Genomic DNA, 72,089 nt, shown 5'->3' on the forward strand with positions numbered 1-72,089 from the left:
TATAATATTTATTTCTTTTATAAGACTAAAATAGAAATTTCCTTGGCTTTCATCTTTTCTTAATGTTTTAACAGCTTTATTCAGGGAGAATTTACAGCTCTATAATTCTTTCATTTTAAATGTACAGTTTGGTGAGTTTTACTATTTATGCTGATATGCAACCATCACTAAAATCCAGTTTTAGAACATTTCTATCCCCCCCCAAAAGTTTCTTCCTGCCATTTTCCAATCCTCACTCTCATCCTTTTGCCCTATTAACCACTCATTTGCTTTATGTCTCTATAGATTTTACCTTTTTTATAAGTTTTGAAAAAATGAAATTATATAATATATAGTCTTTTGTGTCTGACTTCTTTTATTTAGCTTTTGAGATTCACCCATACTGTTGCATAAGTCAGGAGTTCTCTCCGTTTTATTTCTGAGTATTATTTCAATGTATGGATGTGCTACCTACCATTTGTTTATCCACTGAGCAGTTTGAAGTACATTTTTGTTGCTTCTATTCTTTGGCTATTATGCATAAAGATGCTATAAATATTTCCATATAAGTCTTTGTGTAATTATTTATTTTCATACTTTGTAGCCCATATGGCAAGTGTATGTTGAACTTATTACAAGGCTGCTAACCTGTTTCCAAAATGGTTATACTATTTTATGTTCTCATCAGCAATACAAGAGGGTTACAATTTATCCTTATCTTTGCCAACACTGGGTGTTATCAGTCTCTCTGATTTTAGCTAAGATAGTGTGTGTGGTGGTATTTCATTGTAATTTTATTTTCAGTGTTTCTAATGATGATTGATGTACATCTTTTTGTGGGAATATATATCTTCTTTGGTGAAATGTCTATTTACCTTTAACCTTTTCTAAATAGGGTTATTTGTCTTCTTATTGAGCTACAAGTACTTCATATATTTTGCACATATTTTCTCCTTGTCTATGGCCTGTTCTTTTATTAATGGTAACGTTTGAAGAGGAAAAGTTATTAATTTTGATGAATCCAATTCACTATTTTTTATATTTTTGTTAATTTGGGATATCAGAATATTTGAAGTTCTTTAGCTATAGTCACCTACATTTATCTCTGTCAGTGGCTCTAGGACACTTCAAGCTCCTGCTCCCCTAGACAATGAGGACACAGGCACTAACAACATTCACCTTTGTGACTCCTTCTGCTTTCATAGATGACAAGCACTCCTTCTAACTGACACAATGCTTAGATAGTTAAATACGTAGAATTCCAGTCCTGAATTCTCATTCCAGCTTTCTTTCTCCATTCACTTCCAGAGAGCAAAATATCTCCATGATTTCTGTATTATTGGTGAAGCCACCTCAAAGCCCCTAATAAATAAAATAATTACCTTTATTATTATTATGGTCATATTATAGCTAGGTGAGGACTTATTTTCTTGATCTTAGCTACTCGTGTAACACAAGACCTGCTTAAAGGTAAAAATTTGTGAGATGTTATGATTGATTAAAATATTGTTAATTGGGCAAAGTGATATTATTCAGCCTCAAGGTATAGTAATACAATATTTCATGTTTAATACATTTAATAAAAATGGTATTTTGTCTGTAAGAATCACTAGACTTTCCATTTTTAAAAATTGCTTAAATCTCAACTCCCTGTTGACATTTTGCTTTTATTGCAGGAATAATGTTAATGAGAAAGACTAAATACATGTTAGCAAACTGATACACTTAAGCATGCTATGCCATTTGCTTTAGAGGATTTGTTATTCAAATTTTCCAGCTCTTTAAAGATTGACACATGTGTACATTGCAAAGAAAGGTAAATAGCCTCTGAGGCTCAAGGATATTTCTACAGAGTATTAAGTGCATCTAAAAGCAAGAAAGTTAATAACATTTATTTCCTAATGCCGAAATGTGAATAAAATGTTTAATGCTCAACCGACCTACCAAGGACCTTTCTATTCTTGTCAAGATTTCTTCCTCTGTGAATATCAACTAGAAAAGTCTTGTAATTCTACATTATTTTCTTTAATTACTTAGTTTTAAAAATGTGGTTAAAGCACTTCAATGAACTTTCAACCTCATATACATACTTTCATCGTTTCACATATACATAATACAAAAATATATATGGCAGAGAGTATAAAATATCCAAAGGAAATATGTGCCAATCTTAGATTGAATAATATTTAATAAACAGAACAAAACAGAGAAAAATGTTATTTAAAATGCCATTATTTTTCCTCGAATCTACGGTAATAGAAATGAGAATACATGGCTGAAGCTAAAGAATATTTTCATTTATATCCATAGAATAAAAATATTTGCAATCTGTTTTCCAGGTTGTTGCCTATATGTCTAAAATGGTAACATTTATCATGTCATTTCCTCGCTTTAGATATGTTAATGGTTACCTATCAATTGCTAGATAAAATAGAAATTTGTCTTCCAAATGTAGTCTTTACTTCTCCTTTTGTTACACATCTTTTCTTATTGCTATGTAACATCTTCTGAGCAATTACTTATAGTTGATTCTTTTTTTTTAGTTCAACGAAGATTTGTTGATAATCTGTAATATAGTAGATTTTCACCCCTGGAGATACCAACATGATTAAGGTTTATTTTAAGCCTTCAATGTTTCATAGAGCTCATAGTCTAGTAATGGAACATTACTATGCTCTTCTTCATCCTCCTCCTCCTTACAGTTACTGTAATTCCTTGCTTCCATTGGAGCGATGCTGTGCAATGTTTTATATGTATGAACTCACAGAGCCTTTATCGTAACCTGTAAGGTAGGCGTATTTGTCTCTACTTTAAAGATGTAGAAATTAAGGCTCAAAGATGTTAAACAATTTGATTCAAGCTATACAGCTAATATTTTCATAAGTCATATATCTGGATTTTTCACCTTTTAACCCTTTCTGCAATTATTCTACAAAGACTCTCCTGTAACAAATTTCAGTACTCTATGGGAAACACCACAGCAGTAGAGAAGACTCTGGGAATGGGGTTGAGAGTGGCCACCATCCTACACATCATGATAAAGGGCTTATGTTGTGCTTCACAGAGGATAAATCACTTCAGTTGAATCTTAAAGAAAGATTGTGACTCTACTAAGTGGACAAAGAGTGGGGAGGAGAATATTTCAGTTATATGCTCTGTTACAAACAGAAGAGCACAGCATTGGAGGAGCAGGAAGGAGCATTCAAAATAGCATGGGATAGTCTCAGATTTCTGTGATGTGTGTGTGTGTGTGTGTGTGTGTGTGTGTGTGTTAGAATATCTTAACATAGAACATAGTGTGTGATTTACAAATACGACATTTTTCTGAGATTTTAGTCATCAGTTTGCTAGAAAGATACTCAATTGGACGATCTTTCATTTTCCAATAAGATAATATTGTTGACAATATAACCAGTTGTCATACTAATACTGAATTATTTTACCAAATATGATGATATAACACAAAAATCATTTAAGTTTTTAATTACAAAAGTTATTAAAATTGATATCCTGAACCCAAAGTTTAACAATGATCATGGGACTTTCTGGGGTTCTTCTGCTGATTCTTGTGTTTTAGTCTTTTTAACCCTAGGGAATGCTGCTGCATAACTACCAAGAATTACAGTTTTCAAACCAGTATCTATGCTTCTATTCTCTGTGCTGCCTATTGCTATAGGCTTGTTTCTTAAGGATTTCATTTTTTTCTCTTTTATTTGTATGCACGTTTCAAGCCTCTTCTGAATAATGGCTAATAATGGCTGGATATAAATTCTCCAGACACATAAATCTTATTACCTAAGCACTTTTGTACTGTTGTGCTAGATGCTTCTTATATGTGCTTTTTCTTTATACCTGAAGTGGAAGCCACTGCTTGCGTTGTACAGTCAGTGTTAATGAGAAAAAGCCCAATTCCTTTCACAATCTATATAGGAATGTCAAGAAGGAAATTAGAGACATTGTCTAGGTGTTGGATTTCATCAATCTGTGAAGAAAAACCTATTATTCTGAAAATTTATTATCTATCATACAAAAGATCATCAAGAATACCATTTACTGATGATCTGATCTACTTCTCACAGGACCACGGGCTGAAACTCTGTGATGTTTAACAAAGAGAAACTGACTGGATCATTTTAGTGTCCCTCTGCATAGGGCTCGCTCTGTAGTCATGCGTCACCATTCTGTGAGTGTAGTAGCTGGTTGCACCTCCCAGCTGAAACCTGCCTACTGCTGAGTGCCAGCAACTACCATAGGGAAAAGCCAAGTGGGCCACATCTCCTAAAAGGTGCCTTTTTCAAAGTGGGTGCTGTGTTTCCATGGACTGCTTAAGGACAACTTACAGATCAGAGTATCCAAATGGCTAAAAAACATGATACAAAAATGTAAAACTTCACTATTAAAAATTCCAGTTATCCCTGGCACATTGGCTCACACCTCTAATCCTAGCACCTTGGGATGGGATTCTGAGGCAAGAGGATTGCTGGAGGCTAGAAGTTGGAGACTATCCTGGGCAACACAGTGAGACTCTCATCTGAAAAAAACAAAAAATTCAAATTAAAAGGAAAAAAAGAGTATCCTTTAATGTAGAGATCAATGCGGAATAAAAGAAAAACTAAAATATTTTATTATCATTTCATAAGCATTTAATATCTGTTTTCTTCTTCCCCAGTATAGTAGGAGGTGGTTATTTTCTAATGTAATAATTGTAGAATTGAGTTGTAGACCAGACACAATCACATCTAGTAAAATCACTTAACACCCTTAGAGATTTCAGAAAAAAAGACCTATTTTTTGAAATCATATTTGAGTATATAAACAAATATATTAGTTTGCTAGTGAGCATGAGAAAACGTGGCCTTTCCTGGACTTTTGAGAAGCCCAACAATGAGCTGTTGCAGCATGGTAGAAGACTCGAGAATTTGGAGTTTACTCAGGTTTACAGCAAAGTGGCCTAAACATTTCACTTTAATCATTCTTAAAGGCATCCTTAAAGTCTTTTTAATAAAAAAAAAAATGCCATAACTTGATTTTAGAAACTGTCCAAATATTTCACAAAGCCTAATTAGGCTTTTCTTTTTATACTGTAATCCAATGTCTCCTTTTATGAGCTGTAGTCCTTAGTTCAGATACTATGGTGTATATGACAGGAGTGTTGCTCTCTCTCCCAAAGCACCTTACATATTTATGTCTGTAATTTTAGCATTTCCACTTTCTGCCTTTTGTTTAAATTATTTCACCAGATCATGTTTCTTGATTTTTATTTTTCCTATTAAAAATTTTTTTTGAAAACAGATAAAATCTATTTTATTATTTAAAATTTTAATTACTTTTCTGATTGACAGTAGGAATGCCTATATAGGGTGTTTAACTATTCGTATATTGGACTTTAAACATTGAATAGCTTAATATTGGAGATCAGTATTATCTTCCAGAACTAAATCATTTTTATGGAAGGGATGAAGAGAGCTGTCACTCATAAATATTCTTTATATTCAGGACATTTTTCAGGTGGAGTTTTGCAAGTGGTTATTTAAGACTGAAAGTCAACTTGCAGCAACATATTTTCAACTTCGTCAGTTGTTATTTATTGAATGTCCACTGAGTCAGTGGCCTGTGATTAGTATATTTCATAGGCTGTCATGGGATGATTTGCCAGTAACTCTGGATCCCTTGATTTAGATGATTAAAACTTCCAGTGTGGATTTTCAATTTCTAACTTTATTTTTATATCTGGGAGTTATTTCATTTGAAATAATGTTGAAATAATACATGTTAGAAGGTAGATTTTTGTTGTTTTAGGGAATAATAATAGCAGATACTTTTCTATTTCTTTGTCTTTTTTTTTCAACTTTTATTTTAAGTTCGGGGTGCATGTGCAGGATGTGCAGGTTTGTTACATAGGTAAATGTGTACCATGGTGATTTGCTGCACAGATCATCCCATCACCTAGGTATTAAGCCCAGCATCCATTAGCTATTCTTCCTGGTACTCTCCCTTCTCCCACTCACCCCTTTGACAGGCCCGAGTGTGTGTTGTTACCTACTATGTGCCCATGTGTTCTCATAATTCAGCTTCCACTTCTAAGTGAGAACATGTTTGGTTTTCTGCTCCTGTTTTGGTTTGCTGAGGATAATGCCTTCAAACTCCATCCATGTCCCTGCAAATGGCATGATCTCATTCCTTTTTATGGCTGCATAGTATTCCGTGGTATATATGTACCACATTTTCTTTATCCAGTCTCTCACTGATGGGCATTTAGGTTGATTCCATGTCTTTGCTATTGTCAATAGTGCTGCAGTGAACATATGTACGCATGTATCTTTATAATAGAATGATTTATATTCCTTTGGGATATACCCAGTGTTGGGATTGCTGGGTCAAATTGTATTTCTGCCTCTAGGTCTCTGAGGAATCACCACGTGGTCTTCCATCATGGTTGAGCTAATTTATGCTCCCACCAACAGTGTAAAAGCATTCCTTTTTCTCTGCAACCACGCCAGCGTCTGTTGTTTCTGGACTTTTTAATAATCACCATTCTGAACGGTGTGAGATGGTTACTCATTGTGATTTTGATTTGCATTTCTCTAATGATCAGTGGTTTTCAGCTTTTTGTTTTCAAATATCTGTCGGCCATATGTATGACTTCCTTTGAGAAGTGTTGGTTCACGTCCTTTCCTCACTTTTTAATGGGTTGTTTGCTTTTTTCTTGTACATTTGTTTCAGTTTTTTGTAGACTCTAGATATTAGACCTTTGTCAGATAGCAAAAATTTTCTCCCATTCTTAAGTTGTCTGTTCACTCTGATAACAGTTTATTTTGTTGGGCAGAAGCTTTTCGGTTTAATTAGATCCCATTTGTCAATTTTTGCTTCTGTTGCAATTGTTTTTGGCATTTCATGAAATCTTTGCCTGTGCCTATGTCCTGAATGGTATTGCCTAGATTTTTCTTCTAGGGTTTTTATAGTTTTGGGTTTTGCATGTAAGTATTTAATCCATCTTGAGTTAATTTTTGTATATGGTGCAAGGAAGGGGTCCAGTTTCAATTTTCTGCATATGGCTAGCCAGTTCTCCCAGCACCATTTATTAAATAGGGAATCCTTTCCCCATTGCTTGTTTTTGTCAGGTTTGTTGAAGATCAGATGGTTGTAGGTGTGCAGTCTTATTTCTGAGTTCTCTATTCTGTTCCATTGGTCCATGTGTCTGTTCTTGTACCAGTACCATGCTTTTTTGGTTATTGTAGCCTTGTAGTATACATTTTGATGCCACGCAGCATTATGCCTCCACCTTTGTTCTTTTTGCTTTGGATTGTCTTGGCTATTCAGGCTCTTTTGGTTTCATGTGAACTTTAAAATTATTTTTTCTAATTCTGCGAAGAATTTCAACGGTAGCTTAAGGAAATAACATTGGATCTATACATTACTTTGGGCAGTATGACCATTTTCATGATATTGATTTTTCTATCCACAAGCATGGAATGTTTTTCCATTTGTTTGTGTCCTCTCTGAATTCTTTGAGCAGTGGTTTTTAGCTCTTCTTGAAGAGGTCTCCTAGGAGATGAAACAAAACCATCAATGGAGAAATCTGGTGTGGGTGTGCCAGGGAGGGGGCAGTTTAAGGAGAGGGAATACAATTTGAGTGGTTAACGAGGTCAAATTAACAACTTCTGATTTTTGTATTGTTAACATAGTAGAGGCAATTGTGTATTTGAAAAGAGAGAATTAGTATGCCATGCTGGAGATGATGGACGTAAGTGATCACTTTCTTAGTATATCTTAGTTACTTCTTTTCTTGGCATTCTCTCTCAATTTATTGTAACTTCCTGGAAGGCAGATGTGAATACTTTTTCAGGTTTGTGTTCTCAGGGTCTTTGACAGTACCTGGTATTTAGTGGGAATACTAAAAACATCTGCTGAAGTGAACTAAATTTAATTATGGGGGTTCATGCTCAGGAAGTTGGTTTAATGTTAAGAAATATCCAATAAAAATTAGAAAATGGAGTGGGAAGGTGTATTAGTAAATTTTCACACTGATATAAAAAACTGCCTGAGACTGGGTCATTTATAAAGAAAAGAAATTTAATTGACTCACAGTTCCACATAGCTGGGGAGGCCTCAGGAAACTGACAATCTTGACGAAAGGCAAAGGGGAAGGAAATACCTTCTTCAAAAGGTGGCTGGAGAAACAGAGCAAAGGGGGGAAGTGCCACTTTTAAATCTTAGATCTTGTGAGAACTCACTCATTATCACGAGAATACAATGGGGGAAACTGGCCCCATGATCCCACCAGTTCTTTCCCTTGACAAGTGGGAATTACAATTCGAGATGAGATTTGGGTGGGGAAACTGAGCAAAGCCATCTCATTCTGCCTCTGGCCCCTCCCAAATCTCATGTTCTTCTTACATTGCATAACACAATTATCCCTTCTCAACAGTCCCCCAAAGGCTTAGCTCATTCCAGCATTAACCAAAAGTTCAAATCCAAAGTCTTATCTAAGACAAGGGAAGTCCCTTCTGCCTATGAGCCTGTAAAATCAAAACTAAGTTAGTTACTTTCAAGATACAATGCAGGTACAGACATTGGGTAAATGTTCCTGTTCCAAGTGGGAGAAATTGGCTGCTTTGTGCAGCCTCTGGACTTAGTGCTCTGTGTCACAGCCACTCCAGCTCCAGCCGTGGCTAAAAGGAGCTAATATACAGCTCAGGGTATTGCTTTAGAGGGTACAAGACCCAAGCCTTATCAGCTTCCATGTGGTGTTGGGCCTGAGGGTATGCAGAAGACAAGAGCTGAGCTTTGGGAGCTTCCACCTAGATTTCAGAGGATGTATGAAAATGTTTGGAGGCCCAGGCAGAAGTCTGTAGGGGTGGAGCCCTCATGGAGAACCTCTACGAGGCCAATATAGAGAGGCAATGTGGGGTTGGAGCCCCTGCACAGAGTCACAACTGGGGCACTGCCTAGTGAACCTGTGAGAAGAGGGCCATTGTCCTCCAGTTTCCAAGACTGTAGATCCACCAACAGCTTGCACCACGCATCTGGAAAAGCCACAGGCACTCAATATTAGCCCATGAAAGCAGCTATGGGGGCTGTATCCTGCAGAGCTACAGGGGGCCTTGAGAGTCCACTCCTTGCATCAGCATGGCCTGGATGTAAGACATGGAATCAAAGGAGATTATGCAGGGGCTTTAAGATTTAACGAGTGCCCTGCCAGGTTTTGGACTTGCATTGGACCTGTGGCCCCTTTGTTTTGGCCAATTTCTGTCCTGATGATCTGTGTAATATTGTCGGTCGGGTATTAAAGCCTCCCACTATTAGTGTGTAGGAATCTAAGTCTCTTTGTAGGTCTCTAAGAACCTGCTTTATGAATCTGGGTCCTCCTGAATTGGGTGCACATATATTTAGAATAGTTATCTTTTCTTATTGAATTGAACCCTTTACCATTATGTAACACCCTTCTTTGTCTTTGTAATTTTTGTTGGTTTAAAGTCTGTTTTGTCAGAACCTAGGATTGCAACCCCTGATTTTTTCTGTTTTCCATTTGCTTGGTAAATTTTCCTCCATCCCTTTATTTTGAACCTATGTGTGTCTTTGCACATGAAATAGATCTCTTGAAGACAGCATACCAATAAGTCCTTGTTCTTTATCCAACTTGCTGTTCTGTGTCTTTTAGTTGGGGCATTTAGCCCATTTACATTTAAAGTTAGTATTGTTATGTATGAATTTGATCCTTTCATCAGGATGCTAGCTGGTTATGTTGCAGACTTGTTTATGTGGTTGCTTCATGGAATCACTGGTCTGTGTGCTTCAGTGTGTTTTTGTAGTGGCTGGTAACAGTTTTTCCTTTCCATATTTAGTGCTTCTTTCCAGAGCTCTTGCAAGACACTCCTGGTGCTGACTAATTCTTCCCTCAGCATTCGTTTGTCTGAAAAGGATCTTATTTCTCCTTCACTTATGAAACTCAGTTTCCCAGATATAAAATTCTGAGTTGGAATTTTTTTTTTCTTTAAAAGTGTTGCATATCTAATGCATGCAGAGCTTAATACCTAGATGATGGGTTGAAAAGTGCAGCAAATCACCATGGCATATGCTTACCTATGTAACAAATCTGCATGTCCTGCACATGTATCTCAGAACTTAAAATAAATAGGCTGGGCGCGGTGGCTCACATGTGTAATCCCAGCACTTTGGGAGGCCGAGGTGGGTGGATCATGAGGTCAGGAGATCAAGACCACGGTGAAACCCCGACTCTACTAAAAATCCAAAAAAAAATTAGCCATGCGTGGTGGCGGGCGCCTGTAGTCCCAGCTACTCAGAGAGGCTGAGGCAGGAGAATGGTGTGAACCCGGGAGGCGGGGCTTGCAGTGAGCCAAGATTGCGCCACTACACTCCAGCCTGGGTGACAGAGCGAGACTCCATCTCAAAAATAAAATAAAATAAATAAAATAAAATAAAAGTAAAAAAGAATGTTGAATATTGCCCCCACTCCCTGCCCCAGTTTCTTCTGGCTTGTAGGATTCCACACAGAGGTCCACTGTTAGTCTGATGGGCTTCCCTTTGTAGGTGACCTGGCCTTTCTCTCTGGATGCCATTAACATTTTTTCTTTGATTTTGACCTCAGAGAATCTGATAATTATGTGTCTTGAGGTTGACCTTTTCATGGAGTATCTTACTGGGGTTCTCTGCATTTCCTGAATTTGAATGTTGGCCTGTATTGCTAGGTTGGAGAACTTCTCCTAGATGATATCTTGAAATATGTTTTCCAACTTTGTTCTATTCTCCCTGTCTCTTTTAAGTATACCAATCAGTTGTAGGTTCAGTCTCTTTATATAATTTCATATTGTTTGGAGGTGTTGTTCATTCCTTTTCATCCTGTTTTCTCTATTCTTGTCTGCCTGTCTTATTTCAGAAAGATAGTCTTCAAGCTCTGAGATTCTTTACTCTGCTTGCTCTATTCTGCTATTAATACTTGTGACTGCATTGTGAACTTCTCATGTTGTGTTTTTCAGCTCCATTGGTTGCTTGTGTTTCTCTCTAAACTGGCTATTCTGGCTATCGGCTCCTGTATTTTTAAAATCATGATTCTTAGCTTCTTTGCATTGGGTTACAACATGCTCCTTTAGCTCAACAAAATTCATTATTAGCTACCTTCTGAAGCCTACTCTGTCAATTCAGCCATCTCAACCTCAGCCCAGTTATGTGCCCTTGCTGGAGATGTGTTGCTGTCATTTGGAGGAGAAGAGGCTCTCTGGCTTTTTGAGTTTTCAATGTTTTTCATCGATTCTTTTTCATCTTTGTTGGCTTATCTACCTTTGATCTTTGTGGTTGCTGACCTTGAATGGGGTTTTTGTGGGTTCTTTTTGTGTTGATCTTGTTGTTGTTGTTGTTGTTTTCTGTTTGTTTTTCCTTTAATAGTCAGGCCACTCTACTGTAGGGCTGCTGCGGTTTCCTGAGGGTCTGCTTCAGACTCCAGTTGCCTCAGTTTTCCTTGTACTTGGAGATTCACCAGTGAAGGCTTTGAAGAAGCAAAGATGGCAGCCTGCTCCTTCCTCTGGAATCTCCATCCCAGAGGGGTACTGACCTGTTACCAGCCCAAATGTGCCTGTGGGAGGTGGCTGGAGACCCTTGTTGGGAAGTCTCATCCACTCAGGAGGAATGGGATCAGGGACCTGCTTACCGAAGCAGTCTGGCTGCTTTCTGTTAGAGCAGGTGTGCTGTATTGGGAGGACATTTCCTCATCCAGACTGTTTGGATTCTCCAAAGCCAGCAGGCTGAAACAGCTGGATCAAAACCAATCCTCAGAGATGGCAGTTGCCCCTACCCCCAGGAGCTTTGTCCCAGGGAGAGATCAGAGCTCTGTCTGTGGAACCCTGGCTGAAGTGGCTGAAGCCCTCACAGGGGAGTTCCACCCAGTGAGGTGGAGTGGATTGGGGTTTTGCTTAAAGAAGTAGTCTGGCCACCATCTGGTAAGGCAGCTGTGTTGTGTTGTTGGAGGCCCTTCCTTGTCTGGACCATCTGTATTCTCCAAAGCTGGCAGGCTGGGACAGCTGAGTCTGCAGAACTGCAGAGATGCCAGCCACCCCTCCCCTGGGAACTTGGTCCTGACTCAGGCAGACTTCAGCCTGTTGCTGTTGGCATGCTGGAATTTCACACCAGTGGGTCTTAACTTGTGAGGTCCTGTAGAAGTGGGGTCTTCAGAACAATGCTGCTTGGCTCCCTGGATTTAGCCCTCTTTCTAGGGATATGTTTGGATGTATCTTCCACCTTGCCAAGGATCCTGGGGCCAGAGTATTTAAAACTCCTTGTTTTTTGTGTGTGTCTGAATGGCTGCTCTGTCCTAACTCCACACAGCTCTGTGTATCAGAGTCTGGTGGCGCAGACTCATGAGGGGATTTCCTGATCCATGGGTTGCAAAGATCTGTGGAAGAGGCTGGTTTATCAGGTGAAGTCACACAATCACTCACCACTTCCCTTGGCCGGGGTTGGGGGTTCCTTTGCCCCCATGCTGCTCCCAGGTGGGCAATCACCCACCCTGCTTTTCTTCATTCTCCATGGGTCAGATTGTTTGCCTAGTCAGTCCCAATGCAAGAATCTGGATATTTCAGTTGAAGGTGCTGAATTCACTTGTCACTTTCATTCCTCTGTGATTGCCGTGGACACAGTTGCTTCTATTTGGCCATTTTGGCCCCTCCCTCATGTAGTTTTTTTCCATAGCAGATACTTTCAAATGAAAAAGAAGAGTCTTGGTAATTGCAAAAGTTTTCCAATAAAAAGAGTGCAATTAAATGGCAGAAAGTGCAGAAATATTTTAATCTAGCTTTAAACTTTTGAACCTGCACACTCCAGAAATGTTTATATCAGTGATTTTTTAAATGGAGACAAATGATGATCAACATCCCCGGGGAAACTTTTAGAAACTAGGATGTCTTAATCCGTTTGTGCTGGTATGACAAAATACCCAAGACCAGGTAATTTATACAGAATATAAATTAATTTTCTCAGAGTTCTGGAGGCTGGGAAGTCCAAGATTAAGGTGTCAGCAGATTCAGTAGTAAGGTGAGGGCTGCGTCCTCTGGAGGGGAGAAACACTGTGTTCTCACATGGCAGAAGGCAGAAGGGCAAGAAAGCCCAACACTATGCAGCATCTTTTTAAGGGCCTGAATCCCATTCATGAGGGAAGAGCTCTTGTGGCCTCGTCACCTTTTAAAGGCCCTGCCTCTTACTGCCATCACACTGGAAATGCCTGAATTTAGGAAAGATATTCAAACCATAGCACAGGAGCTATCTCAGCTTCTTCTTGCTCGGGAAAGCACAGTGGTTGAAGTCTGCTATTTTGAATCACACAGTGGTTTTATGAGACAGTCACTTTCAGAAATAGGATATGTAAGCAAAATACATCATCTTTAATCAATGCAAAAATCTAGATGAATGTTAGTGACAGGTGGAAAAAGCATTTTTTCTCCAGAGAGATTAAAAATTGGAGGGTATTGTAGCTGTTTGCAAATAATAGGTTGAGTTTTGCCAAAAAAAGAAAAAAAAGAGAGAGAGTCTATCTCTGGTCCTTCAAAATCTAGACGGAATTAAGCAATTCATGAAGAATTTATAACTCCGTAGACATTTTCAATGTCCTTAATTCCAGAATTCCATTCATGAAGCTCTCCTTCCTGCATGCATAATTTTAAACAAAGATATCAAAATAACCTGTCTTTGAATTTCTGAAATTCTGTACCTATTCTTTATTCTTTCTTTTTCCTTACGGTTGAGCTAAGAATGAGTCACAGACTTTGAGATTACTTTTAAAATAGAAATGAAGATCAAGAAAGGCTACATTTGGCAGAAGTGCATGGAAGAAGGTAGAGAAATATGACACAGTATCTGAAGCCTGGCCGGCTTTGTAACTATCTCCTTCTTAGTGACATCTTGCGTTTCATCAGCCGTGAGTCTGAAGATCAGCCTCCATGGAAGAATTCCCAAGGCAAGAGTTTGCAGGGGGGTGTGGAGCTAGAGACAGTTGGCTTTATAGATTTGAATGGATATTGAGAGCAAAAAAAAAAAAAAAAAAACACCGGTGCAAAACCAAATGTAAAAGGAAGGAAGAAATTGCCTTTAAATAGTATGTGTTCATGACTTGCAGGTTTCGTAGAACAATGTTGTAGGTGTTCTGGAAAAAAAATGAAATCAAAATAATAGTTTCATGACTTGTGACAAGAACAAGAAGATTAAAGAGTAAGCTGGGAATGAGTAGGGTAAGGGGGAATGGGCCTATTTGGCCCATACCTTTCTTTAGTAAGGCTTAAGAGAGGACTGAGGCATTTATTTGTACAGATGGCAAATCGGAAATCAAACGAGCATGACACTTTGGAGTTAAGTTATCCCTGGCCTTACATCATGAAATGAGCTGTAGATCAAAACCAAAGCTCTGCCTAGGCTTCACATAAACTATTTGCTAGAAGCAAACATTCATGTGGCATTTCTGAATTTTGATTAAATTCATGTCAAGAGATTATGAGTATACTCTTGAATCTAAAGACCCTTTTGCAGTCGGCAAGATTTACTGCTTCTGAGGACAACATAACAGTAGACAAGTTAGCAGTGCTATTGATAGCAGTCGATGTGTGCTGGCAAAATAAACATCAATCTACTAAGTAGGATGACAGCATGAGGTACCAGAAGACTGTGACAATAGTCTTAACTGTAAGAAAATGCAATTTCCCCTGCTGTGTTTTATGCCTAGTTTTATATGACTACTACATTATACAAATTAATATTTAATGCAGTTCAACATCATGCTTGTCAAAGAGTAGCACAGGATATAAACTGCAAAATCACACATTTTTTTTTCTGTTTGACAGAGGATAATATCATACCTTTTCCTGTTTTTCACTGCAGCTGTTTCAAGCTCTGGGGTTGCCTCACCATCAGGGGATCCCCATTTACAACCAATATTATTGTGTTGATCATACTCACCCAGTGAAGGTGAAGGGAAAGCAGATTCTGTTTTCAAGGGAGAAAAAATACCATGAAATACCATGGATTACTTGAGTGTATTCTGTATGGGAATGGATTGAGACAACATTGGAATTAAAACATTGACTTTCATCATTTTCTCTTATTCAAAATTTATATTTGAAAATTATAATTTCAGAGGGAGGCACATGATAAAAACCCAGAAAGACTTTCCTGGGCTTGTTTGATTTTTTCTAATACGCTTGTGGCTTGGTCCTAGGGCAGGAGGATGAGCAGGTCAAGGAAAGTTTAGTAACCTCCTTTCACCTAAAGGGAAAAGAGACAGTGAGCTCATAGGCAACTGAGTCGTGATTTACAACAGATCTCCCACTATCCATAAGAGGTGGGTGGTAGCCCCATCTATTATGCTTCTTGGGAAAACTGAGACACTTTTTCCTATTTTCTTAATTTGAAGTCAACTTAGTTATTTTTCTTGCCCTGCAGATGGGTTGGTGTTTAATGAAACTTACCTGTCATTTGTCAGAATGGCCATGGGTACATAATTGATGATGACCTGTCGCAGGCAAAATAATGAAGCAGGCAAAGTTTATCATTACTCTTCATCTACTTCTCCTTTCTAAATTCCTTTTCACATTTTCAGGCTGATTTTCTATGCTCATTATCAGTCCTTTGCTCTAACCAGATCAGTTTTCATGTGGAAATACATATTCGGAAATTTTTCTTTCCTACTAAAATTCTCCCTCAATGTCCTTGCTTCAACTGAATATTAAAGGAATATTCTAGTGCAAAATTTTAATCTGGTTTACTCTATAGTCAAAAGCATTTGTCATAATTAGCCAGATTTCTACTATTTCCAGGCATTAGGGGTAGCTGGTGAGAAAGTACTATGGTCAGAAGGGGTTTTCCCAATAATCTCATAATTATCACACTTGGAGAGTGATATAACATAGTCATAAGCTTTTGTCTCTGTATAGCAACTCCTTCCTTCAAGTTTCTCAAACTGGAATACTTGGAATCATCCTTGATGCCATTCTTTCCTTCACATCCCACATCCAATCACTGGCAAATGCGGTAAATTCTGACTTCATATCCTGAATCTGCCACAGATCACCACCTTCAGTGTGATTCTCTTTTCACCTGGCCTTTGCTTTAGTCTCCTGACTCAGTCATTCTAAAATGGGTAACACCTTCTTCTGGAAGCCTTTCAAAACCTATGGGGCTGTATTCATTGATCAGAGGGGTTGAAGAAGATATTAATCCTTTACCGAGCAGGGTGGGGCTAGTGATGCACAGGAAAGTCCACCAGAATAAATAATTATCCTTCACTCTGCTTGACTTTTAAGTGCCTCACATTCTTGGTCATGTCTGAGCCCAGAATCTCATTCTATTTTACTTACAAACATAAAGTAGTTGGCCTCATGTTTTCCCCCCTAAAATACATAGGATTTTTCAGGAATATAACTGCTGTGTAAATTAAAAGTTTACTCTAAGTGTTGTTTGAAATTTTACTAAGATTATTTTCATCACTTCAGGCAATGACATTATTATTGGCCATGCAGTTTTTTTGTCCTTGAGTTGCCAATATAAGACATCTGGATTGGTCAGCCCTTTTAGCTTTCATATTTATGGTACACATACACATGGGTGTCAACATCTGATCACTCATTATTGTTTTTTAATGTATTTTTTGCAGAAAAAGACATGTTAAAATAAATGGTTTTTAAAATAAATTATTTTTCATTTATTGCTCATTTGTATTATAAATAGGAATTTCAATTTTTGATAATCTTTTTTTTTTTTTAATTTTTAGAGAGAGGCTCTCACTATGTTGGTGGGAGTGGTCTTGAATTTCTGGCCTGAAGTGATCCATCTTGGCCTCCCAAGGTGTTGGGATTATAGATGTAAGCCACCATGCCTAGGTTAAATTTTGATTTACTTTGGTAATCATTTGTATAGGTAGTTCAGATTTATTTAAAATGATAAAAAAAAAAAGGGCATTTATGTTTGTTAATTTTTAAAAAAGCACTGGATTTAATGGGGTTGAGAATCACCCTCCTAATTGGTCTCTTCTTTTTCCTCCCTACTAACAGCTCTCCCCATGGAAGCCAGAATTAGCCTATTAGCACTGTAGTAGACTCTACCATCTTCTTCACCGTAGTTCTCAAATGGCTCCCCATATCACTCAGACTAAAATCCCAAATGAAAATCTGGGTGGTCTTTCCCTAATATCTTTGCTGCTTCACCACCTCCTGCAACAACCGCAACTCATTCCTCTTAGCAAATGCTGATCTCCTTGCAACTGTTCTCACACATCCAGCACACACCCACCTGGGAATATTTGAACTTTTCCTTTTGCAAGAAATGTCCTTCATCCAGATAGCCTGATGACAGTGCTGGGCTCCATTCAGGTCTCTGCTCAAACATCTTCTTTCCTATATAAAACAGTGTTTAGACTCCCTGACTTGATCTTTTCCCTCATTTTGCTTTTACTTTTTTCACAGTGTCCGTTAGCTCCTAATATATTATGTACTTATATATTTTTTGTCTCTTCTCCTTAGTACAATATAAGAAGTAGGACAGCAGAAACTTGGTCTGTTTTATTTCCCACTTTATCAGTGATGCCTAGAATGGTGCTGCCACATAATGGTGACTGGATTATATTGCATGAATAAGTGAGAGTCTGTGCTTTCAAATTCATTTGAATCCTGAATGTGTCATTTATTGAGTGTGAGATCATCCACAATTCAGCTTCAGGTCTCAAATATTACATCTCATTTAAGATGCCCACTTCATAGGATTACTGTAATGGCTAAGAAGCATAATTTACATAAAGCCCTTATGACAGTGTGTGAAATATACAAATATCCAATTTCAAATTCCATATACTTATCCTATCTATCCATCTATCTATTATCTTTGCGTCTAATCTAATCATCTGACCATTTTTCTATCCAACTGTGTATTTGCTTATCCTCATATTCTCTCTCTCATAACTGTCCTGCTTCTTCTGACAATTCACAGATTTGTCAAATTTACCCCAGTGTGCCTTCAGTCATGCAATTATTAAGATTTGTGTACCTTGTGCATATGCACAGGGTCTGGAAATGATTCTCTCAAGAAGACAGAAACTTGTATTATCTGTTAGATGTAATAAGTCAGTGTGGCGATTCCTCAGGGATCTAGAACTAGAAATACCATTTGACCCAGCCATCCCATTACTGGGTATATACCCAAAGGACTATAAATCATGCTGCTATAAAGACACATGCACACGTATGTTTATTGCGGCACTATTCACAATAGCAAAGAGTTGGAACCAACCCAAATGTCCAACAACAATAGACTGGATTAAGGAAATGTGGCACACATACACCATGGAATACTATGCAGCCATAAAAAATGATGAGTTCGTGTCCTTTGTAGGGACATGGATGAAACTGGAAAACATCATTCTCAGTAAACTATCGCAAGGACAAAAAACCAAACACCGCATGTTCTCACTCATAGGTGGGAATTGAACAATGAGAACTCATGGACACAGGAAGGGGAACATCACACTCCGGGGACTGTTGTGGGGTGGGGGGAGGGGGGAGGGACAGCATTAGGAGATACACCTAATGCTAAATGACGAGTTAATGGGTGCAGGAAATCAACATGGCACATGGAGACATATGTAACAAACCTGCACATTGTGCACATGTACCCTAAAACCCTAAAGTATAATAAAAAAAAAAAAAAAATCAGCAAAAAAAAAAAAAAAAAAAAAAGAAAAATTCTCTGGGAGTAAATAATACATAGTATCATATTATCATTAGTCTATTCTGGAAAACGCTTTCACCTAATTGATCTATTTTACTGGATCTATGTTTTCTTCTGTATCTGCAATTATTATAGAAATTTAATTCATGAAAATGTGTTTGACTGTGTTGCCAGATAGGATAAATTGACCATGATAATGTTGCTACTTATGCATATAGGTACCTTTATACAGTTATTCAAGTAATTAGACAAGTTTATTTTCAGTAGGAGCAATAATTAAAATCATATTTCTAACAAATTGAATGAAAAGATTTGGTCGAGTAAAGACGTAGAAGTAGTCAGGCACACAGATGACTTCTTCAGTTCTCTCACTTTTAATCCTTTTCTTTTTCTGTAGTTCATCCTGGGATTTTTGCCTTATTTGAGTCATTAAGGTAAATAGCACTTTGTAGTTTATGTTCCCATTTAGAAAAAGACAATGCAGCTCACTGCCAGAGCTCATTTAATTTTACATAAACATGCTCTTTAATAGTCTATTTTGGAAAAAATGGATTCATCCAATAAATCTTCAACCAACAACTGTTCGAGAACAATGTTAACATCATGCGCAAGAATGCTACGTTTTCTAGGATTTGACATTTTCAGTGGTTGAGAATTACCATACTTTGTAACTGGAAACAGTACTACTAAAACCACAATGCTACCAATAGAATAATGTCTTTTGTTTTCAAATTCAATATACTAGGGAGATGGGAAAGCCATAATAAAAGCGAGATATTTTGTGGTAAAGTTATCTCGGGGTAAAAGCTGCAGCTGCAAGTGTTGCTGGCGAGTATTCTCGGGGCAAACAGGAAAAGAGTTAACTTAACTGGTTATATGCAGGCAAATGTCTGGTTACTAAATTACAAATATGTTGCTCCTGTTACTGAAGTTTGGGTAAAAAAGTATACCTATTTTTGCATGTATCATAATTAAATATTAAACATAAAATGCAATGACTATTTTATACATAAACTGATTTCTTAGAAAAAAATTCAAAATCAATTGCAACATTATTTGTGACAGTGAAAAAAAGGAACAATTCAGTTCAAAAGGAGATTGTTTTTCAAAAGGAGAAACGCAGCATAACCGTGTATATTCAGTATTCTGTTAATTAAAACATACATATTTATCTCTGTATTTCAAATTGTTGAGTGATTTTTACTTCGAGATTGGAGTTGTGAAATAATTTTATTTTCTACATATTTCAACTTGATAAAATTTGATCATCATATAATAATAAATCAATGCAGGTTATAATCCTTTGATATAGCTAGATAAACTTTGTAGAAAAATTATACTGGCATTAAGTATACTTTTCTATAATTTCTGAGTTGGAAGAGCTTATAAATTCAGTTCTATACTTCTAGGAAGAATGTAATTTGTAGCTCACATAAATAGAGTACTTGGACAAGCTACTTAACCTTTCTAAGCCTGTTTTCTCACTTGTAAAATGAAGATAATAAGAGTAACTACCTCAAAGATAGTAAAACTGAATAGGAGAATTACTACTCACACTAAATGCCATGTCAAAGAAAACTATTGGCCTGACTTTTAAATCAGAACAAGATAGCCCTTTCAGAAGAATAGGGGACAGAGAAGAAATACTGATTATTAGTGGTTGTAGCCTTTGCCTCCTCTCCAGAACTTCGTGTCGGTTTCTTCTTTCATATATTCAAATGGACATTATTATTCCACAGCAGCTTCTGCTGGGCCTTTTTCCTAAGCTCACTGGGAAATAATATTTTCTCTTCAGAAGCTAGAGGAATTTGGCCAGCTTTCCAGCAAGCATCTAAGAAAGGTTAAATACTGTTGCTCTAGACAAACTCATCCCATCAGGACTTAGTACCAAATGTGTAACAGAGAGGTATGTGTTCAACATTGAGTCACAGAAAAGAGGAATGGAGCTGAGTCTATTGTAACCCACTGTGTGTAATCAAAGTCTCTCCAGGTTTTGTGTTTATGTGACTAAAAAAGAATAGTCTCATTCAAACAAACATCTTTATAATATTGGCTCATTGCCTCCCACTTGAATAAAAGCAGAGCCTTAGCTCCTCCCCTAAATCTTACTAATTATTTATGAAAGTCTCTGGGTCTGTTATATATCTATGACTGGCACATCGTATTCTTCCACAGCAAAATAACATATTGACATTTATTGCCTAAGTAGTCACTGGCGCAAGCAACTTGCTTTGGCATCTATCGTCTGCAATAAAGAGAAACATTCTCTACAGTTCTAACCTTGGAACTGTATTTCCCAGACTCTGACTCCCTGACTGGCAGGTTTCAAGTTTGATTTAGATTTTGCACTGAGATGTACTTATGGAGGGTTTGTAAGGTGAAAGGATGCAAAGGTGTTTTTTTTTCTCCCTCAGTGGTGGCAGTTGGTAAGTAGACTTCTGCAGACACTGATTTTTGCGATTGTTCAGTCTTCTGCTGCCTGGTTTCAGGCTTTGGGGCTGTGGGCATTTGGGGAGTTGGCAGCTATGTCAGGAGGCTTTTTCACCTCTGGGTGGCAGCAGAAGTTTTCTGATCTCTCACAATGGCAGTAGTGTGGCTTGAAATCTAATAGAAGCCCCATGACTTCTGTTCACCCAATCCTTCTAACTAGTTTGTACGCATCACCTTCCTTGTAATAAATCTCTTTCCATACAGAAATATTAGATGAGTCTCTAGTTTTTGCCATGGATCCTAAAAAACATTGCTTTATTTTCATGCCCCCAGCCTGATGGTAATTCAATGTCTCTGCTACTTCATTTTCTGGTTCTGCGCTTCTCAGGAGCAACAGAAAGGAGAGTATAAACACACAGGAGATTTCTGTGGCCAGGCTGGGAGCAAGCATGCATCATTTCCACTCACACTCCATTAGAAGTCAGTCACATGCCCACATCTAATTTCAAGGGAGCTGGGGAAAGTTAATCTAGTTGTGGCCCAGGAAGAAGAGGGAATTAGTTTTATAATCAGCTAGCACCCTCCAACATATAGAGTTTTAATTATTGTGTTTTAGCCGAATTACTACAAATTGTATCTTTACAGGAAATTTGAATATGTTCAAAATATATTTCTTCAATATCCATTATGGATTTTCTGAAATGCAAAGGATATCTTCCCATTAGCTTTATCTTATAACATTGTCTGAAATATACTTCTATGGAAATATGTTCATGTTGGGACATGGTAGTCATATACATCTGTAAGTTCATTTGAAACATTACTGAACACTTTTCTATCCAATGTTTATATGAAACAATCACTATTGCAGACAAACTCTTTATGGTCATTAACTCAAGAAAAAAAGAATAACAAAGTTAATTCAGCCAAATTACTATCATAGTGCAATTTGCTTTGCATATTTCATACTTCAGTATATGAGGTCATGACTCACTTCTGTTTATATCAGACTAGAAGAACACCTTTCACTGACTTCCTTTTATGAATATGAAGAACATTAATGTGGCAAATAAGATGGACTCACAAGACAGAGCTTATTAACTTACTATGAGTCAAAAGAGCCTCTCATTTTAGAAGATGATGCTAGAGATAAAAGGATAAGAACAACAAGAAAATTCACATTGGAATCAATCTTTTAAAAAATGTAGTGACAACTCTGTACTTCAGCGACTTTGTTTCTGAGACAGAGTCAGGTGTTTCTTGGGTAATAGACACAGTAGATTGTTCCTGTATTACTCTCCTCTCATCTTCTAAAATTGGAGTGTTTTTATTTCTATTCAGAGAAATGAAGAACTAGCACTGCTTCTGAATCTTTCCACATTCAGGACCCTGAAGTAAGTCCAAGATGTGCAGGCAGGTGATTTTAGGTCAATGAAACTGTCATTTTCTCGCTAAAGAAAGGAAGAAACTATTTTCTTGTGCCATGGTTTTCCTTTCTTCTTAGTGGTTGGCTGAGCATTGTGAACATAACAGTTGGGGAAACTAGGAAGGGAGTGGTAATTGTTGTACATCATGCCCGCTTTGTGCTTCTTCTTTGTTCCTAGGCTGTGATCTCATGATTTGTTCCAGGGAACATTCACGCTCTCAAAGCTGAGGAAGAAAACTTATGGGCCAACAGGGGTTTTAGCTGATGTTTTGTACATGCAAAAATGGTGGCTGTTGGAAATAACCAAGATACATGGAGGCAATCACTGTGTAATATTCATGATTATGTAATAAAGTGATCATATTTCTAATCAGTTTAGGATGTGGGCTAAATGTCTAAGTATAAGGCATCAGGGAGATAAATGATAACAAACTTTTCTTCCTTTCGCTCCTTTTCACAACCCACAGAGTAGTTCCTTGCTTGCTGAGCTGTGGGGGTCACCTTTCCCTATGCCTTCAGGGGTCCCACCTTTATACACATTGTCACAGTGTGATTTGCTTTACCATGTGGTAACTCACATAGCAAGCCCACCTCATCTTTTCACATCAGGTGGATTGGGGAACCAGAAAACAACAGCACTACTATTTCATCTACATGTTCGTGAAGGGGCGCTGCCTCTTTGAGGCAAAGTCTAGAACAGAATTTTCCTATGATACCTGGTAGGTTGCACAGAACTATAGCAATCAGGTGTGAGACCAACAAAACATAATGTTCACTTCTTTCTTTTTTAAGAGACAGGGTCTCACTCTGTTGTCTAGGCTGGAGTGTAGCTGTGCAATCATGGCTCACTGCACCCTCAAACTCCTGGACTCAAGGGATCCTCCCATCTTAGCCTACTGAGTAGCTGGGACTATAGGCACACACCACTACACTGGATAATTTTTAATTGTTTTTTTGTAGAGACAGGGATTTTCTATGTTGCTTAGGCTGGCCTGGAACTCCTGGCCTCAAGCGATCCTCCTGCCTCAGCCTCCTAAAATGCTGGGATTACAGGCATGAACCACCATGCCTGGCCCACAAGGTTTATTTCTAAAAGGAGTCAGGGACATTCCAGTGTAAAACAACAATGAAGTTTGCTGCATTCATTGATTCTTCCTCTCATGAAGGATTCCTGTATAGCATACAATGCTGTTCGATAGCCTTTTACTCACAGCAGAACTTCTTTAAAGATTGGAGTCAATTCTCTCAAACCCTGCTGTTGTCTTATCAACTAGGTTTATGTAATATCCAAAATTCTTAGTTGTCGTTTTAACAATGCATATAGCATCTTCAGCAGGAGTAGATTCCATCTCAAGAAACACATTTCTTTGCTCATTTATCAGAAGAAACTTCTCATTCATTAAAGTTTTATCATGAAATTGCTGCAGTTTTGTCACAGCTTCAGGCTCCACTTATAATTCTATTTCTTTTGCTATCTCCACCACATCTGCAGTGACTCCCTCCACTGAGGTCTTGAACTCCTCAAAGTCACCTATGAGGGTTGGAATCAACTTTTTCCAAACTCCTGCTCATGTTGCTATTTTGACCTCCTTCCATGAATCATGACTGTTCTTCATCACATCTAGAATGGTGAATCTTTTCCAGAAAGAAAAAAGTATTTTTCCCAGATCCGTCACTATCTATGGCAGCTGTAACCTTATGAAATGTATTTTTCAAATAATAAGACTTGAAAGTCAAAATTACTCCTGGATCCATGGGCTGCAGAATGAATGTTGTGTTAGGAGGCTTGATAAACAGCATTGATCTCCTTGAGTGTTGCCGTCAGAGTTCCTGGTTTATCAGGTGCTTTGTCACTGAACAGTAATATTTTTAAATAAATCTTTTTTTCTAAGCAACAGGTTTCAACAGTAGGTTGAAACATACTGTAAACAGATATGTTGTCATCCAAGCTTTGTTGTTCCATTTACAGAGCATAGGCGAAGTAGTTTAGCCTAATTCTTAAGGGCTCTGGGATTTTCAGAATGGTAAATGGGCACTGACTTCAACTTAAAGGTTTAACTGCACTAAACACTAACAGGAGAGTGAGCCTGAGCTTTGAAGCTTTGAAGCCAGGCATTGACTTCTCCTCTCTAGCTATGAAAGTCCTCAATGGCGTCTTTTTCCAACAGAAGGCTGTTTTATCTACATTGAAAATCTGATGTTAGTGTAGCTGTCAATTGTCTTAGCTAGATCTGGATAACTTGCTACAGCTTCTCCAACAGCACTTGCTGCTTCACCTTGAACTCTTAGGTTATGGAGACACATTCTTTCCTTAAACCTCACGAACCAACCTCTGTTAGCTTCAAAATTTTCTTCTGCACCTTCCTCACCTCTCTCAGTCTTCACAGAATTGAAGAGAGTTAGGGCTTGGCTATGAATTTAGCTTTGCCTGAAGTGCATGTTACAACTGGTTTGATCTTTTATCCCAACAACTCCAATTTTCTCCATATCAACAATAAGGCTGTTTTGCTTTCTTATCATTCATATGTTCCCTGGAGTAGAATTTTTAATATTCTTCAAAAATATTTTCTTTGCATTCACAACTTGGCTAACTGCTTGGTACAAGAAGCCTAGCTTTTGGCCTATCTCAGTTTTCAAACTGCCTTCCCCACCACTCTTAGTCATTTCTAGCTTTTGATTTCAAGTGAAGTATGTGTAACTCTTCCTTTCACTTGAATTCTTGGAGACATCATAGGATTATTAATTGGCCTAATTTAAATATTGTTGTGTCTTAGGGAACAGGGAGGCCCGAGGAGAAGGAGAGAGATGGGGGAACAACCGGTTGGTGGAGCAGTCAGAACACACATAACAAGTACTAATTAAGTTTGCCGTCTCATATGGAAATAGTTTGTGGTGCCTCAAATCAATTACAATAGTAACATCAAAGACCACTGATCACAGATCACCATAACAGATATAACAATAATGAGTTTGAAATATTGCGAGAATTACCAAAATGTGATAGAGAGACACAAAGTTGGAGAACTATTGTTGGAAAAATGGCACTTACAGACTTGCTCAATGCAGGGTTGCCACAAACTCTAAATTGGTATAAAGCATAATATCTGCGAAGCACAATAAAGTACCATAAAACAAGGTGTGCCTGTGTTACCATTCATGCAGAAGCCTGTGGGAAGAACTTGAAGATATTTCTATTTCTTCATGTGCAATAGAATCAAATACCTGCCAGATGGAAGAAAATACTGTTAATTGTTTCCCATCCACTTATCCACTGTACTTGCAGTTATTCACTGTTCCTTTTATTATTTGTTGGTTATATGTTAGAGTCATATTATCGTAGAAAAGTATACACTTAAATCTTTTTTTCTTTTTTTTTTTTTTGAGATGAGGTATCACTCTGTCACCCAAACTGGACTACAGTGGTGCAATCATGGCTCACTGCAGTCTCAATCCTGGGCTCAAGTGTTTCTCCCATGTCAGCTACCCAAATCCCAGTGTGGCTGGAACTACAGGCATGCACCACCATGCTCAGATAGTTTTTTGTGTAGTTTTTGTAGAGACGGGATTTTGCCATATTGCTCAGGCTGGCCTTGAACTCCCGAGCTCAAGCAATCTGCCCACCTTGGCCCTCCCGAAGTGCTGGGATTACAGGAGTGAGCCACTGCACCTGGCCCATTTAAATTATTTTAATGTAGACAACATGTAAAGGATATACAGTGTGAGGCTGGTAGGCAGATAGGCAGGTAGATAGATGCAAAAAACTTGTCATAAAATGCCAAGGTTTTGAAGTTGCTACATACCATAACATATCCTGTCTTATATACCACCGATTTGAAGAGTGAGGTGTTTTGGGCATCTCCATCTGAAATTCAGAATAAATTTTCCCAGAGAAATATCAGTTAAATAACAAATGACATGATATACTGGAAAGAGAATAGAATTTCGAGCTGAAGAGCACTTGTTTTCATTTCAGTCTGGCTACTTAGTTTTGGTACATTGATTTGCTTTAATCATTTCGGTTTTCTATCTATCACAGTGGTCATAAACATCAAATGAGGTGATGTCCAACAAATAATTTAGTTAGCTTTTTAACCCTTATAAAATTTAATATATAATCATCAATTTTTAATTACTTCATATGTGGCATAATTAAAATAATATTTTTATGGTTTTATTTCTAAACTATTTATGACAAACTGTGAATTAAATTAAGATTGGTTCATGTAGGTGTGATTTAAAATTATAAATTAAATAACATTAGCTGTTGCCGTTATCAACCACATTAACATCTCCCTGAAAGTGGAGTCTATTTTCCAACTTAAGTTCCTACTATCTATATTAATTTACAAATAGTTGATACTAAATAAGGACAATAGGGTAAAAAATAGAGACCTGTATATGTGTAAAAATATCATCTAGAAAACAAAATGGGTATTTCAGAATATTATTTAAAAATAAAATATCAGTTAAAGTAAGTTGACTTTTTAAAAAGTGAAATTTGGATTGTTGAATGATCATTTAGAAACAAGTATGCATACAATCTTAAAAAGCAACCTAAATTTTTAATGAACCAACAATTTAAAGATAAAAAATTAAATCCTAAAATAACTAGCAAAGAGTCCAAGGATTATATAAACTTGGGGAGTAGAAGGCGTTTCTAAAGATAATACTGAAATTAAAAGACAATTAAGAAAAGTGATGATATGATTTGACTACGTAAAAGTTAAACTTGTATGTATGGTACATTAAACACAATAATATTCAAAATATGAATTATAAGGTTGGAAATTTTTGCAAGATTTATAATGATGAGGTATTAGTCTTAATATTTATTAATAACAGTAAAACAAAGAGAAATCTCCAACTGAAAATTAATCAATGAACATCGTATTAATCAGCTTTGCTGCAGTAGCTGATGTTATGGCTTACCATAACGTTTTACAGTGGAACTTCAGGTCTCTGTGGGCTGATACAGGTCTGTTCTATGTTATTTTACCCAGGGATTCAGACTGTAGAAGCAACTTCCATTTGGGATGTGCCATTGTTGTCACAGAAAAAACAGAGCAAGAGTATTTGTGGTTGTATGCCATGGCTTTCTAACTTTCTACTCATACATGAACAACATTATGTCTTTTCACGTAAGAGGGGATCAACTATTCTCAATGCCATCAAGGCAGAGATGTATACAATTTCTGCAGAAGGCTTTGAAAAATCATATGGTATTAGGTGTAGTTGTATAATCCATATATAAAAAAGGGGGCAAATATTTGGAACCAATAATAGAGGTTATCATCAGTGATACGGACAATTCATAGAAGTATAAATAATAATTGGCCAGTAGTATAAACATGTGTAGCCCAAATAGTAAAAAATGCAAATGATAATATAATGGTGACACCTGGTACAGATGAGAAAATAAATAATTTTAACTTCTCTGATGATGATTTGATCATAAATATCAGTAACTCTACTTCCAGCCTCCCTTTGATTAGAATTTAAGATTGTAAGAAAATAAATTTCAAAAAATTACTGCAAGGACATTTATTGCAAGGTAGCTTATGAAAGCACTACACTGGACATCTACTCGATGTCCCATGGAATTGCTGGGAATTGTTGAAATAAATTATAGCCCACTCCATTTAATAAAATACTATAATGCCATTGAAAATTATAGCCTGAAATTCTATTTATGATGTCAGTAAATTCATTTGAGATCCTCAGTCCATTTTGTGAAATAACACCCCTAAATCAATGAGTTTGCCCGCTATATTACCTGTGCTTGTTTCTAATTATTCAAATAATGGATAACTTCTCTGAAAAAGTTTGCAGTTTTAAAATTTATTTGACAATGAACAGACAGTGCATAGAATTAAAATATTTTTTAAAAATTGGGTCTAATGCAAGTGCATAAATTTTAGTAGATGTTGCCTTCAAAAGATACAACATTTTGTCTCTGTGTTCAAATCTAAAGAAAAGACAAGTTAAAAACAGTGATCAAAGCTGGCTACTCTGGATAACCCCTTCCAGAGCTTTGTCAAGTGAAGCATTTTTAGACATTTCAGACACACACACTGTGCACCATTCACTTGCTCTCTGTCAGAGTCTTCTGTGTCCTGTAATTTAAAACTCTAAAAATACTCAGTGGTGAAATATTGATTTTCTCTCTAATTTTGCTCAGACTTTAGTTGGATGCCTGGTAAGGATTTCATTCTGAGATCAGTACTTGACCCTGCACTTTGTTCTTTAGTAAAGAAACACATTGTATCTTTATTCTTCCACCTCAGGTAGTCTATGTCTTTTTCTTGGCATTTGTATTGTCACTGTGCATCAAAAGAAGGAATCTTATTTTACTTTAAAATCAGCTAATGATAAAATTTCCAAGGTGTTTACAGATTTTCTAAGAAAGCAAGCATATATTAGCTATAAGGTAGAAATCATATTTATTATTTATTTATTCATAGATAAATTGCCATGAACTAAACTAAGCAATGTTTAAGAATTTGTAAAAATTCATCTGAATATTAGTTACAATGAGTAACTAAATTACGATCTCCCTGAGGCTCAGAGATGTTATTTGCTCATTTTAAAAATTTATACATTGTATTTAGTATATAGCTAGTACATTATGGAAGAGAATAGAAAGATCAAGGAACACACACAAGTATATGTAAGAATTTAATTCATCATTTTTTAAAACTAATTTATTTTTAGCTATTTTATATATATGTTTTCTCAATAAATATTTACCAGACAGCTAGTTTCCCAGGTATTGTTCTGTTTACTAGGATTATAAAATTGAGCAAAGTTGACAACCTTTTTAAATTTATTGATCTTCCATTTTAATGGAAGAATATAGAATAAATTCAATACTTTCAATCACTGGAGTGCTCGATGAATAAATGAAATTTAGATAAATTAAACCCAGTACAAATGAGGCAGGAGTATATTCTGTAGGAGGCCCTGAAAAGTCATACGGCATTGAGTGGCACAGTTTAGGGTAAAATAAGTTTGGGATGGATTAAAACTTTAAACATTTTACAGAATCCTTGGTTTAATAAATTCGACTAGAGATTAGATTAGAATAAATCCCTATTTTCTTTGGAAGTCTTCCAATATAGCATGAAAGCTATATATTTTAATAATAAGAAAGAGGCTAAAAGTACCAGTTTTATGGCAGGAGGAAGATTGCAACACACCAGTTGTAAGACGATGCCTGCCTGGGTTAGTATTCCACTGATACTTTTCTTTATCCTAATTGAATTTTTGGCTCTGTACATTTATATCTGGGTAATCAAGAAGTATAAAATTACCACATATACCCCACTGCTTTCTGCCAATGACACACTAAGGCTTCTTCTGGATCAAGACATTTCTTGATATCCCGAATATTGTGTTGATTCCACATTTGTAAGTATAAACTTTTTTTTTTCTTTTTTTCTTTTCTTTTCTTTTTTTTTTTTTTTTGAGACAGAGTCTTGCTCTGTTGCCCAGGCTGGAGTGCAATGGTGCGATCTCAGCTCACTGCAACCTCCGCCTCCCCGGTTCAAGCGATTCTCCAACCTTAGCCTCCCGAGTAGCTGGGATTACAGGCACCTGCCATCATGCTCTGCTAATTTTTTTGTATTTTTGTAGAGACGGTGTTTCACCATGTTGACCAGGCTGGTCTTGAACTCCCTACCTCAGCTTATCCACTTGCCTTGGCATCCCAAAGTGCTGGGATTACAGGCATGAGCCACTGCACCCGGCCTGTACCTATAAACTTTGTATGATTTCTTCTTTGCTCTGACTTTATATAATGTATATTAGAGATAAATCGAGTTTTCATTATCATACATACACTGATGTTGTGTCACTTATGGGGATTTAGGGAAAATTAGGAGAAATTAATATCTACATAGGTATTCTACTCTTAAAATTAACAACAAATAATATTTTACCTCATACGACAATAGTAATTTCCCTGTTTCGAAAATTATTAAATTTGAAATTATATTAATGTAAGTATTATGTTTCAATTTCTATTAATTTAGGTGAGTCTGTAGATCTTAAGTAAAACTGAAAACAATACTAGAGGAGAAATTAGAAATTTCTAAGAACTTTGTAATATAATATTACAGCGACGAACAAATTTTAAATTGGTGTAAACATTAGTTTAACTTAACTAGGATTTCAAAGACATAAAAGTCTATGCAACTAGTTAAAATTGAATATAAGATGCAAAAATGGAAAATATCCGAAACAGTGTGGTATTTAATTTTTATCACTAAACGATGAGAGAATTGGTGAAATGAGCACATTATTTGTAGGCTAAAATAGAGGAGTGTTACAAACCCATTGTCCCATTGTTTTCTAAAGTAAATATCGAATATTTTAAAAAGATTTTATACAACATATTCAGAAGACAACTACTATAAAAATCCATTTAAAAATTCCAGTGATATAGAATATTATTCATGCTCATTTTCAAGGAAAAATAAAAATCTCCTTGCTCTATTTGTAGGTATTTTATACATTTCAATACAAATTATTTGGCAATATATAAGTCTAAATATGTCTTTTACTGAACATATTTTTCAAATACATATTTTAAATAACAACCTATAAATTACAATTATGTTTGCTTTTTATTTTTCACTGTGTCTTTGTGTGTGTGTGTGTGTGTGTGTGTGTGTGTGTGTGTGTGAGAGGGAGAGAGACCCAATATCAGAATTTTAAAAATTCCCTATATTACTACATTGCTTTTTTTTTTTTAATTATACTTTAAGTTCTAGGGTACATGTGCACAAGGTGCAGGTTTGTTACATATGTATAATGTGCCATGTTGGTGTGCTGCACCCATTAACTCGTCATTTACATTAGGTATATCTCCTAATGCTGTCCCTCCCCACTCCCCTCACCCTACAACAGGCCCCGGTGTGTGATGTTCCCCTTCCTGTGTCCAAGTGTTCTCATTGTTCAATTCCCACCTATGAGTGAGAACATGCGGTGTTTTGTTTTTTGTCCTTGCGGTAGTTTGCTGAGAATGATGGTTTGCAGCTTCATCCACGTCCCTACAAAGGACATGAACTCATCATTTTTTATGGCTGCATAGTATTTGTGGTTTTTCAAGTTATCATTTGATTATTTCTTTCTAATTGTGGTGTTCAAATCCATATTTTCCTGTTTTTTTTCTCCTACTTGTCCTATCAGATAGAGAGAAGTATATTAACATTTCTAAATAAGTATTTAGATGTATCATTAATATTCTGTCAATTTTTTGCTTTATGTATTTTTAGCTGGTGTGATTAAATTTATACAAATTTATAACATACTCTCTTACTGTTGAATTGACTGTTTAAACATTATAAAATATTCCTCTTAAATACATTATCTTTATGTAGAAAGTCTATATATGTTTTTGAAATCCTCTTGTTGAAATATAATTATCCTCATGTTGTGTGTAGACTGTGGTTTACCCACATTATACACAATATGTGTGGCACAGAGTAGAGTACGTATTGGGGAGTTGTTGGTCAAAGGGTACAAAGGTGCAGAGAAAAAGGAAGAATAAGTTTTGAGCTCTATTACACAGCACAGTGACTATAGTCAATAATAATGTATTGTATATTTCAAAATAACTCAGAGAGTAAATTTTAAATACTTCCCCATAAAAAAAGTTAAGTGTGGTGACGGATATGCTAATTAGCTTTATTTAATCATTCCACATTGTATAGATATATCAAAACATCACATTCTATGCCATAATTGAATGTAATTATGATTCGTCAATTAAAATAATATTAATAAACATAGACTTTATGTAAAATGTTCTCATTTTTCTTCCAAATCATGAGATTTCTTTGTACCTGTATATCATGTATGCTTTGATATGGGTCAATACTTATTATAAAAGAGTCTGGGAAAGGACTTGACAGCGTTAGTTTGGTAATATGAAAGGATTTATTTTTATTCTGAGGTATTAGAGAAGTGGATATAGAGTGACGTAAGTAGAGGCTTTAAGGAAAAGAGGTGAGAAGCCCAACCATTCTTTTTGCCATTAACAGTGTACTTTGGAGGCATGAGCTATTAACTTCACGGATAACTGTGGGAGGATAGTAAGCAGCTGGAGTTGACAGAAGAGGTAGAATTAAAGGGAGATCACAGACTTGCTGAATCAAGGACCTGCTTGTAAGTCAGGAGCAAACTGTAGAATACAGATTTTCAGGAAGTTCTGGGACAGGGTTGCTCTTTTTCTCTCCAACACCTATTCAGTTCAGTTTAGAAAACTGATACCACCAACCATGTTCTAAATGTCTCTAGGTGCTGAGGTTCAAAGACAAATAGATGCAGCTGTAAATCTTCAGATATTTGTCATCTAGTGAACAAAACACAAATAAATATTTTGAAACAAAGTAAAAGAATATGAGGAGTCAGATAATTAGACACCAACAAATACCTGTACACAATCAACTTGTAATGTAAAACAGGGGGCGGTTAAAAAGGGAGAGAGTAAATAGAGGGGTGAATAGTAACAACTAAGTAAACACTTGTTTATTGAATCTTAAAAATGACAGAGGAGGCTTGGGGAGATATCAGTCCAAGGATATAAAATGTCAGTTAGAAAGGAGAAATAAGTTCAAGAGATCTATTGTAAAATACAGTGACCATAGTTAATAACAGTGTATTATATACTTTAAAATTGTAAAGACAGTAGAATTTACACGTCCTCACCACAAATAAATAAGTACGTGAGGCATTGCATATGTTACTTAGCATTTTTAGCCATTCCACAATGTATGCGTATGTCAAAACATGTTTTGCATAATAAATACATGAAATTTTTGTCAATTATAAAATAAATTTAATAAAAAATAAATTAAAAAAGAAAACTATTTTTTCCAAATGTCCCATTTACACATGCAAATCAGAATATTGGTAAAATTTTAGATATTATATTTGAAAAATGTATTTGCATAATAATATAGTAAGAACTTTTTGTAGATTTCAGGATATTTTATGCACTACCGCCTCCTGAAGTATGTTAACTCCTCTGCCTCAAATCAGTAATTTAGTGTCTTGTGGCAGGCACTTATTTGCACAAGGTTGCACTAGATAAAATTCTATGACCCTTCCATCTTTGTAGGTAGTATTTTCATGAGAGATGGTGTATAGCAAGCACCTTTCTATTTATAGAAGGAAAACTAGATCTTTTAGATATCTAATGCTAATGGAGAAAAATTCCACTGAGCTAAATATATTGGAAATTCAGCCCTGACAGCGGAACACATAAATGAAATCCAATCTTGCAGCTTGAGTCACAATTTAAGTTTCTGCTTGGGGTTGAGATAGGCCTTGAAGTCATCACTTTAAAGACCACCTCCCTTGCTCCTAGATGCTTCTACATGTACTGGGAACATGTGCTCCAGCATAGATGATTTATAGGGGATGATGATACACTTTACATGTGCTGTAAATGCCATGAAACCATATCAGGAAATTCAAAGAGCAATGAATTTAGAAAAAAATTAAGTACATGGAGGATTTTAGAAATCCTAGAAGTTAACAGTAGTACACTTCCATTGGAAATGTTAAAAAATTGAAGGGCCTAAATATAACTTTTTGAGCAACTGCTCAAAAATCTGACTTTTAAAAATTGTCAGAGAACAGAGAACTGGAACAGGAATCATCTGATGACACATATGTCAAAAGAATTAGAGTTGTGTTGTGTGATTTTCCCTTTGGATTAAATGTCATAGAGGTTTTAGTCTTGATTTTCTATGTAAGTGTATACAACTCATTTTTATGCCTCAATAACAAGGGAACAGCTCAAATTCATGTTCTGCCATTGAATTAAACATGATAATAGATGGACCTTTTATTGCAACTTACTTATAATAACCCATGTCAATTGAACACTACGTATTATGTGCAAAGCACTGAAGGAACTAAATAGATGAGAAGTAACAGGATCTGCTCTTAAGAAATTTTGATCTGGTAAGAGACAGGAGGGAAACATTCAAGAAAAGATGGTGCACATTCCGAGTAGTAAAATATAGGCCACGAATGAGTGATAAAATCATGCTAGAGTATCCAGAAACCATAGCATTTCCAGCACAGTTAGTCAGGGGGCTTTTACTAGGGGTCATAAAGGCAATTATATTTGAACTTGCTCTTGAAAAATAGGTAAGATTTGAATAGATGTAAATGTGTGGAATACTTTTTCATAGAGGTGTACTATTATTAGTAAATACGTAGACAGAAAAACACAGTTAAGTAGACTGAGTAGTCTACAGATGACATTTCATGAAAGACAGTTATGGGAAAAACTGTTAAGGGGTGGGTTGGGATCCTCTTTGTAAGGGGCACTGAAACCTGTGCCAAGAATGTAGATTCTAATCATCATAAAAATTGTCTTTCGTTATAATCAGTAAAGGAGTTTGATGATTGAAACAGTGTTCTAATAGTTCTAGAAAGAATACAGAGAACAGCAACAAAGCAAAAAGTCTAGAAAGATGCTGTTATAAGTGCCCAGGCATCACATCTCAAGGCAAGGGAAATGGGGGCAAGAAATTAGTTAGATCTCTTTGTACAAAAAATGAATAGAATTTAGTGAGTGATTAGAATCTGTAGGCCTTAGGAACAATAAGAAGAAAAGTAATAGGTCCATGAATAAAAATATGTAGTTCTAGGGAGAAAAAATGGAATGAGTTATACAAGGAGAAATTCCCAGCATGTTGGTTCTTATAGGAAAAAGAATTTTAGAGCTGAGTCATTAGAGCTAAGGCTTTAAACATTGTTTAAAGTTTAAGACTAAGCTAAGACTTGAAACATTAATACATCTGTGAACGTGGAAGCCAAGAAGATGAGCAGGATTCTTATAGAGATGATCCAGGATGAGAAGGGTGATATAGCCAAATCCCTGCTCAGGGCACATCCAAATTTGTCCTATCATTAATCCAGTAAAGGATGCGGGAATGAGTTTTCAGATAGTTGAAAGGGGACAAAGGGTGATATAATATGACTAAGTGGAATAAAATTTTAAAAAGAAAGTCCGTTGTTATATAAGGTAAAACAGAGAGATGAACAAGAATAAAGACTGGTAAGCTTAGCCATTCTAATAACATTTGTAAGGTACCTTGTGGATTTTTAAAGTGCAGGTTTCAAAAAGTGAAAAATTCGTGGGAGTACCAGTATAAGGAAGGCATGTCGGGTTATCAGTTTTTGACTCTTCTCCATTCACTCATTCACAACATATTTTTGGAACACCTCCAATGAGTTCTAGGTGTTGGGAATATAGTAGTGGGAAAAACAAATTCCTTCTCTCATGATCCTTACATTCTAGTGGGAGGAAACTGTTAATTAACTAATATATGTATCAGTTGCTGATAAGTTAAAGAAGAAAAATAAAGGGTGGGAATAGCTGGAGATTCATAGTTTCCCAACTTCAAAAAAGAGGCTTTCTTTTCACTCATGTACCAGTGTTCTATCTTTGAGTCAGACACATTCATGGCTACAGATTTATTTTATGATTTAAGAAGATGGCAAAATGTCACTGGAGAATTGACAAAGTCACTCCCTGGTCTTGCTCTCCCTATAGAACACAATCCTTAGAAAGTATGAGACACTATTCATGTTGTTTTTATGTGATAGGAATAGTTCTTTCTGCAAAAACTTAACAGCTTTGCAGACTCCATGGGTAAAAAAGAAATAAAACTGAGATAATAAAGTGGTAGTTCGAAGATATCGTTCTCCATGTGTCTGTCTTAAACAGATCTGGAAGAAGACCAAGTTACGATATGTTAAGGAATTGGTTGCCTTAAATGTGTTAAGGGCCTTATTAACACAGTATATGTGTGCCTGTGCCTACTACTGACACGATTTGAGCATCTTTTCACCTAAACTCAGTGAAATGAGCAAATAAAATGTGAAATCTTCTATAATAATGCATGGTTTCATGTTGGAGGAGTTATAACCTAAAGTGTGTTCATATAAAAATGCATAGGCAAGTTTTGATTTAAGTTAACACTTTTGCAAAGTCATATTGTTTAATCGAATAAGGAAATCAGGCTGTAAGCAGGGCAGAAATCAATGCTAAGCATTGGGGAGAAGGCTTCCCTTTCACTACCCCTATGACCCTTTCACTGTTTTTCTTAAAATGAAAATGTCTGCAAATGCAGGAAATTTCACTCTTCCCCAAACACACAGTAATTAAAATTGCCTTATGTGTCTGTTTAGGGAGGATGTGTGATGATATTCTGCCTTTATTTAAAATCATCTTTGGTATTAAATGTTATCTTACCTAAAAAGTAATATAGCAGAATGACTTTTATTATAGATGGTAATTTATGAAAAATGTAGCCAACGGAATTGATGTCAAACTTTTATCCACAAGTGCTATTTACTTTAGTATTGCTCACTATTTACCAAGGTTTGTTACAGCACTAGTCACTATCTCAGTTGGCATTCGGCCTGTTGATATTTTTTAAAGTGGCATTGTGTTTTATTCTCATGCAACATTGGAGCTAATTACAGCGGCTTACTCTTCTATTTCAACCCTCAATGCTCCCAGTTTTCTCTGGGTTTTGCTTTCACCCGCGGTCATAATATTTTTTCCATTTTGTGTTTGATCCTCTTTCACATACAGCCAGGAGAGGAGCATCCAATGCCACAAAGAATGAAAAGGCTTTTAGAACTAATTTTCATTTTCTGTGCAATGCCCATGGCAATCTCTGAGTGTGTGATGTGCCACCATCAGCTTTTGATTATGCAATTGAAATGCAAAAATGTTAAAAGCTCAGCTTTATTGGCCTTATCAGCAGTTTGCACTCTCCCAAAAGCTCTGTTAGAACAAATACTTGATCACTTTTGCTCACAGAATACTACAAGTTTTAAGAAGAGGAAGCTCATAGATGACACTCAGACAGAAATTGGTGTTTAGAAATTTTATATTATGTTTTCTCATGGCAATTTTATGAAGTTTTATATCAAAAATTGTTTTTGAACGTGATTGAAGTTTCAAAAGTGCCCAAATATTTCTTGATTTGCTGGCAGAGACTTGGAAGAACAGAGCTTTATAACAATATTCTACACAGAATAAAATACAATGAAATACTGGCTGTTCATATTTCTACACCATCAAGTCTTCCACTTTGATTAAGTAGTTTTGAACTGGAGTGGATGCTGTATTATTGCAAAGAGCACAACAATCTGACTTGCCTCAGGAAAAACCAAAAAATCTGAGTGTGTGTGTGTGTGTGTGTGTGTGTGTGTGTGTGTGAATAATTCTAGGCTAGTCAGGATGAGACTTCAATAAACATGCACAATCAGAAAAATTATACCAGTCTTGAGGTCGCATCTTTGCGAGTTGGCTGGCACTATCATATGAGTTGTACTGTGAGGAATATGACTTGCTGTATTTTCTCTCCCTCTACTGATTCAGATATTGTAGGGGCTTGTAGTAAGAGATATAAGGAAAAATCTTGGACTATAAGAAACAAAGAATAGTTTTATTTTTTAGTTTTCAGGCTTTGACGTTCACATTAAAAATGATTTTGTGCTCATTTTAGAAATAGGAGAGTACATGATGAATTATAAGATTATTGTCTCACTTATATAAAATATCATGCCCAACTTTATATCTTCAAAGAACCCTTATCACATTTGCATTGGCTAGATTAAGCACTTCTGAAAGGATAGTGATAATGTTAACCTCCCATGAAGCACGAATTTAAATCACTGAATTCATTTAGCAATGTTGACCTCACTACATTACATTCTCCTCATGAAAATGAGAGCTGTATGTGACAATGTACTAGTACCAAAGAAATCTGAGAGAAAAAATGAACTTCAGATTCCTTACAGAATCAGAGATCAAAAGATCTGTTCTATTAAACTTTAAACCCAAGAAATTCATCTGTCTGCTCCAGTGCCTAGTGTCAATCAATGACTCAGCTTTAGCTGGATTATGGTTAAGCCTGAATGGTCATGCAAGAGAGAATTTCAGACAACCAGTCTCCAAAGAGATTGCTATTCTAAGACTCAACATGAAAGAGAAATATGCTTAGGTTTTAGCTATATAGCAAAGAACTCTTACTCACCTTTAATGATATAGGAAAATAACTGTATACCTAATTTGCCATACTCACTCCTAATGAAACACACAGTGTATTCATTAGTAATGTGACACAAATCAATAGCTATTTTATTTCCTGTATTTCTTTCTAGAGGTTTGAGGACTTTCCCTCTTCGCCATTTGCTGACTATAATCTGACCCAAAATTCCTACTGGCTATCATATTAAGCAAACTGGTGAGAAACTAGTCTTATTTTATATAATTATAAACAGTTTATTTAAAAATTCCAACTCATTGGGATAAAAAGAGGAAATAGTTTTTTTTCTAGTAACTTTTTACCACCTGCCTCTCATTGAATTCCCCTTTCCCACTTAGTCAATTTCTTTGCAAAAACATAGTCAACTCCTGTAACTTTTCCGTTACATCACTTGTAAGAAGTCTTATTCTTGTTATTAAAACCAAATCCTACTCATTATAAAAATTCAATATCATAGGTTTCAGTTTTATAGTTTACTTTAAAAATGCAGGATCAGTATGTCAAGTTGAAGATCATGTTTGTAAATAGTGTCTTATAAGCCAGTATTTTAAAATTATGACAGTGTAACATTGATTGTGTAAACAAACACACAACCAAAAAGAAAATAAATAAAAACTCTACACTTTAACTTCATGCCCCCACTTTTAAACTTTTTCTTATTTTGATTTATGTCTTATTGCACTGTCTATGTCTTGAAAAGTAATTGTAGTTATATTTTTGATCGGTTCATCTTTTAGTCTTTCTACTCAAGATAAGAGTAGCTAACACACTACAATTACAGCGTTATAATATTCTGTGTTTTTCTGTGTACTTACTATTACCAGTGAGTTTTGTATCTTCAGTTGGTTTCTTACTACTCATTAATATCCTTTTCTTTCAGATTAAAAAACTCCCTGTAATCATTTCTTATAGGACTGGTCTGGTATTAATGAAATCTCAAGCTTTTGTTTGTCTGGGAAAGTCTTTATTTCTCCTGCATGTTTGAAGGATATTTTTGCTGGACATGCTATTCTAAGATAATAGTTTTTTTTTCCTTCAGCACTTTAAATATGACATGTCACTTTCTCCTGTTCTGTAAGGCTTCCACTGAAAATTCTGCTTCCAGGAACACTGGAACTTCATGGTATGTTATTTATTTATTTTCTCTTGCTGCCTTTAGGATCATTTCTTTATCCTTGAACTTTGGGAGTTTATTAAATGCCTTGAGGTAGTCTTATTTGGGTTAAACCTGCTTGGTGTTCTGTAACCTTCTTGTACTTGAATATGGATAACTTTCTCTAGGTTTGAGAAGTTTTCTGTTATTATCCCTTTGAATAAACTTTCTACCCCAATCTCTCTATTTCCTCTTTAAGGCCAATAACTCTTAGATTTACCCTCTGAAGCTATTTTTTAGTATGTGTAGGTATGCTTTATTCTTTTTTCTTTTGTCTCCTCTATGTATTTTCAAATAGCCTGTCTTCAAGCTCTCTAATTCCTTATTCTGCTTGATCGAGTCTGGTATTAAGAGACTCTAATGCATTCTTCAGTATGTCAATTGCATTTTTCAGCTCCAGAATTTCCATATTGATTCTTTTAAATTATGTCAATCTCTTAATTAAATTTACCTCATAGGATTCTAAATGTTTTCTCTGTGTTTTCTTTAATTTCACTGAGTTTCCTCAAAACAGCTATTTCGAATTATCTGTCTGAAAGGTTACATATTCCTGTCTCTCCAGGATTGGTCCCTGGTGCCTTATTTAGTTCATTTGTTGAGGTCGACTTTTTCCTAGATGATGCTGATTGTGGATGTTCATCAGTGTCTGGGCATTGGAGAGTTAAGTATTTATTATAGTGTTCACAATGTGGGCTTGTTTGTACCTGTCCTTCTTGGGAAGGCTTTCCAGGTATTTGAGAGAACTTGGGTGCTGTGACCTAAGCTTTTGGTCACTGAATCCATATCCATATCTGTCCAGTAACACTGTGGCTTTTGCTGACTCACAGAGGTAATACATCAGTGGTCTTGGATAAGTTCCAGAAGAATTATCTAGATGACCTGGCAGAGACTCTTGTCCTCTTCCCTTACTTTCTCCCAAACACATGGAGTTTCTCTTTCTATGCTGAGCTGCCTGGAACCAGGAGCTGGGTGACAAAAGTACCCCTGTGGCCATCACCTCTGGTTCTACACTGGGTTAGACTTGAAGCCAGCACAGCACAGGATCTCACCAAGTAGTCACTGCCTGGTTACTGCCTACATTTGCTCCAGGCCCTAGGGCTCTATAATCGGCAGGTGGCAAAGCCAGACAAGCTTGTGTTCTTCCTTTTAGGGTGTTGAATTCCCTTGATCCTGGATTCATCCAGAGATGCCCTCTAGGAGTCAGGGCCTGGAGTCAGAAACCTTAAGAATTTACCTGGTGCTGTATTCTACTGCAGCTCAGCTGGCAACCAAGCCAAAAGACAAAGTCCTTCCCACTCTTCCATCTCTTTTCCACAAGCAGAGGCATCTCCTCCTCATGCCACTACCACCCCAGGCCAATGGCAAGAACTGCCTGGCTACCTCTGATGTTCAATCAAGGCCCAAGGACCCTTCAGTCAGACCCTTCAGTGAACTCATGGTGCATGCTGCCAGGTCTTGGTCTCACCCTTCAGGGCAGTGGGCTCCCCTCTGGCCCAGGACAGGTTCAGAAATGCCATTCAAGAGCCATGGCCTGGAATCAGGGATCCCAAGAGCCTGCTTGGTGCCCTGCCCCACTGTGGCCAAGCTGGTACTTAAGCTGTAAGACAAAGTCCCCTTTATTTTTTTTCTCAAGCAAAGGGAGTGTTTTCCCATAGCCACCACAGCCGGGAATCTTCTTGGTCATACCTGAAGCCAGCACATCTCTTAGTCTCACCCAAGCCTCATGACAACTACTGCCTTGGTATTGCTGCTGGTTATTCAGGGCCCAAGGACTCTTTAGTCAGCAGGTGATAAATTCTGCCAAGACTAGATCCTTCCCTTTAAGGCACCAGTTTCCCTTCTGGCCCAGGGCGTATCTAATAATGTCATCCGGAATCTAGGGCCTGGATTGGGGGCCTCCTTCAGGACTCTGCCTCATGCCCTGTCCTACTACGGCTGAACTGATATCTAAGTTGCAAGACAAAGTTCTCTTTCCCTTCTCCGCTCATCAAACAGAAAGAAGCAGTCTCTCTCAGGGGTGTGAGATGTGCTACCTGGGGTTGGGGGAGGGGTGGCACAAGCATTCTGTTGGTCACTCCAGCCAGTATCTCACTAGGTTGTGTGTGCCCTAAGTCCACTGGCTTCAAACCCAGCACAGCAGGAGGACTTGCCGAGGAATTGCAGTCCCTGTGGCCTAGACTGCCTTTCAAATTTACTCAGAACACCAGAGCGCTTTAGCCCACACTGACGAGGCTTACTGGAGTTCAGGTTCTAACCACTGGGTTGGGCAATTCCCCACTGTTGAGGGCTCATCTAAATGCTTTCTCCGTGGGTATCATCTGAGTTCTGTCCCATGTTGCTTTCCACTGTGACAGGAAAGCACTGAGTTCTAACGCAAAGTCCCACAATCACTGTGCTCTCCCTCCCCCAAACATACAGATTCTCTCCCTGTGCGATGTGGCTACTGCCAGGGCATGGGGAAGGAGTACTGTAGGCATTTCTAGACTGTCTCTCCTACCCTCTTCGGTGCCTCTTTCAGTGATATGAAATTAAAACCAGGTACTGTGAGTGCTCATCTGATTTTTGGTTCTTATGAAGGTGCTTTTTTTGTGTGGATAGCTGTTAAATTTGGTGTTCCTATGTGTAGGATGATTGGGGAAGAGTTCTATTCACCCACCTTCCTCCTCTTCCTCCTCTGAGGTTCATGCTTACTGGTGTCATTTGAGGAATTGATCATGTGACACAAATTGCAAAGTACAAAAGAATGACAACTGAATTAAAAAATTAAATCTTAACATGAAATGAATAAAATAGTTTAAGTCCATATACATTCTGTTGGTTACTTGCTATTTGGTTTTTCACATGTCTATCAGAAGAAAAATTAAATTTGGAGGGTACACTCACTAATATACTTTTCATTAGAGGAGAAATTTCAAGATTTATGACTCCTATAGCAATAGTTACATATTAAATCCTTCAAATCTATTTAAATTTCTTTTTTAAGCAGAGTGTGGGAAGAGTGGAAAATATATGTATTGTATTAGGTAGTTTATTTTAAAAGATGAGGTTTACCTGGCTCCCAGTTCTGCGGGCTGTACATAGTGGCTTCTGCTTCTGGGGAGACTTCAGGACGCTTCCAATCATGGCAGAAGGCAAAGGGGGCACAAGACATCTCACATGGCTGGAGCAAGAGCAAGAGAGAAGCAGCAGGGGAGGTGTCACACTTTTAAACAACAAGATCTCACAAGAACTTACGCATTATTGCAAGGACAGCTTCAAGGGGATTGTGGTAAGCTATTCAAGAGAAATCTACCTTTATGATCCAATCACACCCACCAGGTCCCACTTCCAACATTGCGGATTACAATTGAACATAAGATTTGGGTGGAGACACATATCCAAACCTTGTTTTTTTATATATCCCCATCTATATCTATATCTATATCTGTATCTATATCTATCTATATCTATATCTATATATAAAACATATCAATATGAATATAATAGATATATATGTGTTACATATAATATTCGCTAATATTTATTTTTTAGAAATTTAGGTTGGGCACAGTGGCTCAAGCCTGTAATTCCAGCATTCTGGGAGGTTGAGGTGGGCAGATCACTTGAAGTCAGGAATTCGAGACCAGCCTGTCCAATATAACACAACCCCATCTCTACTAAAAATTCAAAATTTAGCAGGGCGTAGTAACACATGCATGTGGTCCCAGCTACTCAGGAGACTGAGGCAGAAGAATTGCTTGAACCTAGGAGGCAGAGGTTGCGATTAGCCGAGATCAAGCCAGTGCACTCAAGCCTGGGTGACAGAATGAGACTCCATCTCAAAAAAAAAAAAAAAAAAAAAAAGAAAGAAATTTAATATAGATAATTTTGTAGTAAGTCAATGACACTGAAATGTCAGCCTTTAAGGTGTGACTCAACTTTATTAGAGACCCTTGGTATATCAAAATATTAAACTGTAGGAATATTTCAAAAACTGGATACGATTTTCCTCTTTTGAAAGGAGAGCAGATAATTATTTTCTAATAGAATACTGGTCAAATATTAACATTTTTATACAAATTGCAAAAACATTGATGAGCTGCAAAGCATGTTGACCTGAGTTCTGGATCATGGGTTAGAGGAGGAAAGTAGATGAAGGATAACTAGAGATCAGGGTGAGATTGAAGTGCCATCTGTGTATCTCCACAGCGTCTGTCATTGTGGCAGCTGGGCGTGACAGGGAAATCTGCATGTACACATTTGTAGGACAGCTTTGAGGCTCAGAGTCCTGGTGACCTCAAAGATCCCAGGAATTGAGTGGTTTTATGAATTTCCCTCTTCAGTCTTTGGCTTAGCTTCTAATATAACCCATTAACAAATAGTAATCAAATAATGGTTTTCACTTGGGTGCTTACAACAAAATGACCCTCTCAACTTTATAGCCTCTACTTCAAGACAAAAAGTCCTAAATGTCACAGTAGAAATATAGCTCCTGTTCACTGCCTTTTTGCATATAAGAAATGAAACTGTGACTGATGTTTATAGCTAAGCCTTTTTATTAAATAACTGTCTTTCTTTGAGCAATGGAATAATTTGAAAGGGAATTTGTGTTCATTAAAGAACATTGCCTGACTTTCTTCCAAACACTCTCGTGTTCTCTTCTAAAGGAAAAGATGTTGCTTGGAAGCTCTGTCATCTTGATCTGATTCAGCATTCTAATTATTTTACTTTAATGGAAGAAACTCTGATATTTATTCATAAATAAATGCTTATTAAAACAACTCATTTATCCGTACCTCTTTATAATCAGTTCAATTGGGTTATGATTTAGGTTGTAATGCCTGCAGCATATTAATTTAGCTATTCAAGTGCAATAATCAGTAATGACTTGTATTTGAATTTTGACCTTCCTTCTAAAGATTTAATACCACTTTCAAAACAGCACACTAATAAGAGTATACGTGAAGTTTATTTGAGCATTGTATTATGAAAAGTATCTGCAATTTGACCCAGTAGGAAGCCAGAATAAAGTATTATGAATATAAGGTATAATTATCTAATTATATCTTTGTTTTTGTGGAGTAACTATGTTGAAAATGGATGCAATAACTGTTACCCCTTTAAAATATAAGGTTTATAAACTTTCTTAAGAACTTATTCTGCATCTATGTAGGGTTTAAAAAACATGGAAACAAATAAGTTAGTGTACAGCAAAGGGATTGCATTGTCCACTGAGACACAGAGTAGATAAAGAATTGTTTAGCAAGGTAGCTTATTAAGCCTCATTATTCTAAAATTTTTCAGTTTAATCTAGAGTCCTATTTTTCAAAGATTTTCTGCATCTCTCCACAAATTGCATTTTTCAGCCTGATTTTTCATGGCTACTTTCTAAATGCTCACCATTTTCACAGCAGAAAGCTAGTTATACTAAATTGTTCTAATTATTTGATGTGAATAATATATTATATAAAAACACTTACTTACACAAGGCCTAGCACATAGCACTTAATATCTTTTAGGATCCCCTTTCCCATCTGTAGACACCGAGATATGGTTCAACACTTTACATGTTTAAGATGCTTTGGGATGTTCATTGAGGAATGCAAAGATGAATGAGGTGTTAATGAGCTTGTGGGAAAATGCACATGAAAAATGCTTAATGAGGGGAGAGACTGTCTTTTCTGTGTGTAACATCAGTACCTAGCACAGTGCCTGCTCAATATTTAGTGCTGAAAATGTTGATGGAATCGATGATTTCAATTTGGAATAAATAATGTGTACAATGAGTAACATATTGTAAACCCTGAGATTATACGTTTTATTTGAAAAAAAAGGTGCTGGAAAGGAGCTATTTGTTATGGGCCTTAAAATATTGGTAATCTATGAAAAGGGGAAAAGCGTATTTGAGGCTGAGGAGAGAATATGAAAAAAAAAAAGAGACCTGTACACTTGGGAATGTTGGTGTAGTTTTGTCTGAGGTGGTTAGATTTGCTGTCACTGAAGCTACGTATGTGTGCAAAGACAGAGTGAAAGCTGAATCTGGAATGGCGTGTTTAAGTTAGTCACTAGAAGGCCTCCAACCACCCCCTTCTCCGAACCACGGTTCTGTAGATGTTGAGACTGGTGGACCAGGGGCCTGCTCTCTCTGAACCTGACTCCTGATTTCCCTATGAAAGCTGGCTTTGCTATTGTCCTGTGATATATTTGGGTTTATCCCTACTTTTGCAAAAGTAGGAACATTGTTTCCAGTTCACCTCCAGTGTCTAGCAAAGTATGTGGCAGAAAGCATGACTTCAATAAATATTATTCTAATCATTGAGTATTTCCACAATTCCACTAATTCTACATGACATTGTGAACTATTGTACATTCTTTTTTTTTTTTTTTTTTTTTTGAGATGGAGTCTCGCTCTGTCGCCCAGGCTGGAGTGCAGTGGCGCAATCTCAGCTCACTGCAAGCTCCACCTCCCGGGTTCACGCCATTCTCCTGCCTCAGCCTCTCCGAGTAGCTGGGACTACAGGCGCCCGCCACCACGCCCGGCTAATGTTTTGTATTTTTTATTAGAGACGGGGTTTCACTGTGGTCTCGATCTCCTGACCTCGTGATCCGCCCGCCTCGGCCTCCCAAAGTGCTGGGATTACAAGCGTGAGCCACCGTGCCCGGCCTATTGTACATTCTTAAATGGAGAAAAAGTACTATCTTGCCTTTATTTTATGAAAACAATATTAAGAGTTAGCCTGAACACGTCTATTCATCCGCTTGCATTTGTGCTCATATACTCATATGCCAGTCACTGTGGATGAACAGAATGGTCTATCATCTAAAGCCAGTATTTCTTTTTCCTAATTTCCTATCCAAGAACATTATTCCAGAAATACTTCTTTGTATTTCCTACATTATTAATTTTGCCCTTTCTTTGGACCATTTCCATTGGCATGCAAACATGCTATTATTTTTTTCCATCTTAGAAAACATTAAGCACAACTATCTTGACTCTGCTTCCTCTATTAACTATTTACCTTTTCTCCATTCCTTTTCTGAGTGAAGCGTCTTGAAATTGTTTCCTCTACTTACTGCATTCAATCCCACTACTTTGTTAGAAATCCCTTTCAATCAAGCTTTCTCCTTATCACTTCCTCCAAAAACCTCTCGTGAGGTCATCAGGGACAGCCACTTTGCTAAATCCAGTGGCTGATTATCAGGTCTCATTTTATGTTAACTTTCTGCAGCATTTGATCATGTTGGTCCCCAGTTTCTTGAAACCATACTTTGAAGACATTATTTCATTTCCTTGGCTGTGTGGACATCATAATCTTCTTTATCAATTGCTTTCCAAAATCATTTTCTGGCTCCTTCTCCTACTGATACATGACTTTTGGAGAGCTTCAAGGCTCAGTTCTTTTATCAACTTTCTACACTATCGAGACTTGTTCCCTTAGTGATCTTATCCATTCCCATGGCTTTTTATATCATTCTTACATTAATGACTTCCAAATTCATACGTGTAGCCAAGGCCTTTTGTCTGACATTCAGACTTGTATATCTGACGGCCTTTGCAATGTTTCTTTATTGATGTCTAGTTGGCAGTCAAGCATCTCAAATGAAATATAACCCAAACTGAAAATGTGTTGTTCTGATCCTTACAAGCTTTCTCATCTTAGTAAAGTCCACTTCTTAGTTCTAGTTGACCAAGTTGAAGGTTTTAGAATAGTTTCTGACTCATTTATTTCTTTCGCAATACTCGTCTAATCTAGAAACATGTAATGTCGGCTTTTCCTTCAAGAATATTTCTCACCACTCAACTACTGCCCAATCCAAAGTACCCAGTTCTCTAAAACAGATGATTGAAAGGGCCTCAAAATGCGTATTCCTTCACTCATCATCTTCACTCATTCTTTCATTGCCTTGAGTCTATTTCCATCTCCAGCACAAAAGGGAACATTAAAATCGGAATCAAATAATATTACTTCTCTGCCAATATCTTCCAATGGATTTCTGTATTGCTTAGATAAATTGCCAAAATCTCTACACAACCTAGCACCTGTTATTATTCATCTCTATTTTCATCTACTCATCCTCACATTTATTCAGGTCTTCCTACATTCACTTTTAATTCCTAACACACACTAGTCATGCTCTTACATTAAGTCTTATCTCAGCCCCCTTCCATCTCTCTCCCCTTCCTTTCATGACCTTTTTTCACAGCATTTATTATCATCTGAAACACTGTGTCTTTTACTTATGTGTTGCATTTCTCCTCTCATTGAGTGCGAGCTCCAATATATTTAATTGGATATATTGTGAGCTCATGATATTTAATAGCACTGTTCACTGCTGTGTACTGTTTTTGGCATATAGTAAGTACATATGTAAGAAATATTTAATAAATTGATGATGCAAATGAACATCTTATGCATACCAGACCAGAAGTAGAAAGCAATGGGATGACCATGATTGTTTAGGCCAATTGGTATTCCTCTTTTAGGGCTGGGTCTTATTGCCACCTGAACAAAATTAGGATTATTTTAGAAAGGAAGATGGATAGTCATGCAGTTGTCAACCAAAAGCAAATATCATTCAGGGAGTGAAGCAAAAAGATGGCATTTAAAGTACTCAAATGTGTTTTTATTTCAAAAACTACAAGTTAAAATATAAGTAATTTGTTTCTGTGTATATAAAAAAGCTCTTTTGTTTTTGTACTCTTTATTTTCTTTGTGAATTTTGGATTCTTAGAAAGCAATAGAAATCTTTGAAATATCAGGAATCCTGATTAAAAATCTAGTGGTCTTATATTATCAAAATCTCTACAGCATCTTGTAAAGACAGAGTTTTTATTGTTACTGTTTTTTCTCTAGACTCCTTTCTTCTCTTCTGTATGCTGATGATGTTGAGAGTTTGTTGGAACTTGTACACTTTCAAGTCAATTTTGCATGACTATACTAAGAGTCAGAAATAAAAAGAGAAAAGATAGACTAGTAATTCAGACAAAAATGCACAATTATATAAGCATTTTTGTTTATTTCATATATTTGTAGTCTCTCAAAGTCCCAAATGGTATGGTAAGGTGAGTAATGCACCATGAATACACATGTGTGCACATTATCTAAAGTCCTGGGCTCTATAGTTACTTGAACACTCAACTTGCTGGAACAATTTATAGTGCAAAATGTTAGTTATGCAGGACATTTTATTTGAGTATGTTTCATGTAAAGGTATAAAAATGCATCTATACTCAGTGCAATAGAAATGGAAAAATTCTTGTATAAAAAAGATATAAACTAGGTGTTATAGTAGATGTATATGGGAAATATATCCACAAGAGAAACTTCACTCTGGATCAAATCGTATCTACATAGGACATGAACCAAAAGACATGTGTAACTCACATCTTTAGTTTCCAGATTTTTGAAAATAAAACAATGATTTGCATTTCCACAAAACAAAAAATAAAACAAATAAAATAAAAAAGAATTCTTTACATTTTCCTGTTTTCAAGAGAGAGATTGACTAATATTACATAGGAAACATCAATATTCAAATATCAGTATCTTTTATAACTTGGAATTGAGCCTTTATTGAAAAAGATTGTGGTGTCATGGAAGAGACAGATCACAAAATTTCCCAGAAAGGGAGAAGTATGCACTGAGTTGAGGTTGGTTACCACATTTGTGGGTAAGAAGTATCTAGTGGCAAGAATTTGCACAGCAAAGAGGAGCTATTGACACTTGTTTTACAATGCAATTGATAATAACATATGAATTGTTAATAAGTCCATATCAAGATACCAGTAATTCACTTAAATTATTTATAAATTAGTAATTATTAAATTATTAGGAATTATTAAGTTACTAATTCATAAATGTCTTGAATTGTCATTCACAAAAATATGACACTTGCATAATGTAACATCTGGACCCTAAAGGAAGATACTGAGATGAAATTCTAGCCACACATATCAACATTAGCAAATTTATTTATTAGAAAATATTGAAAGTTAACTTTAAAGTTCCTATATATATTATTCAGAAACGTATTTCAAATTTATATAAAAATACTTGAATAAAAATAAAACATATCCCTTGGAGATTGCAATGATAGTAGACAGTTTTAGAAGAAATCTAACAGATTTTTCTTTTCACCTTTAGGATTTATTTCTCCATAATGTAGATATACGTGCTATATCTATGTATGTGTATGTAGAGATGTATGTGTACATGTATGCATGTATATATGTGTGTGTATGCAGATATATACATTTCTCATCTAAAACTTACTCTCAGGATACTGGAAGACTGCAGGAAGAACTAAAAAACATATTTACCTAACATTGGAAGACTAATCCTATAGGGGACCTGCCATGCTGAACCCACCTCCACTGTCTTCTACTAGGCAGCCCCAGTTTTGTTTTGCTGAAACTCTGGTGTGCTATTCTCGACCTACTACCTCAGGCTTTGGCAAATGCACCACCATGGGTTATCGCCTTCCTTGTATTTTTCTGGATGAATAAGATTAAAATCTGTGAGATAGAGATGAGCATTTCTTAAATAAGGTAAGCTATTTCTAAAAGGAGAGGTTGAGGAAAAACTCTATGATAAGAGGGAAGGAGAGAAAGACGGATTTTGAAACATTGAAGAAGAGCAGGAACTAGGTTATGTGAGGTTTATGTATGGATGATGCAATTTAAATAATGTATTCTTTGTTTTCTGAAAACTGTACTATTAACTTCATCTGATATTTGTTTTGCCCTATATTGTAATTCCCTCTTGCCCCAGTCTTCACTGACGTCTGTTTACATTTATAATAGTTTTGTGTTAGGGGCAGTCAAAGAGGTATGAACTTTCTTGCATTTGCCTCTGCAGAAGCCACTGTGGTCACATTATATTTAAGGAGGTCAGAGGTGCCAGAATCGTAGGGAATGTCCCTCAGTGCGGTCAGCAGTGGAGTACACGGTTACATTACGAACACTTCCAGCAGAGAATAGAAGAGGAGATAGGCTGTGGACTTTTAAAAAGGCTCTCAGACAACTCGATTTGCATGTATTTATCAGTGTTTCTCACCTCAAAAGCATAAGAGAATTAATGCATCCTCTCAGGAATTCTACCAAAGAAACAAAGGAGTTTGGAATTTATCAGTAATTTGTTTTATCTTAAACATTAATGTGTCAGGGAAGCAGAGAAGCAGAACCACAGTGAATGATATTAAAAAGGCATTTGTTAAAGGGATTGATTGACCAAATGCATTGTGAGTATTTGTTAAACAGTCTATTGAAAGGTGTTGTTTCTGCTCCTAGGGTCGGGTCTGAGGTTGGCAGAAGAGGTAGGTAGAAAAGTCGGATGGATACGAAAAGGGGAAAACAATGGTAAATTGGAACCATGTCTCTTATTGTCTTTATCTTCAAGGGTGCAGGTGCCTAGAGGGTAAGCCGGTGCTCTTGATCATGAAGCTGCATACTTACCTGGCCCAGTTGCAGGAGAAGCTGAAAGGGGAGATCTGGCAGGAGCTAGAGGAGTTTGGGGCCTGACTGCTACTCCAACAACAAGATAAACCAGCAATTCAGCAACAACGTGGGTAAGCTGCAATAGCTCCTGAACTCACATTCACCTTTCTAGGACAAACAGGGTGTTGCTCCCCTGTCATTTAAAAAATCATTTGCAAATTTTATTCGTGGCCAATTCTCACTTTGAAAGACAAATGGAAGACAAATGTGGCAAAGGGAGTTTCAGTTAAGCTAAAATGAAACAAGAGAAAGCAACATTTCATTTAATTTTGCAACTTTAATGTAATTGTGCTCTAAATTGTGGACTTTGGATTAATAGCAAAATTCCAAGTCGTGGAATATTATCTTCTGGTTTTGAATACATCCTGGCACTTTATCATATTCTATATACTAACATTATATAGTGCTTATTATAGAGAGTGGGTTTAATAGTCCCTGATATTCATGTCTTTATGAAAGCTGAATTTGTAATATTCTTTCAAGTATCATTGACAATTTGCTGTACCAAGTAAAATGATATGATAATTAAAATTAAAATTCTGACATCTGGAACAGGAAGCTCAGTTAAACAAAATTTATTAGGAAAAAAGATGTCTTACCAGGGCTGTGTATTAGACTTTATTTTAGGTTAAGAGAAAAATATGATTTATATGTTTCCTGAGACTAAATCGTTAACACAATATTACATACTATAAGCAGATAAGTTCCAAGCACAATCCTTGGCACAGTTTAAGGAGTCTAACAAAGAAAGAAGGAATGGAATTAATGGAGATGTTGATGAAGAGGGAGATTGTGATGATGGTGATGTGAGAACACAACGAGTTGTAATAAATAAAGAAAAATCATCCACCACTGTTTTTAAGGCATAAATATACAGTAGGTCTTATAGAAAACTGGAAAAGTCACCTATTAATTGGCAACTCTAATGAACAATTTATCTTGTAAGCTTAAGGTGTGATAGGTTCTTCGAATTTATCTTACTCTCTCCACTTGTGCTGTTTTGTGAGTTTCATTAGCTCACCTATCAAATGTCAGTGACCTCTGTTCAATTAAGGACTAGACTAGAATAGAATAGAACAATACAGAACAATTTGGCTTTCAGGCTTACATAGCAAAAAGCATGCCATCTTTGGGTAGAAAGAAATACCTTTATTCAGCAAAGACCTATAAACATGGCAGACTTTTTGGTGTTGCCGACTGGGCAGTACAGACCTGTATCTGTTTTAGACGATTACGTTACTCTTGCCCATAATGGTCCTAAATAGGAACTTTTTTAAAAAAAAGATATTGAGAGAGGCGAGGGATTTGCAGGATGTACCACAGAGCCATTTTGTTTTGAAAGTGTAAAAGAAGTATAATACGTAATTTCTGATTAGTTTTTTTAAAACTACAAAATGTTGTTTTTTCCACTATTATTCTAAGGGATGTTCACCAATATTCTGGTTTTCCTCTGGAAACATGATTGAATTGCACTTCCTCACTCCCCTCCCCGTAGCCTACCATGCTTGCAGTTAGTTAGGCACAACCAATGACCTGCTATAGCCAACGAAACGAGAGCAGAAGTGAAGTGTTTCACTTACATTTGTCCTACTTCTTGCAATAAGTAATTTGAGGCAGTTGTGACCTTGGCCATGGATATGGTGGTAAATCATTTGCACTGTTAAGATTATGACAAAAACATTGCACATACTCAATTTATTTCATATTAAAAACAAATAAAACATTTTGAACTCACCATAAAATTGCTTAATTAAAACATGGCTGTTATGTACATTCTAAATACACTTCTCTTTATTGGAAAAAATATTAATTAAAATAATTATTACTTTAACAGAAACCCTAAGTGTTTAGTGCTTCATAATTATTGCCCGCAGATTTAGAATATTTATTAATTCTACAATAATGTAGTCTTAAGATTCTATGTGTTTAACTTTTTCAGGCTAAAATAATGTGTTACGTATACAGATTTAATTGTAGGCACATGACTCTGAACTCCCTTTTCCCAAGTGTAGAGATTGTAGTGACAAGTCCTGAAATGGAGCCTCCATCAGCCTGAGTGACTACAATGAGCTGAAATCAGTGATGCTCTTGGACATTCAAGATGAGTGAGATTTAAAAAAAAATTGTTTTGGGTTAAGCCACTGAGAATTGGGTGGTGTTTGTTACTGCAGCCTGACATAGCCCACCCTGACAAGTACAGATGGTGGCCTGTAGTGCTTATATACCAAAACGGAATGATCTTAGAATGCACAGTGTAAAGCCACTCAGTCACTTGTCATAAAATTTATACGGTGAGAAAGAGGCCACACAGATCCGCAGATGGTGGGCCAAACTCCTTGGTTGGTTGGTATTGGGAGAACAAGTGTTAGGCCTGGGGAGAATGTGTCGGTATCCATCTGTCTTTGGCCAAGTGAACACGCTAGTGTTCCAGGTCTTTAGGCAAAAGCAGAAAAGAGATGACAGCTTTCAGCTCAACAGATAACTTAAGATGCCAAACTTTTTTGCTCTGTGCCTTATTTTTTTGAAGAAGCCCAGAGATCACCAGTTCAACCAATAACTATATATAATAAGCATGAACTTATGTTTGTCCTACTTCTTGCAATAAGTAATTTGAGGCAGTTGTGACCTTGGCCATGGATATCGTGGTAAATCATTTGCGCTGTTAAGATTATGACAAAAAACATTGCACATACTCAATTTATTTCATATTAAAAAGAAATAAAATATTTTGAACTCACCATAAAATTCCTTGATTAAAACATGGCTGTTATGTACATTCTAAATATACTTCTCTTTATTGGAAATAATGTTAATTAAAATAATTATTACTTTAACAAAAACTGTAAGTGATTAGTGCTTTATAATTATTGCCCACAGATTTAGAATAGTTATTAATTCTACCATAATGTAGTCTTAAGAATTATATGTGTTTAACTTTTTCAGGCTAAAATAATGTGTTACGTATAAAGTAGTGTAATAGGGTCACTTGGCATGGTCCCTAATCACTTTACCAGCCCACTTATTTAAAATTATCTGGCATATCCTTAAGGTTGATAGGAAAGAGGGAGGTTTTTGAATTTCTCAAAGGGAAGTTAAAGGATCTCCTGTAGCTTTTATTCTAACACCTAAGTCAAGAACAGCTTCATATCAAAATCAATAAATATTTATTATGAGCACATTATTTATCAAAGACTGCTGAATTCAAAGGCAGTGAAAAGCACTAAGAGGACCTGCCTGAATGTATTTTACAGTCTCTATTAATTAAAATTACCATTAAGCAAATAATTTGTTATGGTCCTAATAAGTGCAACAAAGAGGATATTTAGGCTCTTGTAAAAGTAGATAATAGAAGGACATAATCTTATGTTAGGTCAGGAACATTGTGTAGAAAAATAAAATCTAGGCTGAAAGAGAAATTTGAATGATAAGTAGGGAGAAAGTAAGGGAGAAGAGGAAGAACCTTTCAAATAGCAGGTAACAGGAAATGGTGTGATTCATTCAAGAAATAAAATGAAGATGAGTGTACAAGAAAAAGAGGACAGGAAGGAAGAACAGTGGAAATTGACTGTTTTGGAAATAGAACTTTTTGGGTTGCTTCTCTCTCTGTCTCTGTCTCTCTCTCTCTGTCACACACACACACACACACTAGTCCCCCACTTATCCAGCGTTTCACTTTCAGCAGTTTCAGTTACATGAGGTCAACTGCAATAGGAAAATATTACATTGAAAATTCCAGAAATCAACCATTCATAAGTTTGAAATTGCACGCCGTTCTGAGTAGCATGATGAACTCTCGTGCTGTCCCACTTCATCCTGCTTAGTGATCAGATTGACTTGTGGTGTCTCAGTGCTGTGGTCAAGTCATCCTTATTGTACTTCATCATAGTCCCGAAGCCAAGAGTAGGGCTGCTGGCTATTTCAATGTGCCAAAAGAAGCCATAAAGTGCTTTTCTTTTAAGTGAAAAGGTGAAACTTCTTTATAAGGAAAGAAAAAGAATCTCATGCTTAGGTTGCTAAATCCTACTGTGAGAATCAATCTTTTATTTGTAAAATTGGAAGAAGGGAAGAGAAATTTATGCTAGTTTTGCTGTTACATGTCAGACTGCAAAAGTTTCCAACACATTGTGCGGTAAGTGCTTAGTTAATGGAAAAGACATTACACCCGTGGGTAGAAGACATGAACAGAAATGTGTTCTGATTGACGGCAATCGGGCCTGGTACTATCCATGGTTTCAGGCATTCACTGGGCATCTTGGAACATATTCCCTGAAGATAAGGGGAACCATGGTACACAATATATAAAACATATATTGTATAAGTGATTGAGACCTGCTTAGGAAAAACATTTGGCACAAGAAAAAGAACCTTCTGGCTGGGCACGGTGGCTCATGCCTGTAATCCCAGCACTTTGGGAGGCTGAGGCGGGTGGATCACCTGAGGTCAGGAGTTTGAGACCAGCCTGGCTAACATGGTGAAACCCCGTTTCTACTAAAAATACAAAAAAAATTCGTCAGGTGTGGTGGTGCGTGCCTGTAATCCCAGCTACTCAGGAGGCTGAGGCAGGAGAATTGCTTGAACCTGCGAGGCGGAGGTTGCAGTGAGCCAAGATCACGCCACTGCACTCCAGCTTGGGCAACAAAGGCAAAACTCTGTCTCAAAAAAAAGAAAGAAAGAAAAGAAAAAGAAACTTCTTCAGGACCTAGAACAGAGTCCCGAGGAATAACAACATTTAAAATCGGAAGAAGTTGGGAAAATGATGGGAGAAGAACCACCAGTGAATCAAGAAGAAAACAAAGAAGGTGTGGTGCCCCCCAAAGCAAAGGAAGCTTTCAAGAAGAGAGAATGCTGGCTTCCACCTTTCTCAAGCTGATTACTGTCTTAGAAGAATGGAGACCCTGTGTTGTGAGATCAGATTTTATAAAAACTCTGAAATTTAAATTATTTGACACCCCTCCACTGTGTATTTTTTTTTTTCTGTCTTATTGAAAAATCTTTATTTTACTGTAAGTTCAGGGAAACATGTGCAGAACGTGCAGGTTTGTTACACAGGCATACGCATGCCATGGTGGTTTGCTGCACCTATTAACCCTTCAACTAGGTTTTAAGTCCCGCATGCATCAGCTCTTTGTTCCGATGCTCTCCCTCCCCTCCTCCCACCCTCCCGGACCCCAGTGTGTGCTGTTCCCCTCCCTTTGTCCATGTGTTCTTATTGTTCAACTACCACTTATGAGTGAGAACATGCAGTGTTTGTTTTTTGTTCCTGCTAGTTTGTTGAGGATGATGGCTTCCAGCTTCATCCAAGTCCCCACAAAGGACATGATCTCATTCCTTTTTATGGCTGCATAGTATTCCATGGTGTATATACACCACATTTTCTTTATCCAGTCTATCACTGATGGGCCATTTGGGTTGGTTCCATGTCTTTGCTATTGTAAATTGTGCTGCAATAAACATACATGCACATGTGTCTTTATAGTAGAATGATTTACATTCCTTTGAGTATATACCCAGTAATGCAATTGCTGGGTCAAATGGTATTTCCGGTTAGATTCTTGAGGAATTGCCACACTGTCTTCCACAATGGTTGAACATTCCCACCAACAGTGTAAAAGTGTTCCTATTTCTCCACAGCCTCTCCAGCATTTGTTGTTTCCTGACTTTTTAATAAACACCATTCTGACTGGTGTGAGATGGTATCTCATTGTGGTTTTGATTCACATTTCTCTAATGATCAGCAATGTTGAGCTTTTTTTCATTTTTTTTTGGCCTGTTTATAATTTTTTAATTTTAACTTTTATTTTAAGTTCAGGGATACATGTGCAGGTTGGTAATATAGGTAAACTCATGTTACAGGAGCTTGTTGTACAGATTATTTTGTCACCCAGGTACTCAGCCTAGTACTCAATAGTTACTTTTTCTACTCCTGTCTCTCCTCACAACTTCCACCCTCAAGTAGGCCCCAGTGTCTTTTGTTCTCCTCTTTGGAACCATGAGTTCTCATCGTTTAGCTCCCACTTATGCATGAGAATATGTGGTATTTGATTTTCCGTTCCTGCATTAGCTTACTAAGGATAATGGACTCCAGCTCCATCCATGTTCCCGTAAAAGGCATAATCTCATTCTTTTTTATGGCTGCATAGTATTCCATGGTGTAGATGTACTACATTTTCTTTATCCAATCTGTCACTGATGGCATTCATGTTGATTCCATACCTTTGCTCTTGTGAATAGTGTTGCAATGAACATTCACATGCATGTGTCTTCATGGTAGAATAATTTATATTCTTTTGGGTATATACTCAGTAATGGGATTGCTAGGTAAAACGATAGTTCTGTTTTTACCTCTTAGAGGAATCACCACACTACTTTCCACAATGACATCCCTCAATTTTTAAATGAAGACTTAATTGTTAAAATTGTACAAGCTCTGTCAATGGGCTGGAAAGAATGTTATTTTACAAACTCTGTGTTATAATACATCAACATTTGTAACCAATAATGATAACTATTTGGTTTAATTGGACATCTAGAAAATCAGCAAAACATTATGCCATAATTCTTAATTTAGCAAGCATTGAAATGTCATACAGCCATAAGCAGGGACATATAAAAAAGACAGAAAGTCGGCCGCATGCAGTGGCTCACGCCTGTAATCCCAGCACTTGGGGAGCTCGAGGTGGGCGGATCACGAGGTCAGGAGATCGAGACCATCCTGGCTAACATGGTGAAACCCCGTCTCTACTAAAAATACAAAAAATTAGCCAGGCGTGGTGGCGGGCGCCTGTAGTCCCAGCTACTTGGGAGGCTGAGGCAAGAGAATGGCATTAACGCGGGCGGCGGAGCTTGCAGTGAGCTGAGAATGAGCCACTGCACCGAAGCCTGGGCGACAGCGCAAGACTCTGTCTCAAAAAAAAAAAAAAAAGAGAGAAAGTCCATGGTAGTTTTACAACCAAAAGTATTCAATTCAATTCAGATCTCATGGTTAGAGTGCATATACTGTACATGCAAGCAAAAATGTAGTTAGTTGTAGTTTTCAAACAAGGGAAAGAACTGGGCATGAGCAACAATGGACACTACTATTTGTTGTTTTCATGTTTGTTCTACTCTATGCATAAGAAAAGAAACTCTTTCATCTTCCCTGATTCCGATTTCTCCAGACATTCTCCTACAAGAAAATTTGTTGACATTCTTGATGACATCATTGTTCTCTCCTCCATTAGGTGGTCAGCATGATTGTGCACAGCCTGCATTTCTACAAAGAAGTACTGTAGGGAATGCTGTACAAAGCTGCTCTCAGATCCAGGGCTGTCATGTCTATTGGGGAATTGTGCAGTGGCCTCAACTGAAGTATGACCTCTTCTCTGGAAGTCTCAGTATTTCTTGTTTTCCTTGACACTGGACTGGTGGCTTTGCATGTATACTGGCTCTCTCTTCTTTCCTCCCTGCTGATGTCTGAAATGCACACGAAAGCACAAGGTAAGCCTGCCAACGTATACTTAGATTAGATTACTGGACGAGGTTGACAAAGGAAGTATTTGAATGGGAAAGATAACTAAATTAGGACCCTATGTCGAGAGCAAAATCATTTCTCCTCTTCTGAATCTGAATCTTGAAATAGTATTTTTGGCGTTCCTAGCAGCTACAAACAGCCTGCTTATTAATTATGGTTCTGGAAATTGCAACCTTTTTTGAATATAAAATTGCTTGCCATGTATTAGTATTAGAAGAGAGAGATGATAATAGAACTTCGCTACATTCTTGATCCTTTTGTTACGTTAGACTCACTCCTGGACATTATAAACTATAATTCTGTGAGCGTGTCTTTTATTTTACCTTTTCAACATTTCTTGTTTCCTAGTATGTATGACAGTGTAAGAATTATGGTTATCAAAGTCCTCATTTTCAGAAAATAGAAATGAGTTTTCAAATGAGGTTTGATGTTAAAATAATATTTCTAATGTTTATATTTCAAGTATTTTCACATCTATGAAATTTAAAATAATTTCATTTCATTGAAGGGTAAATTGAATTTTCTGAAAAGCCAAAAATGTAGTGATTCTATATAGTGAAGCCAGTGAAGGACAGATTATTTTTCATATATCACATATAACTAAGCAGGTTATATGTTATTATACCATTGAATAAAAAATATAACTTGTATTCCTACAAGATAAATTTTCCCAAGACAGTAGGATGTGCCTGGAACATCTGTGACCTCAGTGAAAATCTCTGGGGGTTTGACTCCTTAAAAAGGTGCCCTTTCTCTTTCCTCTGGACTCCATTCTGGTTGAATGTGTGGGGTTTTGTCTGTTTGTTTCTGAAAGTCTTGGCTTGGAGAAAGAAGGGAACAGTTCCTGACCAACAGTGATTGGTTAGCTTGCTACAAACCAACTTCATTATGAACACATTTCCCCAAATACCATCTTACTAACTATAGATTACAATCAGAACTCTGGGTTCCAATGAGAGGAATGTAGTTGACGGTTCAAATGAAGGTAATTTAAGGAAGGGACTATGTTTAAAAATTGTAGGTAGTAATGAAGGGACTGCTTGAGAGAACAAAAGTGGATATCGAGAGAGGTGTCCAAAGAATAGCAGCTGAAGCAGTTGAAGGGACTAAAGGAGGACATAGAGTCACTTCTGGAGCCCAGACAGACGTGGAGCAGCTCAAGAGTCGTCACCCATCAGGAGCTGCGGTTACAACAGAATAGTTCTGAGCAGTAAGATTGCTGGGGGAGTAAATATCCTCTCACTCCCCATCTCCTGCTGATGCTGACTAGTGGTGAACTCAACAAGCAAGGGAATGTGGCCAGCAGAGCACTGAGCAGGGTGGAAAGGGTCAAGAAAAGGTCTAAATCAGGGTGCAAATGGAAGATAGTCAGCACAGATCAGAATCCTGAGAGGCAGGGCGGGTCTTTAGCATGACCTTGGGCAGGTGTTTAGGACTGCGTTCAGGAAGTAAATCAGAAAGCCTGGGAATGCCAGGTAACTGCTTGGAGAGGTTCCTAAGGAAAGGTAGCATTCTGAAAGCTGTGGTACCTAATGTCCTCGAATATCATTATACCAGGAATGGCACTGAGCCCTCTAAACCCTTTGTCTCACTTCTTATTGACAACATTTATCTCTGGGAGGAATAATTACAAACAATCTATCAACTTAAAAAGAACTGATTTTTAAGAGTTTACATAGCTAGTAATAGAGAGAGTGGTACTCAGGCTGCATTCTCATCAAGTCTTCAGCCTGCATCTTTCCTTTATCCCATGCTTCCCTTTGACATTTGAAAGCATTTGCTTCACTCAAAGGCATGCAGGCAGCAGAAACCCCTCATCTTCTTTCCTGGTGGTAACAGTGACCACCTCAGTCAGCAGGATCATCACCGGGGTCTTTTACTTCAGACCTTCCAACTCTGTTGCTTTTTCAGATCTGGCTTCCCCCAGACCTAGGACTAATTCTTACTTCCGCACCATCTGGTCCCTTCTTTCCTATTTTATTCTGGCTTCAGCCCTTATTGTCTAGTCAACTCGTTCCCACAAAAAAGAAACCTTCTTGTGTTTGGAAGAAATCTGGAATCAAAGGTGAAGAAAGTGAAGGAAAAAATCTGGAAGTGAGTAGAGAAAAGAGGATAGGAGATGTTCACGGAGATACTGGCACTTGTTCTGAAGTGGGCAAATGGAGTCCGGCTGTCCGGGGACTGAGTCGCGTCTCTGAAGCTTTGGACACACTGTGAGCCCAGAAGAGAGCACACAGCTGCTTTAGTTTGTAGTTTTGAATTTAAACCTCAAAAGAAACTAGAAGAAAGCAGAGCAGGAGTGGACTGAAGTGAAACTGGGAAGAATTACACTTCTGCAGCTGTCTGTTTTGTGAGCTACTATAGCTGTTTTTTCCTCAGCTGGATTTTTTTTCTTTTTAGAAAATTAAAAAAAAAAAATCTACCAGGACTTTACTTGCTGAAGACATTGAAGTTATATGAAATATGCTTTCCTAATTCGGGATGCTACTGAAATATGGAAACTCTGCTTTACAATGGAATCTATTAAATTGACGTTTTTGCATGGCTAGCATGTGGACGAATATGCACTCCCTGTCTGCGGTGCCTCCAGCCTCTCTCTTTTCTGCGGGTAAAAGTTTATTCTCCTGAAATGAATTAAGTTTAAATCTCAGGACCCCTCAATTGCCCGAGCTTCTCCAAGACCGTATGTCTAATTTTGTATTTGTAGTTTTGTCTTCTTTTTCTTAAAGAGGGCTCCTCAAATTTTATAAGCTTTAGACTCCGCAGAAACTGGTTACTGGGGTGGGGTGGGGTATAGGGTTGGGCTTCAGAAAAGGGCATGATGTGGCAGAGACTACAGATTCTTTTAGCACCAGCTGACAGATTCTCCACCACTTGGTAAATACCCTGTCAGCATTATCATCCCTGACTTCACTTTACTACTCCACAACACATCTAAAAAAGAGTTAATCAGTGACAAATTCTTCTGTGATAAATTGCTTCCAAGATCTTTTACACAACAGTCAAGCCAAGTAAACTTGAGAGGTTTAATACATGCATGGATTAAGTGCTGCAAGCCTTCAAGGAAGCTTTCAAGCCAATGAACTCTAAACTGTGTGGAAAGGAAAATGCAGGCTGAGTTGTCCTTCTGATGCATTATTGTTCTTTAAAAACATTACTCATCAGTAGTTTTGGAATAAAATTGTCTTTTTCTTTTGTGGATACACTTTGTGTTTAGACCACATCTATTACCGCAAGCATGCGTTAATGGGGAGGTAAAAATATATACCTGGGGTCTGCAAACTTTTTCTGTGAGAAGTCAGCTCATGAATACTTTCAGCTTTGTAGGCCATGCAATCTCCATTGCAAATACTCAACTCTAATGCTGTAGCATGAAAACAGCCAGAGGTGGCTGGGTGCTGTGGCTCATGCCTGTAATCCTAGCACTTTGGGAGGGTGAGGTGGGTGGATCACCAGAGGTCAGGAGTTCGAGACCAGCCTGGCCAACATAGCTAAACCCCATCTCTACTAAAAATACAAAAATTAGCTGGGCATGATGGCATATGCCTGTAGTCCCAGCTACTCGGGAGGCTGAGGCAGGAGAATCGCTTGAACCCAAGAGGCGGAGGTTGCAGTGAGCAGAGATCACGCTGCTGCACTCCAGCCTGGGCGACAGATGGAGACTCAGTCTCAAAAAAACAAAAAACAAGAACAGCCAGAGGCAAGACTTAAATGAGTGGTTTTGGTTGTGTTTCAATAAAGCTTTATTTATGGACATTAAAATCTGAATTTCAATGTGTCAGGAAATAGTATTCTTTTGCATTTTTAAAATATTATTTAAAAATGTAAGACCATTCTTAGTTCACAGGGTAAAACAGTCTAGATTCAACCTATGGACCATACATTCAAACCCTTGATATATAGTAATAGTGAAAAGAATATAAATTTTAGAGCATTCATACTTGGTTTTCAATTTTGAGTCTGTTGCTATTAGGTCAATGAAATTGTGCATCTGTGTTTCAACTCCCCGGATCCATAGCTTTCTCATCTATAAAATGGGCTTGTTTAACTTGGCAGGATTACATGAAACATGACATTTCAAAGCACCTAGCATAGTCTCTACAGAGTTGTAGTTAACCAATATATTCAAATTCTTTTCTGTTTTTTTGACTATTTATTTGACTGACTGACTGACGTGTTAGCATAAGTGTCTTGAATAGATATTGTACAGTCACAAAAACTGAAAAGAGTTTTGAAATTAAACATGAATTTTTAAGTATGCAAATTGGTGGGATAATATGACAAAAATTTCATTCATATTTGAATCAAAGTTTGTATCACCTTTATTTGAACATTGTTCTTTGGGGTCGTGTCGTTTTCTTTGCATTCTTAAATTTTTTTATGTTTAAATCAAAGTATTTTACTTTTTGTATTTGGTTTAATTCGTATTATAATAATTGGGTGCTTTTCCTGTGAGTTTTTTTTTTTTTTTTTTTTTTTGAGACGGAGTCTCGCTCTGTCGCCCAGGCTGGAGCGCACTGGTGCAATCTCGGCTCACTGCAAGCTCCGCCTCCTGGGTTCACGCCATTCTCCTGCCTCAGCCTCTCCGAGTAGCTGGGACTACAGGTGCCCGCCACCACACCCGGCCAATTTTTTGTATTTTTAGTAGAGACGGGGTTTCACCGTGGTCTCGATCTCCTGACCTCATGATCTGCCCGCCTCGGCCTCCCAAAGTGCTAGGATTACAAGCGTGAGCCACCGCGCCCGGCCTCCTGTGAGTTTTTACCATATCTGCTCCAATGGGTTTACCTTGTATATAGCCATGAGGACCTTGATAGTTGAGGACTGCAAATGCTGCATGCCACCCTAATATTGTATATTTGTATATTATATCAATGTATGTGTCAAGGATATAACTACATTAGTACACACTGAAGGTTTACACTGTTGACCAAGGCCACAAGAATCCATAGGAAAACTGGGTTACTTCTAGACAATCTGCATTCAATTAGTTCTTAATAGGAGATATATTCGAATTTTCATATTATTAATTAATTAATTAATAATATGTCAAATTTCTAGGACAAAGGAAAGAAGTAATGGACTTTAGATTCATTCAGAGAACTTTTTCAAAATACACACGTTCTGATTTTTCACCACCAGCCTTCCCCATCTTTTCAAAATACAAAGAACCATGGGGTAGGGGGAGTGATTATTTGTATTTTGAATAATAAAAACTCCTTAGTTGAGTTGGGCGCACACACACACACACACACACACACACACACACACAGCACTTTTGGAGGTAAACGACAGGGCTTTTCTATTTGTTTGGGTTCCTCCTACTCAGTAGTTATTTTGCTTCAATTCTTACTTTAGATGTGGAGGATTATTACCAGGGAGTTACATTCTGTTTTCTCCAGGGCAGCAGTCAGAATTTCGATAATTTTTTCCTCTAGTCTTTGATGCCGGAAAAAGTTATTGAACATTCACTGAAGGTAGGACACTGGCACACACCGCGAGGTATAAAAAAAGATAAATGCTACTCCTCATGTTTGAGGACGTACAATATGATACCGAAGACTAGATGAGACAGGTACACACGTAAGCACATATCACAATGTTAAGTGAGAGGTATGTGAAAGAAATACAATGTCCTATTGGAAACTGGATGATTGTGATATCATGTATGATTTCAAAAGCCAGGAAAGGTTCTATATATAATTGGAATTTCCATTTTAAAATGTTGCCAATGTTTAAGGAAATAAGTAGGCATTTCTTTATAATCCAATGTTGCTCATAAATTCAGATTCTATTCATGCTATTGAAGTGTTAGGTACATCTTTATTTAAAAACGTTTGAATCGTTCTCTTAGGAGTACCACCCATAAACATTTTAACGCATTTGAAGGTGACAGATTTCCTAAAGTATTTTCTATCATTTTATAAGAGCCTATAGCTATAAAATCCAGAATTTATTTAACATAATAATTCATCATTCCAATGCAAATTCCTCAAATGGATCAAGCCATATTATATTTAGCTTTTTTTCCCCCAAATGAATGATTTCATCATGGCACATTCAACATTTTCTGATTTTCATTAAACAAAGGGGAAAGAAAAAGAGCACTGAAAATCCACCTATATCTATAATTTATGAAATAAAAGGAATAATCTCTAGAATGCTTACAAAGCATGAAAACCTAAATAGATTCAATGGATTTTGTTAAACTTTGTGCTCTTTAAGCAAGAATTGCCTTCTGGCTTGTACATATGAAAATTATAATTTTAACAATAAGATTTATTTTAGGAAAACTGAGCACCAAAGGGAGATTTTTAATTTGATGCTAAATATGTTTATCAATTTCTTACATTTGTGTTTCAAACTCTTTCAAATTCTTTAGCAAGACATTTTGATCATTTGTTAAAGTCTAGTTTGTTAGACTACACAGAAAAATTAGATAAGATTTAGTTCAATATCATTGTGGGCAGCCCATAAAATATTTAATTTATAATAAAATGAATTTCGTTTCTCTCCAGATCCTCATTTCACATTTCACCGGAGAGACTTTAGTCATAGAGATATAGTGAGTGGAAATCCAAATTGCCTTTTGGAAATCTTTCAGTAAGGCCAGAGTTTTAAAAAAGTAAATGTTTGAGAGACATATATTGAATCCAATTTCAATAACTATTTGAACTTAAGAGATAAGTAAGTCATATCAAAAGGCAGAGAACTGGATGATATTTTCCCTGATTTTGTAACTTTAAAATTTTTGCTGTAAAACTTCTTCTAATTACTTAAGAGAAACACAATTAAGAGATGATAGGTTTGGGTAGTTGCTCTCAAAATATATGTTTTTAAAAAGAAATCATTAAATAAAGTTTTGTTATTTTAATTTGAACGGTTCTCTCACAGTTAAGAGGGTTTCTCTACCTGGAGGATTTGCTCATAGGGCACACGCACAAAAGTGTCACCTGTAGCATGCCAGTGACTCAAGAACTTCAAGAATCATCATCATATGTGATGAGAATGAGACAATAAAATGGAAATTCTAGAATAAGCATACCTTAAAGCTTTAATATTAATAGTGCTATTACATGAACATTAGTAATTTGAGTATATATATATATATATATATATATACATATATATGTGTTTTCTGCACTATGTTTATTGACATAAATAGATGGGGAAATTTTATTTCTAGTACAAATCAATGGGTCCTGGGTAATAAAAAAAGAAATATTATACAAGCAATGGCCATATCCACAGCACTTCTATTTTCCTTGCATTGAACAATTTGTGTCAAAATAATTATTTTAAATTTCTCCTATTATCTCAAATTAGTGACATATGTGAAGTGAATTGATTACTGTCTCCAAATTCCTTTCACACTTTTAAATTCACGTACTCATTTATTTCAAGAAATAAATTCTATTGTATGCAATGTTAGGGTAGGTACCAAATCAAAAGTTCTAGCTATTCTAAAACTGGGTGTTTAGAGTGTAAAATTTGGTCCCTATTGGAAACCAAACTGTAAAGCATAACTATTGAACATACATAATGCTGGTTCCCATAGTTTAAAACCTACCTTTAATGATCTAAGAAAGAGTTTTGTAATGTAAGACTGAAAAAAAATCGTTAAATGAAAACTTATCAAAATCTATGATGAGTTTCATCATAGATTTTGTAGTAAATTTCATCAAAATCTACTACAGGCAGCTTAGCAATGGCTAACCTAAGTCCTCACACTCACATTGTGTTATGTTCTGGCTAACACATAGTTATTACTAAAATGTGGTTCTAGTATTAACCACCAACCTACCTGTGGATTGGGGGAATATTAGCTAGAAATATGAGTGGCATATCTGTCTTTATCTCATTTGCTTCTTCACTCATTTTAAAGCCTTCTCTCTGCTTTTGTATTATTGTCTGGTCCATACTCTTGTGCCTTGGACAGAAAGTTTTTTCTTTCTTTCTTTTTTTGGTTATCCCAAATTCAGTCTTATGTAACAAGCATTCTTTCTTAGATGTATAGACAAATGTATATTTATATCTGTTTTTCTTATTTTTATTTATATTTGTAACTGCTATTAAGCAACTCACATAATGCAGAAACTACAGGAAGTAAACTTTCAAGTGACAGAATGCCTGAAAATATCTATGAAAGCTTATGCTGTTCTTTTGAAACTTTTTTTTAAAAGAACATCCTAATGTTAGACAGAAAAAAAAAAAATGTTATGTTCCAGGCCAAATAACTTTCTTCCATTACTCAAGCACTTTTCCTTTCTTTTATGGCTGTATCTTGTCTACGGCTACAGTGAATGGGGAGAAAATTCTAAGTTTTTAACCTTATAGTTCAAGGGTTGTGGTTTAACTCTTTCATATCTGTTAGTATTGGGATACATTCTACTACAAAAGGAATTAATTACACATGAACAGAGGGCAAACCAGAAAAAAAAATATTTGAACCATCCAATCTGTGGGCCCAAATTGTATTTTTATGTAAGTTTGTCATTTAACTTATATATTTAATATATTTAACTTATGTATTTACTTCTGAATGCATTAATTAAGCAATATAATTATAATTATCCATCCAGTTCCCTGCAACTTTTGCCTATTGATCAGACCTATTGCAAATGGCAATAGGTCTGATCTAAAGACATAGATTTATAATAGCTCCAAATAACTGGAGAGAGATGTTGATTTTAACAATTACTCCCTTAAAACCCTTATTACGCTCTCTTTAATCCTGAAAATAACACCGACACACCAATGGAAAGATCATATTATTACCTTACTTTTACTGAGGAAAAACTGAAACACAAAGAAATTAATCTGGACAATATCAGACAATGGCAATGGTAGAAGTAGGATTTCAATTAAGACAGTGTAGCTCCAGAGTATATGCCTGAAGGCACTGCTACATGTGTATTCTGCGTTCATTCAACATTTAATAAAAGCCCGTGTGTTAATCACCAACATAGACACAGAGATGCTCAGTTATAAAAATGAAGAAGAGGTATCCCCAAGGCACCTTGAGTATAAAAGTGACATGCAAAAGACAGTAAAAACGACAAAAATTAGTTCCATAAAAGTGTGTGCAGGGTACAATGGAAATAAAATGAAGAGATAACTGATTTAACTTTTGTGTAAAAGTGAAAATTAGAAAAGCCTTCCTAGAAGGCATGAATTCATGAACTGCGACTTAAAATCAGGTTAGTGTTTGTCAAGAAGACCAAGGAGAGTCAAAAGTGGAGTTGCCATGCGAGCAAAGGGATAAAGAAATGAAGCCCAAAGAAATCACAGGAGGTTCCTTGTGATGGTACAGTAGGGCTTGAAGGCTAAGGGCAGTACAAACTAACTCGTGAGAGTGATGGGAAAGCAAGTCTTGGAGGACTGTGCATAGCTTATTGAAGAATGTAAAAACTTTCTTACAGAAATTGGATACTCACTGAAGATTTTAAGTCCAAAAATCTGGGGTCGAAGGCTGGACCCCAAAATGTGCACAACGATGTGTAAGGTGCTGGAGTCCTAGAAGTTTCAGTTCTGTCACTTGTGAAGTGCAGATTATTAACACCTACCTCATGGTGTTTTATTTTTTGATAGAGGGTCTTGCTTTGTCACCCAGGCTGGAGTGCAGTGGCGTGATCTTGGCTTACTGCAGCCTTGACCTCCCATGCTCAAGCAGTCCTCCTGCCCCAGCACCCACAGTAGCTGGGTCTACAGGCACGTGCCACCAAGCCCGGTTAATTTTTTTTTTTTTGAGACGGAGTCTTGCTCTGTCACCCAGGCTGGAGTGCTGTGGCACGATCTCAGCTCACTGCAGGCTCCGTCCCCTGGGGTTCACGCCATTCTCCTGCCTCAGCCTCCCGTGTAGCTGGCACTATAGGCGCCCGTCACCTCGCCGGCTAATTTTTTGTATTTTTAGTAGAGACGGGGTTTCACCGTGTTAGCCAGGATGGTCTCGATCTCCTGACCTCGTGATCCGCCCGCCTCGGCCTCCCAAAGTGCTGGATTACAGGTGTCAGCCACCACTCTCAGCCTTAATGGTCTCTTGTGAGAAGTGAGACAATCATATGTAACATACATCTGATTCTTTATCCCCGAGTTGAGAAGGAAAGGAGAAGCAGAAAGAAGGTAGGCTTGTCTGTGTGTGGGGGTGGGGGGTGGGGGGTAGGCTCACTAGTGGTTTCAATGGTTGTGTAGTGTAGATTAAGGCAAATGAGGGCTCCTCCTTATGGGTTGTAGGAGCACTTAATTGCCATGATAATACCACCTAGCCCTCTCTTCTTCTGCTGCACTGTTCATGGAAGCTTCTATGGAGGTAGAAGGTCTGGGTCCCCAAGTGATTGTGTGCTCCACTCTTAGCTCCTGCTGGGCCTGTATTATGAGAGGAAAAAGTTCTTGTTGAGATAAGCTGCTGTGAATTTGAGAGGTGTTCCCAAAGCATAACGTATTCCATCTGATTATACAGAAGTCAAACAGCTTCATAGAATTGCAGTTGAGTACAGGGTCCCCCACTTGGGGACATGGGAAGATAAGCTAAGTGATTGCTGGGGGATGAATGCAAACTTAAGTTTCAATAACTGTGAAAGGCAAGAGAACAATTCCAAATTGGTATACTTACTTCAAAAGAAAATAAAAATTACATTAATAAGCTGGAAGAAATCTAAACCTGTCCCTGGCTGGCTGTGTGATACCCCATGATGGGGTTAATATGTGTGTCTGAGGTACATCTGGTTGAAATAATCTGGCTGAAACTAACATGATGCCTAGCATATAAGATAAGCTTGACAAATAGTAGCTGCCTTATTCATCTTCCCATTTCTTCTTTTATAAGATCCCATTTGCTACTTATTTACCAAAGGGCTAGAATTGTTTGACCTAAGAAACCTTAAAAATGCTGTCTATGTAATGAGTTGCTTCTGCAATTTAGTGTTCCCAGAGTTAAGCACTTCACGTGCAAACCTAAGTGTGCTGAATCATTCACTTTCCTCCATTCAGTATTCAGTAGTGAATAAGCCATGAGCTCATGATTTTCAACTTAGAAAAATACGAGTACCAAATATCTTCATCCCACATAGTTTTATTCCTTCGTTGCTGCATTGTACAGGATGTTTCTCATTATAGCATTTCATTTGATGACTATATGGAGGCAGACACTTTGACCCTATTAACATATCTAAATTGTTGGCTTTGATGACTATACAGTCATTGAAGGGCTATACATATGATTAGCATGTGTAGTGGGAGTAATTTTTTTGTGTAACATATTATAATGTGTTAGAAAAATTCTAGGAGACTATGGAATAGTCTATAGAATTTCTATAGTTTAATTTATAGAATAGATTGTGGAATGACATCTAACACTCAGAGATGGACAATTAGAAGAGAAGTCACAAGTCATGACGGGTCCAGAAACATATGTAAGTGTGCAGCAGAAGGAGTTGACACTTGAAGTTTTATCACAATCAAGTATCCAGTGATTTAGAGAAAATACAACTCACCAGTAACTGGCACCAGAGTCTCATTCATTCTTTGCCTTTCTTTTTGTGTGTGTGTGTGTGTGTGTGAAAAGGGATTGGCAGGAGAGATTTTAGAGGATTGTACTGAATGCTCTACGAGGACAAAAAGATGAATTAGACATAATCCAAAAGTTCACAGAGTTTAGGCATGACAGTTAAATTAATGTATAAGAGTATCCTAGCATGGGATAGGGTTTTGGAAAAAAAACAGAGGTTGAAATGAATACTAACAGTTTCAGTCTGAAGCAATATGAGGAGCAATAATAACATCATGGTGTTAGTAGGGGTTTTAGCACTAAAATAGTCCAATCTTTCAACAAATCAAGAATAATTTACAAGGCTAAACATCCCTCATGACTTGAGAACATGTTATATCTAAACTTTATGATAAGGTTACCAAGTAGTTTATTAACCTTAAATCTTACATTTAGCAATCATCTTTTCACTAATGAGAAAGTTCTAGATACATTATACATTTGAAGTCATATACTAAAAAAAAGTTTCTTAATGTGTAATAAGCTGAATTCCATCAATGTTTACATGACAAAATAAAAATAAGGGCAAACATAGAAATTGGAATAGATATTTTTCCTAGAAATTAATTTTACATCTATTCAGAATTAAGAAGCCCATTGTATAGTGTAATGACCTTTCATAATAGCAATATCTAGACTCTGTGTGCTAAGAGTGTAAGGTTAGAGCACGAGGATTATAAGCCTGATCTAAGCTTGTGCCTCAAATTTCAGGGATCCTAAATATCATCCACAAAACTTTTTAATACTGCATGATAATGAGAAAACAATACTTTGGTTATCTAACTAGTTTATTTACAAGTTTAGGGACATTCAGTAGAGTGCTGTCTCAAACATATTATGTTTTATGAGTGGATCGAAAGTGGATACCATAACTCACTCGATTTTACTGTCATCATTGAACACAATATGTTGTTATCTTGATACATAATATAGGTGATCTATGTTTTTTAGTGTTTCCAACATAAATAAATATATTTTAAATTGACCTAAAATTATTATTATTAATTATTATTTTGAGACAGAGTCCTGCTCTGTCACTCAGTCTGGAGTGCAGTGATGCAATCATGGCTCATTGCAGCCTCAGCCTCTTAAATTCAAGTGATCCTCTCACCTCAGTCTTCCTAGTAGCTGCGATTACAGGTGCAAATCACTGCTCTAAGCTAATTTTTTATTTTTATTTTTTGTGGAGACTGGGTCTTGTTATGTTACCCATTATGGTCTCGACCTCCTGGACTCAAGCGATCCTCCCGTCTTGGCCTCCCAAAGTAGTGAAAACACCGTGCCCTGCTGACCACAAATTATATTGTAAATGCCTTTAAGTTACAGCTATGGAGAGAATTTAAAGGAGAAATAAGAAAAAAAAGGTTGCTGAGAGGTATTAACTACTAGAACAGGTGACATATCCATTCTTCAGTGTCTTTATAAAACAGACAACTCGTGCAAATTAAGATTAGCTGGTAGTGCAAAAGCAATAAAGTAATGTCTGAAGATGTAAAGGCAAGTAAGAATTTTAATGCAACTTTAAAATAAGGTCTGCATTTACATTGAGTCATTAATCTCTATAAGACAGTTGACAGGTTTGTATAAAAAATAGAAGCCACATTGAATTGTGTAGATTCAGAAATATTAAGAGGTCAGATTATTTAAGATAGTAATGTATAAGGCATGGCTCTATTTTTATAAAATATAAACTTATTAAACATTTTTCAAAAAGTCTGGCAGAATATATACTCTTTTGAAGATGATTAAAACATGGCTTTTTATTTTT

The sequence above is a fragment of the Symphalangus syndactylus genome, chromosome 15 (genome assembly GCF_028878055.3).
Source record: "Symphalangus syndactylus isolate Jambi chromosome 15, NHGRI_mSymSyn1-v2.1_pri, whole genome shotgun sequence".
Lineage (NCBI taxonomy): Eukaryota > Metazoa > Chordata > Mammalia > Primates > Hylobatidae > Symphalangus > Symphalangus syndactylus.